This window comes from Xiphophorus maculatus, chromosome 10 (genome assembly GCF_002775205.1).
Source record: "Xiphophorus maculatus strain JP 163 A chromosome 10, X_maculatus-5.0-male, whole genome shotgun sequence".
NCBI lineage: Eukaryota > Metazoa > Chordata > Actinopteri > Cyprinodontiformes > Poeciliidae > Xiphophorus > Xiphophorus maculatus.
The window spans coordinates 21315534-21387622 of record NC_036452.1 but is presented as its reverse complement, the minus strand read 5'-3'; the positions used below and the strand labels follow the sequence as shown (position 1 = coordinate 21387622).

General features: G+C 41.0%; 2 protein-coding genes and 1 long non-coding RNA gene across 3 annotated transcripts; all 3 read right to left on the bottom strand.

Annotated features, from left to right (window-relative positions):
• Positions 1 to 44795: 44795 nt before the first annotated feature.
• On the bottom strand, positions 44796 to 51467 carry LOC102219018 (serine/threonine-protein kinase DCLK3-like). The gene is made up of 11 exons (XM_014475250.2): positions 51236 to 51467; positions 50850 to 51137; positions 48293 to 48538; positions 47907 to 48194; positions 46999 to 47121; positions 46761 to 46855; positions 46057 to 46104; positions 45748 to 45966; positions 45245 to 45422; positions 44980 to 45150; positions 44796 to 44887 (listed from the first exon to the last, which is right to left on the bottom strand). The coding sequence occupies exons 1-11, from the start codon at positions 51465 to 51467 to the stop codon at positions 44796 to 44798; spliced, it is 1980 nt and encodes a 659-aa protein (XP_014330736.2).
• A 2670-nt stretch (positions 51468 to 54137) lies between these two features.
• On the bottom strand, positions 54138 to 56596 carry LOC111609921 (THAP domain-containing protein 6-like). The gene is made up of 5 exons (XM_023341232.1): positions 56413 to 56596; positions 55842 to 56034; positions 55598 to 55711; positions 55175 to 55385; positions 54138 to 54163 (listed from the first exon to the last, which is right to left on the bottom strand). The coding sequence occupies exons 1-5, from the start codon at positions 56490 to 56492 to the stop codon at positions 54138 to 54140; spliced, it is 624 nt and encodes a 207-aa protein (XP_023197000.1). The 5' UTR covers positions 56493 to 56596.
• Positions 54659 to 55231, bottom strand: LOC111609859. Its single transcript, XR_002753375.1, has 3 exons — positions 55175 to 55231; positions 54911 to 55064; positions 54659 to 54815 (listed from the first exon to the last, which is right to left on the bottom strand). It is a non-coding gene; the product is annotated as an uncharacterized LOC111609859 (long non-coding RNA).
• Positions 56597 to 72089: the final 15493 nt, after the last annotated feature.

The following is a 72089-nucleotide window of genomic DNA, read 5'->3' as shown; positions in this document are numbered from 1 at the left end:
TTTCGCATCACACGAGTCACATGATCCAAGATGTTACTACTGGCAAAAACTACAACAAAGACGACAGGAAGTGGTGGGGGAATGACGGGGCTTTTTTTCCAGACAATGTGTAGCTGGTTCCACCAGAACTCTCACAGCATCATACAGTTCATAAAAAGCTGTATTATCATTCCAACATGTTCAATCCTTAACTCTTCTGCAAAATGACTGATTAGAATTTCCCCAAAATGCCGCATACATAGCCGCGCCCAAGTATGAGGGGTTTGTCGCTCCAACGCCTGAATAAGACGCCGACGTCCCCTCTGATGGCCGACAGTGCTAGTGTCATGGCTGAATTTTGAATATATTTCACGTAACTGTTTACGTTTTTCGCTGCCATGATTTTTAATGACTTATCATGTGAACTAGCTTAGTCACAGTTCATTTCATGTCTTATCTAATGAAAACAATTCGGCAGAATGGCGACAAAGATTTACACACAGTTGTAATGGAATCGCAACTATAGTCTCCTTCCCTTCATCTTTCTCTCCTTTTTCACGTCTGCTTCTCATAAATTGTGTTTTGCCTGTAACGAAATCTCAGTAAACCGTCAGTGATCTCTGTAGGGCCACTGTTCTTTCACGGTGCCCAGCCAGGGCACTGGTACAACATAAAGTGATTAGAAACTTTACTGTCGGTTTAATTTCCAAAGGGCAACCCTTTCCTCTGCCCAACCACCAGTACCACTCCCACCTCTCACATTAAACTGGAACTCCACTCTCAGACCCAGCCCAGATCTGTTTCTCCATTCCCACTCCTGAACCAAGCCGTAGAGTATCCAAACCCCATGCACAGACCAGGCCCCGGGGTGGGCCCGCCGCTCGCCGGCATCTGGACTCAATCTGGGGTGTTTGTCGTCGGGAATTGAATCAAATTAAAAAGTTTAATATTTAATGCGACACCAAATGGAAGCAGAGAGGGGAAAGAGGGCTTGTGGTCAGTACTAATATCCCTTCTTCAAGAGTCGTGATGCATTCCTGGACGGAGAGTTGCTGGAAATATGCACACATGCATCTGCAAACGTCCACATGAGCACTGGCACTGGCAAACCCAATAAACACGCGGGCGAAGCGCTCAAAGGAGGAGACGGAGCGACGGAGCACGTTGAGTCGGAAGAAGGCGAGCAGAAGAGACGGTCTGTCAATCACACCCGGAGAGCTCGGAAAAACTGTATCTGCTAGAATTCGAGAAGCTATGAGCCATTTCTTGTTACACGTGACTCAAAAGACGGCAAAGTTTTGTGATTAATGCCAGTGCTTTACTTTTATTGATAATGGCACCACAGCATATTGAGCGTGGGTCATTCTGTGGCTTGTTTAAACAGCCCCACTTCACAGACTTCAAATATTTAGTGGCAAAATGCGCAATGATTGATCTAAACGCAGCCAACTCTGGTCTACCATTGGATGATGACTTAGAAGACGTGGAAAAAAACGGGAGCTAAGGATTTTAGAAGTAGGAGTCTGTTAAAATGTTATAAGATTTACCTCAGCAGATAAATGTATTGCTGTGTCCATTAGCTGTAATAGAAGATAAAGCTTAGCACCAGAGCTTTATTTGGTAGTAACATAAAGCTCTTATATTTATCTTAGTAAAGATAAAATATTAAACTGGTACAGATAAGCTAGTACAAGTTTATCTAGTACTGGCCAGATAAGCTACTGGCTACAACAAGTAGTGTACTAGCCAGTAGCTAGTACACTACTTGTTATAAGGGGCTAAACCCTTTGTGAACTTCTACAATCTTAGAACAACTTAAATCCCAAAAATGTCATTTTAATTTATGCAAACTTTGTTTTTTTATGAACATCTAAAGTCTTGTTGCTTTTGAGTTAGGCAGGTTTGTTAACACAAAAGCTGCTGATTATTTGCATAGGAAATGGAGAGAGAGAGAGATTTTTAGCAGGTAACAGGAAGGCTAAACAGGTTACAGCAAAGTTGTCTTATTTCAAGCATGGAAATCCCTGCATGCCAGCGCAACATACTAAATTTGACAATATGGACAACTTTTCTCAGTGTTAAAGGATTTCAATTCTGTAGAATATTAACTTGGGGGCTCTGAATACAGCATTTCTTTTTTCCAGCATGCATTTTACCCATTAGCATAAGATGCCTTTCTGGTTGTAGATTCCTCCTCTGCAGCTGCGTACATCCAACACCACATCTACAACTCTGCATGGCTGTTTAATCAGGCAAGTGAAAACACCTGTGTTTACGCACAGTGACGGCCGCTGAGCTTTGGTTTCTGCAGGGTTTTTCCAGCTGCGCAGCTTAAAGTTGAGTTTGTTTGGTTGTCAACAAAATATCTCCAGACTTTCACTTGTCTTTTTTATTTATTTATTTTTTGCTCCAGTACATGGATACACACGCCTTCTCTTTCATGTTTAGTGAACTTTTCAACAATTCCGTTGCTAAATGTTAATATAATATTAATGAATGTGTTGAACGTGATTCCTACTCTTTATAGATAACAAATCAGCCCAACTAATTTATGGGATCAGGGATTCTGTAGCTGTTTAAGGCCACAGGTGGCATCCAGCATCCAGACATGGAGACTGGTGAATTCCAGCAAGCTATTATGCCAGCACCGAGCTATGGAGGAGTGTTCTTTAGAGTGATGAATCATGCTGCTCTGTCTGGCAAACCAGAGGGTGAATCTGGGTTTAGCAGTAGGCAGGAGAACCACACTTTGCCTGACTGCACTTTGAGTGTAAACCTTTTGGAACGGACCAGATAATGGGATGCGACAGTTCTTCACAGCTTCGTTTAAGTTAGTTGAAATTTTGTACTTCAAACTTTTAGGAACAGTTTTGGGGATGACCCCTTCCTGCTCTAAAATGACTGCGTGTCATTGTTCAGCGAAAGGCCAATAAAGACATAGAAAAGCGAGGTTTGGTGTAAAAGAACTTGTCTGGGATGTAGAAAATCCTGACTCTTCATATGAAAAGACAACTTTGGCTCCTCTCTTTTTCTTGACCCTTTTCTGCTCAGCTCTCACTCTCAGCAGCTCCGCAGTAATGGAGCTTACCAGAGGGGCCGCGTTTCATTGGCTGATGCCCATTCTATTTTTAGCACGACTGCCAAGTGCGTGGCCGTCTCACAAACACATACTTCCCGTTAGCTAAGTACAGCATAATAGCAGCACTGATACAACTTCTACACCTAGAAGCCTGTCTGCTACACAGTCTTACGTTAGCTAAACAGATCAATATGCAATGTGTCTGTATCTGACATACACTAAAGATTTTATTTGAGCAGAAAAGGATTTGGACTAAGCTATTACTCGTGTTAGCCACTCTAGCACCAAGTACAGTATATCAGGCCTAGACACACTCAAACATTTGCTAACAAACCACAGGAATCACCCACTGATTTCAAAAGTAACCTACAAAACGATGAATGCCCGACTTACCCAGCCTTGCAAGAACAATAGGCATCAGTGATCTTGTCCACAGCCATATTGATGTAGAGGATGTGTGGATCTGCCGTTTCCCTCATTGAGCGAAAGCATTTTGCTGTGACGTGCACAATGTTGGAGGCATCGCGTGGCTCAAACATCTTGATCTCATCCAAAAAAGATGACATGAACTTGTTAGTTCCTCTGTCCATTGTAGTAGCTGATATATTGTGAAAATCCGGTAGAAATGATGCACTAATCGAGTCAGAAATACACTGCAGAGAATCAGTCGAAGTGGAAGACGCCATGTTTACATAGAAACAACGCGCCGCGAGGCTTTGTTTGTGAGACTTGAGGCCACGTGGGACTTTCTAGGTCGGTTGTGGGCGGAGCTTGGTAAGGTCCATAGAAGTGAAAAGTTTGATTAAAATATTATACAAAAGTAAGAATGCCCACTTTCCTAGCCAAATGAATACATAAAATAAAGCAAGTAAATGACTTCTCATATAGGGGACAGTGAATGCAAAAGGATCTATCATACAGATAGTCACGGGCTACCGAGCCGGCTCTCCTCTCTGAAAAGAGCTGAACGTCTCATCACTATTTCTAATAAAGTTGAGTCGAAACTACTAACTAGGCCTTCTTGTCCAACATCAGTGTCTGACCTCACAAATGGTAAAAAAAAAACAACCAAAAAACATAAACTCACTTTTAAACCTTCCCAGAAGAGTGGACGCTGTTATAGCAAGGAAGATCAAAAATTATTATATGTAATTCAAGTGGGATGTTGCACATTAAATTGTCTTTAAGGAGAGGTAACGTAATAATTTTGCCAAAACGGTTTAGACGTTTCAACGACTTTGATGAAGTTTTTCCTTTCGTACACATTTGCTGACATCGTGGTTTTTATGTCTATCATATTTGTGACACATGACGGATCAAAGGCTCAGGAGTTATGTAAGCTGTCGACACGAATAACAACGCAGCTAAGCAGATATGTAGACAAGGTTGTTTTTTTTTGCACAATTTTCATGCCAGCTGTGATAGAAAATGTTAATGTAACACATGTGCAGCGTGATTAAACTGGCTGATTGTCCATGTGTGCATGTGATTAACAGTAATGAGGATTGATTTCAGATCATAAGACCACCCTGACGGCAACAAACAACTGGGCACCACCTGGTTGGCTTTCTCGGCGTTGAGCGCGCACAGACACAGATTCCGTATCGCTCATCATCATAAAGACGTTTTGACATCATTGCGCCCCCTCCCTCGCCCCCGACCCCAGCAGCGACGTCGACCTGCGACGTCTCCCGCAGTGCGGCCTGTCAGCGGCCCAACCATCTTCCACCGACGGTTAAAAAAAAAAAACCTCCACCAAATCGTAAGCACATGCGCCACTATCTGACTGTCAGGACGAAACCACATCAAGCGGTGAGAAATCTATTAACGTTGGTGTTGGGAAGGAGGCAATGAAAGCGAAATAAACAAATACAGGCGTCCGATTTATTAAGAACAGATCAGAAGAGCCTTGCTGCGATATTAACGGAACGATCCGATGATGAAATTAGTTGAAATCTTAGACGAAGAGCAGACATGCAGTAAGCATTCACACCCACAAACTTCAATGACTTTCACTGGGTTTTGATCAGATATGAAAATATGAATTTGTGAAAAGCTGAAGCTCGTTCAAGTCAGACTTTGAAAGTCTTGTCACAGATTATCAATTGGTTTTAGGACTGGACTTTGACTGGGTCATTCCGTCACATAAATCTGATTCGTCCTAAACCAGCGGTGGGACTTCAGTTAAAAGTTTAAAAATGAGTTAATTGCAGGGTTTGTAATTATTTATTTATGTATGAACTGTATATTGACAAAATAATTTTAACTCAAAACCATTTTTGCTGCTAATTTATTGAATAAATAGACGTGAGCTCAACAATTGTTTTAGTCTCTTATCAGCGTCGACCGTCAGATTGGTGAAAAGAGATATTATACCCATTCTGAAATCCATCTTTAGAAATGCGGACGCTAACATTAGCGTTGCGGACATCTGTGCTGCAGAAACATGTTTAGCATTAAAATGCTATTTTAGCCTTGATGAGCTTCTCTGACAGGCTAACTTCAACACAAGTCTTTCCCAGCATCCAATCAGATTGCTTCTTTTAAGCAAACACCAACGGAAGCAGCTTCATCACCTGTGCGTCAGATTGACGGTTGTACGGGAAAAAAAACGCGCTCCGGCCGGAACCCTTGCGTTTCAAAGAATGCGATTAATCGCGTTCAAATTTTTTACATGTTAAAATCTGTCATTAATTAATCAAAATGAATGTGTCAAAGTTCGAGTCCTGATAAAAATCATTCTGTCGTAGCTCTGCCTATATGTTGAAAGTCTAACTACCCTCCTAAAGCAACTTTTTTTGTTGTTGTTGTTGCTGATAAACGGTCTAAATATTAACAATAGTAATAATTTTTGTGCAAATTGTGACATTTTTGTGTAAATTTGTTTAGTCTTGCCTAAAACTTGTCACAGCTCTGCCTTCCTTCAGTGGAAGGAACGGCGTCTAAGAACCGCGGTAGGTTCCAGCGGTACGTCACAGATCCGCCTTCTGACATAAAACCATCTCATTGTAGGTTCGGTTGCTCCAAACATCTTGGTGAAATACGTTGAAGGTCATAATTATAGCGTGAAGAAATGTTTGTAACAAGTCTGTTTCCAATGCAGCCGGCGACACAGTTATTGTTACGTTGCATCAAACTAGCCCTCGGTTTAAATCCAATTCTTTGTGGAGGCTACAAGCTCTCTCTGTTATCTTTTGGTATTTGGTTATCTTCCCACTGTCCAGTCTGTGTGACCAGAAAGAAATCCATATATGTTCAGTCCATTTACCAGTGGTAGTTTGTCTCCTGCGTCTCTGTGCTGTACTTTTGATGGGCTGCTGACTTGTGTTGGGTGTACCCAGCCTCTTGACCGCCGGAGACGGCCTTCAACCCACCAACATCGCAGGAAACCAGCGGATGGACATATAATTTACCATCAAGGTGGCGAGAAATTCACATGCTGATGCAAACGGTCTGGATTTATGGTCTTGTTAACAAGCCGCACTCCCTCGCTAGATATGGTTTTCTTGCTTTTTCCTCGTAATTTTCCTCACACGTCTTGATCCCCTTGATTGCCACATTTTCAGTTCAGCAAACCGGCCAAAGCACTCAGAACGCTGCGGGGAAATGCCAGGCTGACCACCAACCTTCTACTCAGCAAACGACCTCCTACGAACACGTCGGTTCAGATCGAGACTTTTCTACTTGGCCAATTTGTTAGAGCAAAACAAGACAGGATCTAATGAGGGCATGCAAAGAAATAAAGGTCAGAAGGAAAAAATCCAGTAATGAAAACAAAAACAAAAAAAATCTGACATCTCAGTGCTAATGTTTTAGCTTCAGTATTTAGGTCTGGCATCCAGGCATTTTCCAGCGTTTTCTTTCTTTCTTTTTGTCCACACTCGGAAATACTGATCACTAAAAGTTCCACGGTGAGGAATTGTTCACATTTACCAATGTGGAGTGACTAAAGGAACTGCCACTGCGTTTTACTGGTTTCCTTTTAGACTCGGTTTCTTCGACGGCAACGCGACGTCGGTAACCGGAGGCGAGCGTCAACTTCACTTCCTACTGTTTACGTTGGAGCGCGAGGGCCCCCGCTCCGCGGACTTTTACTGCCGCCGTTATGGCAGAAACAATAAAACGATGGAAAATATTCCAACATGAGTGTGTGCAATAAAACGATTTGTGTGTACATGCACATAAAAAAAAAAAATTAAAAAAAAGCGTGCGTGCGTGCGCGTGTGTGCTCACGTGTTGTCTGCAGGCGTGTGCGTAGGCGTTCGGTATGCCTGCCAGTCTGGGGCTCTCCTGGCAAAGAGGGCTTCCCAATGCAGCATCAGAGGTGACGAGGTGCGAGGGCGTATACACACACACACACACACACACACACACGGGCGCGCGCGCGCGCGCACGCACACAAACCGAGGGTTTTCCTCAGTCTCGTGCCAAAACGGAGAGGGAGAGAAAAAGACCGGTGTTGGGTGCTGGGAAAAAAGCAGCTTTAAAATCATGAGGGCTTTTTCCACTGGCACGTTCCCACGTTTGGGAAACGCAACAGAAGTGACAGGTTAGTAGGTTTGCTGTAAATTCAGCTCACACACACACACACACACACACGTGCACAGAAAACACAAACAAACGAGAAAAAAAACTAAAAGGAAGAACGATATGCTCAGCGTACACACACTGTAGGAAACTAAACACAAAATCTGCAGAGAAAAATGAAAAGTCCTCCAACTTCCCCACGTTTTTGTCGCTGAAGTCAATTTTATTGGGATTTTATCTGTGATTTGGTTTTTACTTTCTCCTTTTTCTTTTAAAAATCTTAAAACTGAATTTGACGTCAGCTTTGCTAAACTAAAAACGAGGTTTTAGGTTTTTTTTTAACTGAAAACTAAAATTTTGTTTTTCGTCTTTAAAACTACGTTTAAATTGGAGCGGGCAATACGAACTCAGAGTTTCATTGCGATATTTTGTGGCGCTGTTGTGATAACTAAAGATTATGATTTTTAAAAATAAAGTAGGTCGCTTATTTTTTTTAGGTCGCCGTATGACTGCGACTGAACGGCCCAGCATTCATATCAACATTGTTTTTGAAAAATATTCCCATTGGTAACAGGCTTCTCCAACGTTCCTCTCGCTTAATCATATTTTTGAATTTGCGGATATTTACTGATATTTTTAATTTATAGAAATTTGATTCTCGTCATTTTACTGCCATTTTTTTTGTCATTTTTTTTTATTTTATGGGCTCTTGCTAGAACTATTGTTTTTTTCTCATTGATTCTCTTCATCTCTCTGTCTCTCTTGTTTTTTTGACATTTCTTTTCCAGCACATCAGAGCGTTGCACGAAACCTGCTTCGTGAAACAAGTTGACTCGACCCGACACCGAAACAGCATTTAAACTCGACCAGCAATGCAACATTGTTTTTTTTTTTGTGACCGATGACGTCTTGGCAACACCGTGCCAACTCTACGCCATCTTCTCTGTTTTGGATGTAACTTGGTGGCAGGATGTCAGCTCTTTCGAAAATACATTTTATTTTTAGTGGAAGCCATAAAAATATTGTGAACATTCAACCGTCATGTGGACACGGCCTAAAATTTAGCTAAAATTAAAGGAAAAAGTGAAATTCACACTAAACCACCACAGCGTCACTATATTTAACTGTAGATGAAGAGCTTTTTTTTATTTTTTTATGTGTTCCTACCAGCGTGTGTAACTTGTTTCTGCAGCCAGAGATCAGAGATAAATGACAAAGGAGTTGCGTTTGTAGATCTAAAAAGAATGAACGCAATTATTCCTCGAGTTCTTTTTGCGGTGGGCGGAGGTTTGCATTTTACAACTTTAGCTTCTTGCTCTAAAAGGGCTGTAAACATCCTTGCTTGGTTGTGTATTTTGAATCGTTCCCTTCCCATTACCTTACCCATTTTCCCTTATTAAGACCCAGACCGAAAATTGCGGCTTTGCTCATAAAGCATCGACACAAGTAGCTCACTCTGGTGACGTCTTTCTCTGCCTCCGGTGAAAGGTTTCCCTACAAATCAAACACAATTAATCCATAAAAATCGGAACATTTTGTTTTGATGTCCAGAGTAGAGGAGGGTCACATGTGCAAAGCCAGCAGCGAGTGGTCACAGAGACTGTGGCCCCATCCATCCATCCATCCATCCATCCAGGGCGTAAAGCAGTCAAATCCACGACAACGCCGCAAGGTGATCGACGGCAGGAGACGTGACTCACCTTTACCGCGCGGCTCGTCAAACACGAGCTAAAGTTTTACAGGAAACCGACCAGAGTCTATATTAAGCTTTTCATATGTTACAGATCGTGAAAGAAAATGGGTCAGGGGAGGGCAAAAGCATGAGAGCGCTAGTGAACAAATGGACGGCGTGATGTCAAATGGACTTTTTTGAGCTTCACATCGTGTTATAATGTTATCCCCTCGTCAAAAACAAAACCTGGAGTGTTGCTTTGATTCTTTCACGCTTGTCTTGAGAAATGTTTTAATCTCCATGGCAACCATTCAGCTGCGCAAAACATCTGGGTGGGCCGAGACCGCCTTTGAGGATGAAGCTGCAGCTTCCAAGCAACTTTCCCACTGGGCTCCTTTAGACTAGCCAGCAGCAATTAGCAAACACCTGGTGGAACTGCTCATTTTAGGAGCTGCTTCTCAGCAAAAAACGTAGTTAAAGGGTTAATAGAGGAGCCATGTTGAGATGACTTGCTGAGGGCAGAGCTTCAGAGAGAGCAGGAGCTCTTAAAGAGACAAAGGCCGAATTTCAAGACGTTAAATTCCTAAGTCAAATTAATTTTAAGTTATGTTTGATATATTTAGCCTTTTTAAAACAACTGAAGTTAACATAGTTATGTGATTATGCTATAAAAAACTTCTATGGGGCTGGAAAACAAAAATATTCTAGCAAACTTTACACTTTTCAAGCTCAGAAATGTTCTTGTTTATTGTAGAAGATTAGACTCAAAATTTCTTAATCAGGAATTTCTTACCTTTTTTGGTAGCTCCAATTTCCCAAATACACCGTCATACTTTTCAGTACAACCCAAGCCATGTAATATTTTCCTGTTTTGGATGGAGAACATTTTATTCTCCTTCATTCTCCCATGTGAATTTCTCAATGATTCTCCAAAGTCAAATGACTTCGACTGCTCACATGTCCTCCATGAAACCAACTTAAAATCGCCTCTTCATCTAAATAATTGGGGCTCATAAAAACTCAATTTAAAAATGTGAATATTTAGGCAAATCGAGATTGCTTTGTTACCCAACGTTTGTGTGTTTGAATTGTCGCAGCTTGATCGGCGTTTGCCGGTTACGGGATGTGAAATCCTTTGGGATGGAGGGGAATAAATTGCCGTGAGACGCCGAGGATTGAGCGGCGCGTATGAGTCATCCCGCTTTCTCCCCTCAGTCATTATTCTGTCAGAGACGTTTCACTCGAAACCCTTGCAGATTCTCGACGTAATCCAGACTCTGCCTCTGCCACGAGTTAATACGTTACTAATTGCAGTCTGCGCCCTCTGTGCGGACGGCGCAGGTCGCAGACAGGGTTGGATACGCGACACTGTGTCCGGCAGCGGCTACTGTACTCAACGTCTGTCCTGGTGAAAGGAAATGGCTTTCAGATTCTGGATTTGACAGCTTCATTTAGCATAAATGGAAGCTGCACTGAAAGTAGTTCTTTCAGACGCCTAATAACCTGAACCATTTGGATGTGTGGCGTAATTTCTTTGTTTCGATTGAAAATCTTCTTGGCAGAATGAAAGAGCCTTTTGTACTCCAAAAATATCTAGGTTAGTTGAATTTCTGCTCGTTTTTATGCTGCAATAATCATAACCACCAGTGTATTTTATGGGCATTTTATGTAATAGACAAACAAATTGTAGTGATTAACTGTAATGTGGGAGAAATACATATGGTTTTATATATATTTTTTTTTTATATAAAAAATCTTAACATTGTGATCTTGTATTAAGGGGCACCATAGGGTTGGACAATAATATATAATGTGACAAATGTGATCAATATCAATAGTTAATACATCCGATGAAATATTCAATAATCTCATTGAATTATGATTCAGAACTGCACAGCATTCTGGGGAATGTAGGAAGAAGAATGGCTTCACTGCTAGCTAAGCAGGATTGGTGGCATCAACTACCGCTCTTTGGTTACCTAGCAACAACCTGTTATATGCCATGCACAGCAGCAGTTTCATGTTTTGCCACCATGCCTTAAAGAAATGGCATGGAGTGGAAACTGGATGAAACAGGAAAGGTCACTCCACCGGAGTGGCACTATTTCAGATATAAAGTAATCAATAATTATCGATATCGGCTGATAATGAAATGCTCGTATCATGATACGATTTTCAGCCGTATTGTCCAGTTCTAGAGCGCCCAGATTGATCCATTGTTGGACCAACTCTGTGTGCTGTTACGCAGGAGAAATATTGTATCTAGCGACTTTTAACAACTATGGACTGAAATTTCTTCCCATTTGTGTACACCTGAATAAACACAATTAACTTTTCTCCAAAATATGCGAATTTATTAAAGGGGCACAATCAAGTACCTATGTTAACGTCAACTGTTGTAAAAATGCTGTATGTCAAACAAATTGGGCCTCTGTTTCTTTAAGAAACTCCTGCTCTTTCTGAAACTCTGCCTTTAGCAAGTCATAATAACATGGCTCCTCTATTAACCCTTTAACAACGTTTTTACCAGCGTTTTGAAGTAGCTCCTATAAAGAGCTCAGCGGATGTGCAGTTAAACCAATGGGGTTGCTAATTGCTGCGGGCTAGTCTGCAGGAGGTGAGAGAGGTATGAGGGAGCGAGGTTTCTCTGTAAGAGAGAAGATGGAAAGTTGGAAAGCTTCGTCCTTGAAGGCGGGGCTAGGTCCACCCAGGTGGTCTTCCCACACCTGGGTCTTTTCTCAAACATGAAATCCTTTTCATGTTTGAGAAAAGGATTTCTCAAACATGCATAAAGGACTCAAGGCAACACTCCAGGTTTGTTTTTTGATTATTATTTTTTTTTTATTATAGCATGATGTAAAGCTTAAAAAACTAGATTTTACATAACACCGCCGCTTTAACGAAAAGAGATTAACCTTACAGTCAAATCAGCCACTAACCTCAGTACTGGACCCACTAATCATGCAGTCTGTCTACTGGTGTGAAGATAGTGAATAATTAAATCAACTAATAAATTACTATGATAAGGGGAACAAAATACAGAAAAATACCTTCAAGAATAATGATCTAAATAATGATATGAAGTGTCAGGAAAACAGCGAGTATTACCACTGAGGGTGGACACATGAAGAGGGGAGAGGAAGAGAAGAGAAAGGCGTGTCTGTGTGTGTAAAGCTGGTGTGTGTCAGAGATAGAGATGGAGGAGGAGGGGTTGGGGGGGGGGGCTGATGATGTCCAGACGTGGACAAAACAGCGCCAAACTGGAACAAAGAAAAGGGCAATAAAACTGGTTTAGGCTTGAGAGCTCGACAAAGGGAAAGTAACTTCACTGAGGAAAAAACTCAACTAGCTTCTATGTTGCGCCTTCGTGCGTGAGGACGAGAAAGAGAGAGAGAGAGAGAGAGAGAGAGAGAGAGAGAGCAGAGCCGGTGTAAAACTGCTGCCCCGTGTTCAGACTCTGCTTTGGATGGAATCATGTCAGCACATGGTGAAATTAATGCAGCGAAAAGCTGAATGAAATAATAGCAATAGCACAATGTGAAAGAAGCAAATCAGTGGGTAAAATAATGTTTTACGTCGAATATCTCGGTGCCCGTCTGCCGGACAATTCGGTCACAAACAACGCTTTAACGCGCCGTCGAGGGCTGCAAGGGTCATTTTGAGCGTGAGTTCATCAGAGAGAGCATTTATAGAGAACGTAGTTTTAGAAAATAAGAAAGCAACACAGTAATTAAGACTAAGACTTGTACCCCAATTTTATTTAGCTGTTATATTTTTATTTAATCGTGTGCTCTGAGCTATTGCTTTGTACTAAGGGTTGCCACTTCCAAATTTAGCCGAGTTTCATAGATTTTCTTACTTAAAAATCTGTTAATTTTTACTGTTCAGAGAATTTGTGAATCAAAGTGGAGTTTGCTTTATTTCCTTCTCATTTTCCTTCCAACTTTCTGACACCGCCTGGTCCCCCCTCACACTCCTCCAGCTGAAATGTGTACTATGCTTTTTCTACATATTTGTATATATTTTTTTCACTTCATAATTATATTCTACTTTGTGCTGACCTATCACGTAAAATCCCAGTAGAATACATTTAGGTTGGGGTTGTAACTTGACAAAATGTGACAGCACATATCTTTATTGAGTTTTATGGAGAGTATTTTTCTGTGCGTGCTGCTGTCAGTTTTTGCTTCCTGAAGTGTTCATGCTTCATGCAGTCAGCAAATAAGGAAACGCAGAAAGTATTTATTCATCTCTCTGAGGTCTGATAAAATCCAAACCTTTCCTGGTTTCTCTTTTTTTCCGTGACTGTGGTTTAATGCAAAGAGTAAGACTCTAGCTTATATGGAGTGTTTGGATTGTTTTTTTTTAATTCAGCTATAGGAAGCTCATGTCAAGATCACTCAACGTGATATTGCAAATCCAAACATCCCATATTCCGCAGCTGGAATTTTAGGAATTAAACTTCTCTTTACCGCTTTGGAGACCTGCTGCTGAAATGACTTGCATTTCAGTCAAAGCACTTGGAGTTCTTCAATCCGGTTAGCCAGAGCGCTACAAAACGTTCACAAGTACGTCCACGACTTTTCCTGAACTCAGAGTGAATCGCAATCGAATGAAGTGTGAAGTTAAAGAGGAAACATGGACGGCTTAAACAGAGGAAGACACCAGAGCGTTTTGTCAGGAGCCTGATTGAAGAGACTTTCCTTGGAAGAGCCTCAAAAAAGCTCTCCTTCCTCTGTGAACTTTTCTCCAACTCCCATTTGTTTTCTCAAAGAAGCGAACCGCCAAAATACTTCATTACAGCAATAACACAATTAGGGCTGAAGCTAACGAGAATTACACTCGAAGGGTAGCCGGTGAGAGGGACTGGTGGTGTTAAAAGATCTGATTTGTCAAATGCAGTTTCCGTTAGGGACTTTTTAAATTGTTCTTTTTTGTACCCAACGGTAATGAGAGACGTAAAACGACTTGGAAAAGCAAAGGGAGAGCTGGATGTTTCCAAGCAATTTCATCCATATGGGTTTTTGTTTTTCATCCTTTGGGAGTTTTACTGCCACATTCTCTAGGACGGCGCTAACGCTAACCTAAGCTACACATATCACGCTAACTGCTATGGTTTTCTCTTCCTGCTTGTATCTGAGCAGGTAAGAAATGTTTCATCTCTTCACAGAAAGGTTTGTTGGTCTACCTCACTCCTGATTGGTCTCAACATCATTGTCTCTATTTTATGAACACTAACGTTGGTTTTTCTTCGCAGTGCAGCATGATTGTTTACAGCGCTGGCAAGTTCCAGTTAGCTTCTTAGTGTCAAGCTAGGCAAACGTTAGCAACTGGGTAAAATTTAAATCTTCAACACAATCCACGCCTCCAGGAAGCAATCGTTTCTTGATCGCCAGCTGCCCAGACCGTTTGTACAAAATAAAGCGTCCGAGCAAGACGCTGGTTCTTACCTGGCTAGTTTTCAGCATTTGGAAATAGATTGATAATAAATAACAAAATAAAACTAGCAAAGGGATGAAGTGGTGCTAGTCAAAGGAGTATGTTTCCATCCAGTTGTCATGCGAACTTTGAGCAGACTTCTAAACCATCATAAAAAAGAATAAAAAGAGTAAACGTGTTTCCATCTACTGGTTTGGATCGAATCGATCAGGCCGTTGAAATTGTAATTTTGTCAAATGTTAACCCAATGAATAAACAAAAATTCATCTTATTGTCAATCAGCCAACTTTATTGATACCAGCCGGTAGATTAGGTTACAATGAGGTTAGTCAGCTTTCTTGACAGACAGGAAGGTTGATATAGACACACAATAAATATAAACATATAATTCAATATGGCCCACTGCTCAATGCTTTCGGAAATGAAAAATAATTAAGACAGTTAAAAAAAAACAAGTAAGTTTCCTCATTGGACAAGATTTTAAAGAAATTTTACTGATATTAAAACTACGCTAAATGTAATTTTCTAAGCTTATAACATCATTTCATTTCCCATTTGGGAACGCAGATATTTGTCCTTCTGGTCTGAAACAACCTAACTTTGTTTAACTCTCAGTCTTCCTAACTTTTATCTACTATCCTTACATCGTCCTCACAAGTTTCCCTCGGCAACTGTCAAAGCATGTCGGCAATAATAACTGCTGATCAAGAGCTGTGTCCAGGCCTGTAAGCAGTCGGTTGAAGAAAGCAGAACCATTCTTTCTTTTTTCCACTGTAAAACTGAGCTTGGTACAGAAGACAACAATAATCAACCTTCGAGCTGACGGCTCTTTCTTCTGGAGACCAGCCCAAAGGCATCATCCTACTTTTCCACTGTTTACCACGAGGTTAGTAATGTTTACATTACAAACCCAGTGACTAAATATTTATCTGGACTCTATCATGATTAAAAAAAAAAAAAGAAAAAATAAAAGCCTGCTGACACAGCTGTCATCTGCAAACAGAACATCATGCTACACACTTCAGCAGCAATGTAACAGGTAGCATTAGTGACAGATACACACTTAGTGGTGTATTTACGTTTTTAACGATGGGTGTGGTCAAACCCCTGGAGGGTTATCAGACTAAAAAGAACAGCTGGTGGGAAATATGACGAGCAGGTGAGCCACCGGATCACGTCGCATTCTGAAAGCTCACACACCAGAACTCTACTAACCAGCTGTGGTTGGCAGCAAAAAAAAGAAAAGAAATATATATTTAAAAATAATCAAGCGCAAAGGTTTATGAGGTACAAGAAGTAACAGCATGACTAATACGTCTGGAAGCATACCGCTACGTTTGCACGTTGGGATCAATTTCTCAGGTGTCTGTAAAGGTTTTGATTGATTTCTCTTTACAATCCGTGACATAAAAATAAGTGAAACAGATATTCACGGCTATTTTTTAACTTTTTTTTTTTTTTTTTAAAGTTTCATGCCATGAGAGTTTTAAGCGTCATGCGTTAGCAAGTTGTATGATGGAGTGTTAGTGCCACGCTCAAAAAAAGAAGAAGAGGGGGGTGAAAATGCGGTGATGGACGGAGGAGTACACTTCTGTTGAAAGACTCTGAAGTTTCTAGATCATTTTCAAGAAAACAAACCTGGATATTCCATAAATTTACAAGACAAAATGCTTTATGATTAAAAGCATAAATTTGTAACATTAAAACTCTAGCTGCGCTGATCCGATACTAATGTCTGTATTGTGAAAATGTAGCAGATCTACTCCGTCTAATTCTATGCTTTTAGCTCTGAGTGATGTCATGCTTTATTATTTATTTTACATTAAATGTAAAATTCCTAATTGTACTTTCTGAACCAACTGAAAGAAGTTTCTTAATATTTTATGTGTTTACGTGTTTGACCAAGGTATTAAGCCTATTGGGTTTTTTTTCAGTTTCAGTTTTTTAAAAGTATTTTTGCCCTGGTTGTTAAACTCCTAATTGCACTGACTGAACAAATTCAACTATGTTGCTTTACATGTAGTTATCATATCAATTTGCAATTGATTTTAAACCAAAGTAATGCTTTAAGTCAATTCAGCTGGTTTTTCTGTATTGGATCGAAATTGGCCGATACTAAAACCTCCGATATCGGTATCGGAAGTGAAAAAAGCGAATCTCTAATTAAAACTAAGATCTTATCTAACATTGTGAAGTCAGAAGTTTCCCTGAAAACAACGGAAGTTTATTGAGATGACATATTCTGAGGAGAAATACGGGTGAAGTTTTCAAGGATTGAAGTGATAAATTTGAGCGAGGCGGAGCTGGATGCCTTCCAAAGCGTAAGCGGTCCATCTGAGCTCTATTCATGTATGAGAATCGCCCTGGTGCAGACTCACCACCAACAACATCATTAATATGATTTGATTCAACACTTTAAACTTCATCTTTTAAATGACTTTCCCTAAGATACTCACCTGTTTTTCTCAAGATAAATCTATATTGGTCCAAGCAAATGTAAATTCATGTTTCATTTGCATCTACATCCCCAGATGGAGCGAAATCCAAGGTAATAACATTGATAAATGTGTCCGTGTGTGTGTGTGTGTGTGTGGGTGCGTGTGTATGTGTGTGCGTGTGTAGGCGTGTGTGTGTTTGTGTGTGTGCGCTTCCAGATGCAGCTGAGTAACCAGGAAATGGGATGTTAACCAGAGTCTCACATCAGCGGCCCATGGGTTAAATGGGGTCACATTCAAAGGAAAGAGTTAAATGGAGCCACATGGACACACACACACACACACCCACGCATGGAAGTGTGTGTGTGTCTCCACGAATGAACACGTTGTACACAAACAAGTGCACAACGAGCTTCAGAAGACAAACTTACAGTCACTGCCGGAGGTTTTGGCAGCGACGTTAATGGCGTTTTGTGGCTTCTGTCTTAATAATTTTTTAAGTTTTGTTTTCCTACATGCTTCCAGTGTTCCCTGAAACATCCCGCAGGAAAATTGTAAGTGGAAAATTACAATTTTCACACTCCTGGAAATTGTTCACATTTTTCCCCCCCGTTACATGACATTATTTGGGCCTAAACGTGACAGAACAACACAAAGAGGTTCACAATCCGAGAGAAAGAAATCCTCTCCACCGGATTTAGGTCCGGACTTTGACTGGACCAATTTATCACATGAATCTGATTCAGTCGAATGTGGGGCAGAACAGTTTGTTATGGACTGATCCAAGCAGAGCATCAAGCAGCTAATAAAGCTATTTGAAACAAATCATTGTACATCTAATCTAGGGGTGTCGCAAAATGTGGCCCGGGGGCCATTTGTGGCCCCTGGACTAATTTTGTGTGGCCAAGTAGTCATCTTTTAATCACCAAGCGTTCTGCTCTCCCTTTTGTTTCATGGTAAATACGAACATCTCTTTCCATTGAGTTAAACATTCAAGGCACCCAAATCTGCTTTTATCTGCAATATTAAAACTTGGCTGTATACAGGCAAGTTTTTTAATACATTTTTTAAAAAAGAAAGAAAAAAAGTGAGCTAAATTACGTTTTTATTGTCTAAACTTTTATGCAACGTTTATTGTTGAGCCGGTCAAAATGTTCTCAGTAAAACTTTGTGATTTTAGTTTTTAAAAAATGTTTTATTTTCAACTCTTTGGTTGAGGATTTTGGAGAATATTATAAAAAGTTTGGACCCCCCCCAGACGATGATCCAAACCATTTACACACTATACCGGAACAATGTGAATGTTTTTAGGATCAAAAACTGAAGCAAACAAAGTTACCAAAGCATAACATTTGTTCCCTTTTTTTTTTACTGAACAAAAATACGCCAAATTCTGCAGCATATACTTCTTAAGCTTGTCAAAGTCAAGCTAGCATAACTGACCTACTTTCCTCTCTCGCCATTTTTTCAAAGAAACATTTCACTGACCTGTGAAATGTGATACCCTTGAGCTTTGTTTTCTTGTTGTCGTACTGTTGACAATTGATAGCAAAGCACCGCATCCCATTTTTAAATATATATTTCACACTTGAGATTTAATGCGTTATGTTGACAACTTGACAGCTAAAACCAGTGGAAGCCATCATGAGCGGTTTTTGTCCTCCAGCTGGGAGCAGGATTTTGTGCGTGTGATGTCACTCTGACCCTCATTCTGTGTTTATTCTCTGCTTAAAGGGCCAGCGCAATCGCTGCAGTCAGTGGGAGTTTGTTTTCTGTGTGAAAGTGCGCGAGTGAGAGCAAACTGTGTAGCCCTGGGACCTGCACCTCAGACCGGCAGATGAAAATTGTCTTCTGCTACATATTAGTGGTTTTTGTCAGACGCATGTGTTTGGCCACGGTGCCATGGCGACGGGCAAGCTTGAGGCCTTCTGTGTTTATGTTAGCGCAGCTTATGATGGCACGGATCAGAGGAGGGAACCAGAGGAGAGATAGAGTCCCTGACATTATTTTATTTTTGTTCTAGGTAACTTTTCCACATTTTCACAAACTAGAGCATATTTATGGTTTTTATTGACTCGTGAATTAGATTTTTCGTTTTTGTTGCATTTCTGCATTTGTTTTTCATCCCATCTTACTCTGATGCCCTCACATACGATCAAATATCAAATATATATATATTTAATCTCAATATAAAGGCAGATGTTATGATTTGCAAATTACTGAAAAATTAGCATCATGAAGACTGTAAGAGCTAGCTTAGCGGTACGTTACTAACATTAGTCCCACCTGAGTTTAGTTTTCAGACCATTGATTTTGTTGTCACAACATTCAGCACAAAGAAAGTAATAAAACTTGCCTTAAAGGGGCATCGTTATGTGTTTTACAGACACATAATGTAATTTTATGACACAATCAAGTAACTATGTTATATCCAGTAGTTATAAAAATGCTGCATATATCAAATATGACTCAAAAGAAATTTTACTTCCTAATTTAGCGCTTTGAAATTGGGCCTCTGTCTCTTTAAAATCTCCTGCGCTTCCTGAAACTCCCGCCTTCAGGAAGTCATCACAACATGGCTCCTCTGTTAGCGCTTTTTTTACAAGCTGAACGGTTGTTATGGGAGATTCAAGGATTTTCAAACATGAATGGAAGAATCAAGGCAACACTCCAGGTGTGATTTTGATGAAAGAATAATATTATAAAAGGATGTAAATCTAAAAAAAAAAAAAAAAAAAAAGTCAATTTGATATAAAATTGCCCCTTAAAAAAAAAAAAAATCTCATTATTCTGGAATTTAGCAAACAGAAAGTTTTTTGGTTAAGCCTACTTGACCGAAACTGCTAAAGGTTTGTTCTGATCTCACGTCAGACGGTGTGAAAAAAAAACACATGCATGCATCTTTTCATATGTTGTATGTAAACTTCTGGTTTCAGCTGTATGCAAAAAAACAGCACAAATAACAAATTTCCCACTCTGAGAAAGCACCGACCCGCTAACATCACGGCGTAATTCACACAGCAGTTACACAAGCTGTGACACACCTAAAGTTTTTTTCTTTTTTTACACAGTCTGTGGTTTTCTGCTTTGTTAGCAGTGCAAACTATGTACTAAACCCATTTTCCGAAGAAGCGCCTGGTGAGATAAATTCATGAGATAAACGCGTCTCCTGTTTGAACAGCTTGTTGCTTCCTTTGTGCTGCGTGTGAAGGTCACGTTCTGTGGCCGCGGTTGGCCGAGCAGGTGAAATAGTTTGAGGATGAAAAACTCTTAATGAATCCGGGAAGAACAACAACAAAAAAAAGTCTTGTCTGACAAGAATACGAGAAGGAAACCAAATTTTATCTATCTATTACACAATTTACACTAAATTACACACAAGCTGAACAACACCCACACAAATATCGCTGGATCCTGGTTACATCGGTCCAAAAAAAAAAAAAAAAAAACTAACCACACTGTTTATCCACCTACGCTCAACTGCAGCCTGTTACCATGACAACGGCAGCAGCCATAAATCCCCATATTGACTGAAACAATCATTCATCTTTTTCAAGTCTCTCCCAGCGGCCCTCATAATAATACGTTAGTATTCCAGAACTCCTCGCACCAGAGCGTCGGCGGACTGTCACTCGCCATGTAAAAATACGAGGCCTCGCTTAACGTATCTTGGAGACGTGAGGCTCGCGATCAGAGGGGTTGCCGGTTTGAGTCTGACAGAAGCCGAGGACAGGCCTGAGCTGCTAAAGAGTGTCCATTCTTTCAGGATCCAGCTGGGACCGTGGAAAGTACACAGTGAGCCCGAAGTAATGAGTATTCAACGACTTTATTCACCACATGTGTTAAAATAAAGTATGTCCCTAATACAAAAATCATCTACAAATGGGGACTTTTTTTTTTTTTTTTTACATGGTTTCTAATTTTTGGTTTTGTGCACCGTGGATGGTTGTAATATTGGCCTCATTTAAAGCTCTAGTAATTGCTCAAAACTTTGGAACATTTCATTGCCACAATCAGAGTGCTCAACCAAATCAAACGTGTTGTTTTTTGTTGGGGTTTTTTGTCAAATTGGGTAAAGATGGACTGATTAGGCTTTTCCAGTCCATTAAAGACAGATACCGTTTTCTGATTTATTTTTTTTCTGATTCCTGGTTATTTGTGTAATTCCTCTGGTTTCACAGCTGTTGCAACACAAGTAAGTCATGTGATTGTGTTTTGTGTAACCAGGAAAAAAAATAATAATAAAAAAATCCTGTCTTGTACAATAGACAGTCCAGCGAGTCTTGATTATCCTTAAAATTACGTCCAGGACTTTTAACACTTTTACTATGATTAACGAATTTAATTATTTTTACACATTTAATACAAGAGTCCTTAGGAGGAACTGTTGGATTCACATGTTTCCGGTTTGCCCGTAAATTTGATGCACGAGTGACATCCTGAAACAACAGCGATCGATGAAAAGGCCGTTTGTCTTGAGCCCTTTTTTTTTTTTTTTTTTTTATGGTTCAAAAAACAATCTGATGGGACACTAGAAAAGACTTGTTGCCTAAAATCACACCTCTATTCTAAACATTAGCATGTTATGCTAATGTCAGCACCACAGTCCACATGTCTAAAGAAGGGTTTTGTTCAAAGAAGCTACATGAATGATCAGGAGTTTCTAAAACACTTGAAAGCTGAACAGTGGAATAGCACTTTGCACCAATCTGATACCTTGATAACCCAAATAACAAATTAAAAGCAGTTAGCTGTCTTTATTATTGAGCTCCTATGTCTGTTTATTCAATAATTTAGAAAAAAAACAAAACATTTTTATTGAGAATATTTATTTTCTAAATACGTTTTCAACTCAAAACATGAAATTTGAGACTAGCTTTGATTACTTAAAGACCCCCGCACCCCTCAAATTTTTAAAAATATATTATTAGTGAGAAAACACGTTTTTCACCCTCCTGTATGCTCCTGTAGGTGCTGTTCAAGAACTTTGCAACCTTATTAGTTACAGACACATTTCTACATGAAGCATTGGAGCTATGATGTGGAAACACAAAGAATATTTCACCATAAAGCAGCCATGACCAGATGCCAGGAGGTGGGAGCACACTCAGCTGATTGGCTGCCTGTAGGCTGCAGACCAACAGGAGATCACCAAGCCAATCAGAGGACAACGAGGCCCACCTGTAACCATTCCTCCACTGGGGCAGCTTGAGGAAGAGGCTTCTTCTAACTGACTCCATAATGTGTGTGTTGTGAGCTTTTGAAGCCTTGAGCAACTTTTGAGTATTTTGGACTTCTGAGCCTTTTTGCTCGACTTAGAAGTTTGGTTTTGAATCAGACTGACTCTAGTTGTTCAATCTGGAAGGTTGTATTTGGATAGGCTTTAGTAAGTTTGTTTGGAGGTGAATTGGGTTAAAGTGTACCCCAATTCACACGTCAAATCACCCGTCTTGTTTCTGAAACATTTTATTTCAAATAAACCCGTTTAAACTCGAACTTTTATGTTGCCGCCTCCCGACTCCCCCAGACTGGGGGTCGCAACAAAGGAGGATTTTTAAGTATGGAAGAAACTGATGAAAAGGACATTAGATTAGCCCAGTTACAAATCTGTGGGCAGGAATAAAGATCAGAATGCTCTGAAAAGGTCTGGTGATTTGAAGCGTGTTTGTGTGCAACAATGGCCTACAGTCAGTCAATCTTAGGACTTGTTCCTACACACGATTGGATATCTTCAAGTGTTCACAGCCAAAAAAAGTCTCGTATAAAACTCTGCAAATTCATTCAATATCTACTCCCTAGCTCATCCCAATACATTATTACTCAATCGTTTTGGATTCTTTGGCTGTTGTTGACATCCACTCGAAATTTCCTGTCAGTAGGTCCAACGGTAACGTACTTCTTGAGTACAATACTAACAAGTTTGACACGTTCTGGATGCTGGAAAACACCAAATCTTAACTGCTTTACTGCCTCAAGCTGGCAACTCAAAACATAGAACATACCCAGAGCTGCATTCTTCATTTTTTATGTTTTTTTTTTTTTTTTTTTCTAGCTGTCTGTTCCACCACAGAGGCCTATTTGTTTTACTAGCCATCAGGCGAAAAGGCTAAGTTATACAACATTGGGAAAGCGTCGTGCGGCGGGTTATTAATGCAGTATTTTATGGTGGAGAGTTATGATGTTGTGTTGCAGGGTAGCAGCTCTGGGGGGTGAGATGGATTGTGCAATGATCACATTCCCATCTCACCCTAATGGAGTTGGATTACATGAGAGGAGAGGGTTTGGGTTTTTTGAAGGTCTTATTTAAATGTATTTGACACCCACACACAAACGCTTCAATGGAACCTCGCTTAAAAAAAAAAGATAAATATCTCCACCGCAGAACATAAAATGCCATACTGTTAATAAAAGCCATAATATGTAACGAGAGTGAAAAGTCGCCACCCCAGTCAAATATTTGACACGTGTGTCTCTATGGCTGCCGCCCATGGGAATGCAAGACCTATGGAAGGAGAAAGCGCTTAACATCTCTTTGACAGTCATAAAAACTGATTGTCGATGTAAAACCTCAAGGCCTTATACACAGAACGTTGTTATCAAGCCCGTAAAAGCAAATAAGTCTAAAATCTCCAGCTTTTAAACCGTGTGTGGCGCCTACTGACTGAGGAGACTGGAAATCTAGCATCCGTTTTGAGTTTTCAGGTCAAAAATTCTCATGTACATCGGAAACCGTTTTCACACCAGATCCAGATTGAACCCCGATGTAAAAAGTCGGTGATAATAATACGTTGGTCTTCTCAGAGTGAGAGTGTTACCTGGGGTGGATAAATACAGTAGTTTCCTCTCAAACTCAGTTCAACTAAAGAAAATACTTTGAAAAATTAAATGTTGCAATGCACATAACTAAATAGTTATTGTAGATGGTGAAGGCTGTGGGCAGGAAAGGCCTCCTGTAGCAGTCTATATTACAACGCCTTGGAAGGAGCCTCTGACTGAAGACACTTTTTCTCTAGCTGGGTTTCCGTTATGTGCAAATCTTTGTCTATATTCTGCTAATGTTGAAAAAAACACAATTTTGTAATTGCTGTGTTTCCATTAAACGGGAAATGAACTTTGAATCACACGCGAGTCATAAGCTTGTTCACGAGATAAGTCATTAAAATCATGGCAGCGACTGATGTAAACATTTACATGAGATATATTCATAAGTAGCACTCATCATCTATCAGCCATCAAAAAAACTAAAATCAAACCATCTTCCCACTCTTACTTCCTGTTGTCTTCTTCATTGATTTTGGCAGTAGTGACATTCAGCATGTGACTTAGTGGGGGAATAAAGAAGTGTTTCCATCACAGTTTTGCGAAATGCATTTATTTTGATATGGCCGAAAAGCACCTCATGCTAGTGCAAAAACGTCTTAATGAAAACCTGAGTTATTTCGAAATTGGCTCACTTTCATTAAGCAAATTTATTTCTGTACTTTCAAATTACGCAAACTTGTGGTTAATGGAAACGCAGCTGATAACAGTCTTATGAAGAAAACGTTTTGTAATTTTCTGTAGATGACAGGCAGTCTTACTTGTGCTGGAAGTCTGAAGTGTAAAGAGTGAAAAGGAATGGTGGGAGCACAGTGCCCTGTGGGACTCCTGCACTGCTAACCAGCAGGTCAGACACGCAGGCCTTCAGGTTCACAAACTGTGGTCTGTTTGTTAGGCGGTCTTCGTTCCAGGTGATCGTTGAGGCCCCCAAATCCACATGTCAACATTTTCAAACATCCGCAAAGTCTTTACAGTAGCAGAATATAAGAAAACGACCCCAAAATGTCGACAACATTTCACCACGTGGCAACATTTCAACATGATGACATACTGCAAATTATGAACCCTGATACAATTAAAATCACTCAAAGTGACCTTGACCAATGCTGGTCACTATGACTTTTACTTCCTAAATCAATTAATCACAGAAAATATATTAGGTCCTTGGTTATTGACGCGAGTACCAAATGTTCCCTGGAGGGTTTCAATCGATGCATTGTTGGTACAAATGACTAGTGGCAGTTTGAACAAGCAACACTACAAAAGTGCCGAGTAACCATCTTCTCTTTGTGGTAAATTCTATAATAATTTGCTATGGTAGCCATTTTTCTATAGTACAAATACATGTTTATGAAATTGATCCTTGGCTACAACAAACTCCATAAGAACTTAGCTAGCTTACAGCCAAAACACATAGATAACCGCAGAGGAAAACAATGTAGGCCAATTTTAAGGATGCAGATTTTGATACGTTGACTTCTGAGGCTCACCGAGAAAGAACCAAAAACAAGAATCACAGAAACTAGAGGAAAGACACAAAGAACGTAATTGGGTGTGGTAATATCTCTTTCCACCCTGACGATGTTTTCCTTACTGGCACTGGAGTATCAATGAATTTTAAGGGTCCTTTCTTTCTTGCTTTCTTTCTGCCCCTCTTTTTCTCCATTTGACGTCAAACCGTACAGCTGTGAAATGTGCTGCCTGGATATGGCAGCCTCGCAAAACTTAATAACACATGTCAAGAGTCCCTGAGTCAAAACCAGTTGTGTAACATCAGGGGATCGTATTATGTTCTATTTTTGAACCGCCTTGGCAGCAGTCGGCTTCTTACACAATAAACGGCCCACCTTTTTCCTAATTCACTCGACCTTTATCAACATAAACTAAGGCTTTAGACTGAGGGCCTTCTTTTGGTTGTTGTTGCATATTAATGAAGTTTTGGGGTTTTTTTAAAATATGCATGGCTGTTTTGGAAGATTTTGACTTTAGAAACTAATTTGCATGATCTGCAAAGATTTGAACAGATCAGCAACATTTCTGAGCCAGTTGCTCGTTGTCTCGGGGAGGAGCAACTTGTACTTTTTCATAGGATTTGGGGGTTAAAAAGCAATTTATCATCATTGCTATATTAGCATGACAGAAAAAGGCCCAAAGAATTGTTCCTTTCCAACATTGTGTGCTTTAAATCCAGGGCTGTGTCTGCTTTTGATTTTGTGATAATGAGAAAATATCAATGTAGGGTAAATATGCAAAGCTGGTGCGGATTTATACATTAGGTTTTAATTTTCAAGCAACATCAAAACCAATGAAGACTTGCCTGAATTGGACGAATGAATGAAGATGTGAGAAACTGGTTTGGTTGTTACCGACTGTAATCTCTGAGATTAGAGTTCAATAGACCTAAGAGTTGATCAAGTTTAGAATAGAATCTCTTGAGATTAGGTTTTTTTGGGGGGTTGTTGCTGCTGGAAATAAAACAACTTTAGAGAAACAGAAGTTAATATTTTACCTTCTTGATTCCCAGACGTTGCAGACGCAGACATTGCAAAGAAAAAAAGAAGAAAAACTAGCTGAATGAATTTAAAGTAGAGATGTAGCAACTAGAAGTTTGTGGACGATTTCTGATTGTCCATAAAATGTTTGTAAAAGTTTCCATTTCTAATTGGTCTTTTTAAAAACCGTGACATAAGAACTTTTCGAAATAGCACTTAGAGTATTTTGTTTGCTTTCATTACCATGAGCTGACATTTTTAAAAAATATTTAAAGCAAAAGTGATCATCCCATTGTATGAGAAACCAGGCATCTGGAAAAATATGGTTTTCCAGATGCCTCTTTATAAAAACAGAATTAACCTTTGCAACTTAGCATTTACTTTATTAGCATGACTAGCATCCTGAACTGATTTTTCAAAACTCAATTACACTCATTGCTTCTATCTTATGCCTTTTATCGGTTAAAGGAGCATGCTAAGACATTATTAGCTCATCATAAGCAATCCATACGTAGTTTCTAAATAACCCTGTAAATGCTAGTATTTTTGAATTCTCATAAAGGAACTGATGGGCCAACATTGTTATTGCGAATACGATTTCTGTGACTTGAACCTTCTGCTCGCGGTGGTCAGGAAGCGAGTGCTTCAAAGGCTTCCAAGAGCTTCCTGGGATCCTCACTGGGTGAGATGTTTTTTTTCCCTTTTCATCCTAAGAATAGGGATGCTAATCATTCAGAGTGAGCTTTGAGGAGGCTGCCAACGCATATGAAAACTCAGACAGAGAAGCATCTCAGGTCAGAGGAAAGAGAAGGGGACTCCCTGGTGGGATTTGGCCTAACGACACTCACCAATGCTGCTTTTCAGAAATAAAACAAATTCCACAGAAGCAGAACATTGACTTTTTAATGAGCTCCGCTTTTGACCGAATTTGAAATGCAAGCCTTGCCTTAAACTCTTGGACGGCTTGTTTATTAGATTTGCAGAATTACAAGGAGTTTCAGTCTTTAATAAGTTTATCGTTGATTTTGACTTTGACTTGTGTAGAATTTGGTGTTTAAGTAGCTTCGCCAAACTGGCTCTGTAGAGTAAGCAAAACAGGAATGACGCCATTTGACACAAGAACACAAATGTTCAAGTTCTTCCACACGAAGGTGCTTAAAATCATCCAACATGTACTGGTGTAGTGGAGTTAGGATTTCCTTTCACAGGAACGAAAGACCGAGGCTAATTAATGAGAAACAGACCCACACCAAAACATTCAAACTGCACCAAATCTTAAATTTGATCAAGTTTGGCAAACCCAAACTCAACCATGAAGTGTTGTTCCACTTCATCATGGTAAGAATTAATTCTGACTAAATTGGCTTCACCCTAATTAAGGTGAACTAATTCACATTCATGCATCTACAACTACATATGTTTTAGTACCATCTGAACCCAGTTCTCGCTCATTTCACGTATTTTGTCTCAAGTTTAAAGGGAGCCACGATTAGTTGTAACAATCAGCTTTATTTGACGAAACACGTTTCACGTGTTCAATCTCTCTTTAAAATATCGTCACATGGATGTCGCCATGTTGTTTACGCCGCAATGCATCTGGGCAAGGCCCAGCCAGAGCAGTCATTTTGGGTACATTTGTTACGTTTTCAGCTGGTGTGGTTCACATTCACACGGCACTGTGTCAAACTAATCAAAAACCCTTTCAAAGAACTGTTTCCCCTTTCACCTGTGGTGGCGCTGCACCAAGAACGACTGAAGGAAAAGACACAAAAACCTCTGAAGAAGACACTGAGTTCTCTTTTGTCTCTATCAAAAGGCCACAAGACATTTCTCCCGCTGGCGTTACACATGTTTGCTTCGGTTGCATTTACCCAGAATGCCCTGCGCCTTAAGTCCACTTCCTGCTTTTGCAGCGGCCTCCAGTCTGCCTGGCATTCACACAAGTGTTCATGCTTACCGAACTGAGACCTGGGTTTTTAAACAAATCAGAGCTCACTTTTTTTGGTCCGCATCGGAGTCTGAATTCACACCTCCCCAAACAAACCGGACCGTCTAGGCAAACAAACTAGAGTTTGATTAAGGACGACTAAACAGAGCTGGTGTGAATGCACCCTAAAGCTACAGAGTTTTGCTGCTGTTAAAGCAACCTGGTCTGGAACAGACAGTACATAGACAGACTTTTCAGTAACTCATCTTTTCTGAATATAATGCTATTGCATTTTTGTAAAATTTAGGTAGGAGCAAACGTTGGTGTGTAAAGCTTCTGTTCTTGATCTGAACTTATAATTACCTTAAATGTAAAGTATTTATATTGAGGTATATTGTTCCACTGCTTGTTCAACTGTAGCTCTTTGTTTTAAACAGAAATGTTAGTCCTTATGTCCTTCATCTATTTTGCCAAAAGAGATGGATTGGGACAGCCCTGTACCTCAGAGTGAAAAGTTTTAGGGGAGGAATCAGTGGTAGAGGGAAAAGGGTGACATGGAGCTCCCGTCTATAATATTGTGAAGATAAAGGGACCAGTGGTCCCTTTTTTTTCAGTAAACTCAATGCTCACAACCGCAGAAACAGCATTGTCATGGTGTTTGTGTTTCATTGTCCTTCCTGCTTTTGTGGCTTGGCCTTGTACGTACGTTCTCCCAACGAAGCAGATGTCTCCACGGAGATCCGGTGACAAGACGTTGTTTTAGAAAGAAAAAGGAATCAACACAAACAGTTTAATGGCGACCAAATGGCGCTGTCCTCGGGGGCCTTTGATGGTTGTTCTCACAGCTTGGCTGGTGTGATTAGCGCGCTGAGTCAGTGTGGGCACCATTGCTCGTGAGGATTAGTGGCGAGAGAGGAAGGCGCCATTAGCGAGGTGACATGGGAGGAGTTAGAAAGATTTGGGGGGGCGATCAAAGAGGAAGTCAGTCATTGTTAAGGAGTTGGGTATCATACTGGGGCCTATAACGGCAAAGTTTGGCCACTGAAGCCCGCCTTCTAAACACATGTGCATCTTAAGTCCGGCTTGTATAAAATCTGCGTTTGTGATAATGAAGGAGCAGAGAGTTGCAGCACTCTGTAATGTTTGTTTTTCTAACACATTTTACTGTTCTTGCCCTCCCCACCCGCCGCCTCCTCTCGGTCTCTCTTGATGCCACATAATGAAATCCATCCATCCCAATTAGGAGGTGTCAGAGTGTGTTGTAGTACGGAGGGGCTTGGAAAACCAGGGAGTGTTTGTCTTGCTCATGGAAAGCAACTGTACAAATATGTCTTACCAGTGAGACTATCCTAAATCCATCGCGGTCTCCATGTGTTGGCTCCGTTGTAAAGAATTTTGAACTCCAATTGTTTTTTGAAGAATGCGTGTCCTCTACAAGTCATGAGAAAATCCCTAATTATGACCATTTGTCAGCTCCGAACAGTTTGTTGTTCTTTGTAAGTACGCATGTATGTTGACTTCCTGAATTTCCTAAACGCTTAATACTTGGACGGAGGTTTGCCTTCCAGCAAGACAAACAGCCTAAAGCTCCAATGAAATGGTTTACATCAAAGCGTGTTCATGCATTAGAATGACTTTCTATGAGCGTAGACGTCGCTTCCACTGGAAACTGAAAGAAAATTTTAAAAAACCTAACTGGAAAACTAAAACTTTATTTACCATGTTTATTCTATAAAGTCATCTAGTAGCTCAAAGAGCATTTAGTGGTGGTGCTGATACTATCTTGCCTTCCATTGAAGCAGTATTACAGTCTGTAATTTAAGTTCACCTTTTTTTTTTTTTGGCATAAAGTCAAAGAAGACTTTTTTACTTAATCATAATACTCATTTTCCTATTTACTTGTTCTCTTTACTTGTTTTGATACAAAGTTAACTTTTGTGTCAAATTATGTTATAGTTTTTATGTTACAGATGAGCAGAGTTAACTTATAGGCAAAATAAACAGATAAAAACATATTAAAAGCGGCACTTGTAGTGAACTGCAGCTCTACAAAGTATTGACTCAAGCACTGTAATATTGCGACAGTCTCTATGTAAGCAGAACAAATCTTTAATATTAATTCAGATATGTCAGCTATTTTAATTCTAGTTTCTGTTTCATCCTACCAAGCAGTATCGTTGCCTAAGTCCAGCCAGTAAAGTGGGTCTAATGCTGAAAATGCTTTTTTCACAGAATGTCTCACCCACCACCTCCACCACCTGGGCCAACAGGCCGCTGGAAGGTGTTTTCGTTTCCAGAGGAAGATGGGTAAATTACTTCCATTCTTTAATCTGAAACATCTTTTGACCTCCCTGTTTTTTTCTTTTACCTCTACACTCTAAAAACAAAGCAGCGAGTGGCATTATGTTGAGGTTTTTATAAACTTGAATATCTGTTGGGATTGTTGTTGGGCTTGTTTTTCGTTCACATTCTAAACCTCACTTTATAAAAAAAAAAACACATCTAAAAATACATTTTCCGCGGATCTCCACATTTGTGGAACGTGACTCCGAATTGTTGGCGGAAACAAACAGTGAACACGACTTTTTGTCAAATAAAAAAAAAATCAAATCAAAATCATCAATCAAATGTGTTGATCAGTGGTCCACTCCCTATTACTCAAAGGTAACTCTGTAAAGGTGGGATAAGATTAGAACATTTCAGAAAATAGAAAATGATAACATAGAACATTCTCCCAATGATCACTCTGTATCATTGTTCCAACTTGTTCAAATGTTACTCACCCAGGATGACGCTGTTCAAACACTAGGTGGCGCTTTGAAAGGAGTCAGTGCCGCTTAGTAATGTTTGGTGGAATCTAGCCAAATGATTCCTGACAGAAATATAGAAGACATTCGCGAACGGCAAGCAAAAGCAGGTCTCTTACAACCTCCAGCATTCCTGCATTCATTTGGTGTGGAGTGCTTTAGAAGGCAGCTTTATCTGCTTTTCTTCTCTACTGGATATTACCGAAGAAAGAATAATAATAAGGAGAAGAACATTTTGAGGGAGAGAGGAATAGTGAACTTGTTGTTACTGACAACAGATACATGAACTTCCCATTGTCGTATCGCCTATTTTATCTTGCAGGGCCATTACTAATAATTGGAAAAATGTGAAAGAGTCAAACAGTTATCTAACTTATTTCGCTTTTTAGAGTGTACACCAGCCTGGAGGAAGAGAGTGCAGGAGGATAACAAGGAGATGAGGGGGTTGAAGAATTGGAAGAAAGGCTCAATGGGGACCAGCTGTAGGGTACTGGGCAAAGGCCAGGGAACGTTCTGCATGGATAAAAGGAGGATGATATACCCCCAGGAGAGAAGGGAAGGCCAGAGAAGAAAACACCGCAGATTAGATTTAGACCGAAAAACATAGGGAGGAGGGAAAACACTGGGAGATACTCAAAGGCAGAAAAGCAAATAGAGAAATAAACATTACCAGCAGGAGAAGGAAAAGAGGAAAGTGAAACCTGCATAATCTGGACTTGTGGTTTCAAGACTCACAGCTTTCACAGGTTCGCTTAGCTTTTTTTTCTGCCTGTAACTGTCAGCGGCAGTACAAAACCCTCCAGAACATCAGCGTTTCTGAACACAGCGAAACAATGTCAGAGATCAAGTGAAATATCAAGTTTTTTGATGAAACCGACGGTACATTTGCTTAAGAGAACGACAGTGTTTTCAGTAGTGACCGTCCAACATCCGGTCCAGTTTAACTGTGACTTGACCCTGTCTCTTCTAGCTCAATTGCAATGCAACGTCATGCTGTGAGCGGAGAGATATTTTAGGAATGGCTGCTTTAGCATGAGTAGCTGAGGTGGCTCAAAAGTTCGGAAGTTGCTGACTGAGAGTATCTCATGAATCGGCAAACCCAGTTTCTGGAATCTGCAACGTCATCATCAAAGTCCTAGCTATTATTAGGCTCTCAGACACAATGTGCAGGTCTAACAATAGTTTCACACTGTTCCACGAGATCAGCAGGTGCTAGCAATCTATCAAACTGCAGCAGGGTTCCAGCACAAGCAGGACAGTGGAAGAGGGTTCCAGCAGTCAGAAAACTGTTTTTTATGCATAAAAAGAAAATCTGCCCACTAGATTGTACTTGTTAACTAGTTTTGTAGGAACTACTGTATTGGTAGCTTTCACATTGCTAAGTTCCTACATAAAAGGCAAACACATTTCTCCGGATTGTTTGTTGAAGGCATTTTAACTCTTTTGTGACTCTTGTGGTCTCAGTGGTTCTATTTGTGAGTTACTGTGCAGTAGAAAAAAAGTATTTGCCCTCTAAGAGATTTCTTTTGTTTTTAGTCCCATTTTATTATTTCAAATTTCAAAACAATTTTTAATGTCAAACAAAGCTCTCTAAAGTCAATTACCCCCTTTTCACCTAAACCTAGCAATATATTGTGCCATCGTTGGGCTCGACAACTGTCCTCAAGCAGTTACTGGCAATCCGTCGTAGAGTTTTGACACACTGTTTTTTGCTGAATTTATTTAACCCACCTACAGTCTAAGCATGAAAAAGGAGAACAGCAAACAGCGGGGAAACGGGGGAGTATCTCATCAGACCGTCAGTTACCGAAACTGCACAGAAAAAGCCAGTGCGACCCGGCCGCACCATGCACAGGGTAAATAGCTCACTGTGTCCTATAAACAATGTATCTTAAGACAGCAGAAGAGTTTTTAATTCAAGAATATCAGAGAGTTTTCAAGTAAAGTAGTTTAAGGTAATAATAGTACAACTAACAGTCATCATAAACCAGACCAATCTAAACCCCATGTGTTGGTTCTTTGAGTCTTACAGCGGTGAACTTGCTGGTTTGCTCTTTATGATTGAAATCTGCTTAAGGTCACAAACCGATGGGATTTTCTGTCATGTTTCTAGTAAGATGAGTCTCTCGGACCGGCAACAACTAGGTACTTTTGAAGACTTTATTGAGATTGCTTATGTAATTATTCTTTTTTTCTTCGTCTCAGCAGTCTTCCAGGATGCCACTGGGAAGGAGAGGCCAGTGGTTAATGATGGGTTTTGAACAACTGGTGATAGATGGAGAAAAGATGCGGATCTCCCTGGTAGTGGATGGAGTCGAGTTCTAGGAGGAGTTTTGAGTGTTTGGGCGCCTGATGATGGTTTATTCAGTCCTTGATTCTCCAGATTTTCCTTGAGACTCTGAGAAGGCCTTTGAGCAGATGGTAACTAGTCAGAAAGGACTTCGGACTGAGCCTTTCAGGAGGGCCAAAGGAACAGGAATGGGAATTTGGGCAGGAAGGGAAGTTTCTGACAGGGAAACGCAGCATTCAGACTCTGGTGAGAAAAACAATCAGGCATCTGATGCTAGCAAACCACACCCTCTCTCAGGCCAATGTTCAATTTCTTTAATGAATTAAACATCTGACTGACAGCAGAAACATCAGTGATAATTTTATGTGTGCAACTGGATGTCAATTCTGGCATTAGGGGTTTCAAAGAAAGGGTGCTACAGTAGGCTGGGAGTTTCTATCAGATGCCTAGGAATGAAGGAGAGGAACAGTCAAAACATCAAGTAACCTCAAGCAGCTGCTGTAGGAGTGCTGGGAGTTTCCAGCAAACCAAAGACAATCAGCTCTTCACAGCTAAGATGCCCACCTGTGTTGAGGAGCAGCTTTCTCAGTGGAGCAATGCTGCCACCTTGTGGTAGGGAGAGCAAGTGAAAGGTCATCATCAGATGATTTCTGTGAAATGTTTGCCGACATGTAGGTTTAGTCGTATTTAATGACTACTCTGCAATTTATGTTTTTCATAGTGTCAAATCACCATTACGCTAGCAAAACTACCACACCTCCAGAAATGGCTTTCACCACAATAACAGCTGTAAGTCTTTTGTCTCTACCGTGTTTCCACATTTTCAGCCCTTGTTCTTTGCAAAATGTTTTCAAATGTTGCCAGACATTCTTTTCTTGGATCTGGACTTTGGCTGGACCATTCTGTTAGAGCTCTGGATGGATGTTTTCTGTTGTCCAGCTAGAAGGTGTACGCCTCCTTTTACAGGAATACCTGTAAAGTCAAGTACAGTCAAGTCCATTCAAGTGAAAGATATTAAATCATTTTCAATAATAAAGCAAAAAAAAAAAAAAAATAGCAGAGTAGACGACGGAAATTTCAGCTTACTTCCTTGCTCTTCTGGACTGAAATTAGCAATAATACCTGGACCAACACTAAAAATATGAAAGTGTGTGTGTGGCTGAAGCTTGATTTGCTACTTTTTCTTTTATATTTTCCAACATAATTTAGCAGGCAGTTTTGATCCTTACTGAGAACATCAGAGTGAAGTTTCCTGGGATCTCTGAGCTTTGAACTACAACTTCAAACCTTTACAATGGCGCCATCAAGTGACCGATACAATCAAGGCAGGTTTAATGTATTTATGCACAAAAAAAGTCAGCACACATGCATGAACACCCCCACACACAACCTGCTTGGCTCAACTTTGAGCTTCACTGCAAAGGCCTGGTTTGATGTCTTTAGATTTTACATGATGTCATGTATCTGATGAAGCGAAACAGCCCAACATCAGTTTTTCATTTCCTTACACTGAAAGCTAGAGCACAGCTGCCAGTACTGTTATTTCATCATAATTGTATGGGTGACAGACACGCAGGTCGCTAGGTTGGTACAAATAATGCCATGTAGTTTTGCTAGCCAATGCAAATGAAAATAAATTGTGGTTATTCGTGGGGGTTTTTTATCATTAAGCAAATTTTAGTCAAGCTCAGGCGGAGACTCCAAGATTGATCATTTTAAAAACGTCATCACTACCTTTCTGTCTCCCAACGGAGTTGTCTCAGACATATTGTTAGCCAGTAATGAGGTAAAAAGAAGAAAAGTGTTACAGATTAAATATTTTGCCAAGATAAGAGACATTTTGGCTGAGTGTATAACAGAAACATACCTGTCAAGTCTCCCGTTTAGGCCAGGAAACTTCTGTATTTTACCCCCCTTTCCCGCCGTGTTCCCTTATTATTATTTTCCCCTGTAAATATCCCGTATTATGGCCTCCCACTGCTTTTTGCTAGTTTCTTCTCCACGGTCTGACGTCGGAACTGCATGGCGACATTTACTGTAATCTGAAATCCGAAACTTGACAGGTCTGCACAGAAACAGTAGTTCATCTCCAGGCCAAAAGCTTGCTGGAACCTCTGGTGGCCACTAGGTGTCACTGTGCCACCAGCTTGTAAGAAGCCTCCCGTCTGTCATATGCATATATTCCCAACCTGATTTATTTTGCTCTTGTACTTAGTTAGTTTTTTTAGTATTAATATTATGTTTTGCAATTAGAGGCTTCTACTTTCTTTATTGGTTTAATTTATTTTATAAAGGAGGGAATTTAAGGTGAACAGCTTTAAAAAACAGATAACTTTTTTGTTACCAAGGAACCAAAGGGGGATTTGGAGATATCAGTTACATACAGATGGATAAAATAATAGAAAAATGTTTCATAAGAGCTTGGACTAAGTACAACTCTGACATAGTGAGAAGTGCATAAATATCTATCTATCCACTGTTTGTGTGTAGTGTGTCCAGGTGGTGTGGTGAACCTGAAGCTCTTCCTGGAGAGCAAATATTGAATCAAGGATTGTTAAACACAGACGACATGGTTGGATTAATGCTTAGGTCTTCAGTCAATAAGCTAAAGGTTTTTCCTTCCCAAAAATGCCCTTGATCCTGGTGAGGTGCCAAAAACCACAATGGCATTTTTTGAGATTGTTTGAGATCGGATCCAATTGCAAGCAGGAGCTCTGAAGAATTGTGATATGAAGATGTTTTAATGACGATGATAAACATGAAACTCTAGCTGGAATGTCAGGAACAGAGTGGACAGGCAGTGAAGCAGGAGAAGCGGAGACAAGATGGGTGAACTGAGGAGTCCCGCAGTGAGGGAAAGAGAAGAGCTTAAATACTGAGGGAGAGATGGCAGTGACAAAGAAACCTGGAGAGCTAATCAGAGGTGAGTAGAAGCAGCTGGGGAAGGCCGAGGAAATGAGGTCTCGGTTCGGCTGAAGTGAACTCTAGAGCAGTTGGAAACCGGAAACAAGCAGGAAGCGGGCAACAGTGCAGGGCCTTCTGGGTAAATGCAACCGAAACAACAGCAAATGTCTAGTAATAGAGGAAGACATAACTTGTAGTCCTTTGCCAAAGACGAAAGAGAAATCCTCCAACTGCTTTATCTCACACCATTTTTCCGTGTTAGCATTACAGCAGCTAAGAAGAAGCAGAAGAAGTCTACATCTACAAGTCTTTATCGTTCCTTATCTCTGCTGTTAGGTGCAGCCAATCAGCGGGAAAGAAAAGGGATCGGCCAAAGCATGTCAACTAGAATTGGACTAAAAGTATTTCAGCTTCCTAAACTACGCTGTAGCTATGCACTACAAGGAAAACCTGCAAATACTTAACTGTGACTAGGAGGGGTCCCCGTGGATTAAAAAGTATCAAAATAAAGCAGCATGTCCTGAATACTATTTGCTCCCACCTTTCAATTAATCACTAGTTTGTGTTGCTCTATAAGATAAAAATCAATAAAAATATGGAAAGTTTGATTGGCATGAAGTGACAAAACGTGGAAACCAAGCTTGGTTAAAGACGGAGCGTCACGATGTTGGGGTTAGCATTCAGTCTGAAGCCTGCCTTCCTTCTGTCTTCCCACCAGCAGCCATCCAACATTTCAGACAAACCAGCTGCACCGAGTTGTTCAATCTCCCAATGAACACCAAAATAATAATAATAAAAAAAAACTCACCCTAAATATAGAAGTGGGGGGAAAAAATCGACATCAATAAAACAGGCAGCAAGAAAATGTTCTGCTTATCAGACACTGAAACGGAACTGCCTGAGAGAAAATGCTGGAAAAAATACCTCAAAATTTGTGGTACCATTAGCCAAATAGATATGTACACTATAGATAATAAATGGCAGGGCGATGTATGAGCTGAACTGTTGATAAAATTCTTAAGATGCTGCTGATAAAAACTCTTTCTTTTCTTTTTATTGCTTTTCTCTGCAATCCACTTTTGTCGTTGCACTCCATTAATCAGATATCGGCTGCACGTGTGAACCGACGATGTTTCAGCCCAGATTCCCTTAAGCTGCAGTCGGTTATCACTTTACAAAATCCAGGGAACGTTTAGGTTTTTCCGCATACATACGTGGAACGTCGACTGAAAAGCAGCCAGTGAAACGACAGCAGGGATTTTGGTCTCTAAAGAGTACAAATGTGGTTGCTTTGAGTCCGCGAATACTTTTTTTTTTTTTTCAGGCTTTCTAGTATGTATTAATAAGGAACGTGACTTAATTCTCCAGTTTCCACCTGTCACCACGACCTGCTCTGCCTGCTGCTAACGCTGAGCAAGTTAGCTCTCAGAAGTTACATTGTGGTGCATTTAATGTTGTCGGAAAAAAAGAGATCCATGCGCTTAATGACTGTTTTGCCATAAGTATTTATTGAATTCATAGTCGCCAGCTGGGGTGGCAACAAGGGTGCCAAGGCTCTCATTTTGGGTGGCAACTGCCAAACATACTGCCCCTGGGGCTACCTTTTAACTTGGTTTGAACTGTTTTTTTTATTTGTTTTAATCCTTTAAAATGTCTTACCTGTTTTTAGCCACCATACTCATGACTCTCACCTTCTCAACCATCAGTGTTAGAAGTGTGAAGTCGAGAGTTAGAGCTCAAAGTGTTTGATCCTTTTTAAGTTCTGTACAGTCAGATTTGTTTTTTATTACAAGAATGTACATGTCATGAAGCGGGGTGTAGAGGTGGTGAGGCAGATGCAGCGGACCCAGGTATGATGAATATGATGAGTTTAATTATAAATAAATCCAACAACGAGCAGCAGGCACCAGGAAACACAGACGAAACAGAAGCTAACATTGACGTAACATTGACGTGGACCCGACGAGGAACAAAGAACACAGGTGGAGTTAAATACATGGGAGGGTAATCACAGAGACGAGACACACCTGGGAACAATCAAGGGGAGGACAGGACAACGAAGAGACTTAAGGACACAGAAAACTCTAAATAAACACAGAAAAACACAGATCCTGACAGTACCCCCCCCTCAAGGGCGGCTACCAGACGCCCCCAAAAAAAAAACCACAACAAGGGTGGGCGGAGGGGCGCCGGATGGGGGGCCAGAGTCCAGAAAAAACAAAAACACAACAAGGGTGGGCGGAGGGGCGCTGGACGGGGGGCCAGAGTCCAGAAAAACAAAAAACAACCCACCATCGTGGGCGGAAACACAAGAGGGGCCAAGAGTCCAAAAACAAACAAAAAACTACCCACAGGGTGGGCGGAGGCAAAGGAGGCAGGAACCACGGAGGTGGTCCGGCGGTCGTCCGCGGCGGCGGGAACCACGGAGGCGGTCCGGCGGCCCGTCCGCGGCGCTGGAGGCGGGAACCACGGAGGCGGTCCGGCGGCCCGTCCGCGGCGCTGGAGGCGGGAACCACGGAGGCGGTCCGGCGGCCCGTCCGCGGCGCTGGAGGCGGGAACCACGGAGGCGGTCCGGCGGCCGTCCGCGGCGCTGGAGGCGGGAACCACGGAGGCCGTCCGGCGGCCGTCCGCGGCGCTGGAGGTGGCGATGAGTCCCGGGGGCCGCCCACAGACGGCGACGACGAGCCCCCCGAGGCAGGGTCTCTGGTGGAGCACAGGGGGTCTCGGTCGGAACGCAGGGAGTCTCGGTCTCGGGTGGAACGCAGGGAGTCTCGGTCTCGGGTGGAACGCAGGGAGTCTCGGTCTCGGGTGGAACGCAGGGAGTCTCGGTCTCGGGTGGAACGCAGGAGGTCAGGGTCTCGGGTGGAACGCAGGAGGTCAGGGTCTCAGGAGGAACGCAGGAGGTCAGGGTCTCAGGAGGAACGCAGAGGGTCTCGGGAGTCGGGGTCTCGGAGGGAACGTAGAGGGTCTCGGGAGTCGGGGTCTCGGAAGGAACGTAGAGGGTCTGGGTCTCGGTAGGAACACAGGGAGTCTCTGGAGGAACACAGGGAGTCTGAGTCGGAGCGCTGGGGGTCTGGGTCTCGGAAGGAACACTGGGAGTCTCGGAAGGAACACTGGGAGTCTCGGAAGGAACGCCGGCTGGAACGCCGGCTGACTCGGCCTCGGGTGCGCCGGCTGGAACGCCGGCTGACTCGGCCTCGGGTGCGCCGGCTGGAACGCCGGCTGACTCGGCCTCGGGTGCGCCGGCTGGAACGCCGGCTGACTCGGCCTCGGGTGCGCCAGAGCGAAGCCTTGGAACCGGCCGCGGAGGCGAGCCGCAGCGAAGCCTTGGAACCGGCCGCGGAGGCGAGCCGCAGCGAAGCCTTGGAACCGGCCGCGGAGGCGAGCCGCAGTGAAGCCTTGGAACCGGCCGCGGAGGCGAGCCGCAGCGAAGCCTTGGAACCGGCCGCGGAGGCGAGCCGCAGCGAAGCCTTGGAACCGGCCGCGGAGGCGAGCCGCAGCGAAGCCTTGGAACCGGCCGCGGGGGCGAGCCGCAGCGAAGCCTTGGAACCGGCCGCGGGGGCGAGCCGCAGCGAAGCCTTGGAACCGGCCGCGGGGGGGAGCCGCAGCGAAGCCTTGGAACCGGCCGCGGGGGCGAGCCGCAGCGAAGCCTTGGAACCGGCCGCGGGGGTGACAGCTCCGGAAGGCGACGAGGGGCCGGGTCCACCGGCGGCTCACGTCGCTGTCTCCGGGCTGACCGTGGAGGTGGCGGCTCCGGAAAGCGACGAGGGGCCGGCTCCACCGGCGGCTCACGTCGCTGACCTTCCGGATGGAGGTATCGACGGGGGCCGAATCCGGGGGGTGCCAACACCAGCCTCGTTCCCCGGAAAAGCTCCCGCTGCAGGTCAGAGAGAGCTTCAGCCAGTGTCCTCTCCTCCCTGCCGGATCTCCGCCTCGATCCGCTCTGCCCTTTTGGAGGGAACCTCCTTAATGCTGCTGGGTCCATCATGAAGCGAGCCTCACCGTTCAGTCTGGTCGGGTCCTACTGTCATGAAGCGGGGTGTAGAGGTGGTGAGGCAGATGCAGCGGACCCAGGTATGATGAATATGATGAGTTTAATTATAAATAAATCCAACAACGAGCAGCAGGCACCAGGAAACACAGACGAAACAGAAGCTAACATTGACGTAACATTGACGTGGACCCGACGAGGAACAAAGAACACAGGTGGAGTTAAATACATGGGAGGGTAATCACAGAGACGAGACACACCTGGGAACAATCAAGGGGAGGACAGGACAACGAAGAGACTTAAGGACACAGAAAACTCTAAATAAACACAGAAAAACACAGATCCTGACAGTACATTCCCGTTTTTAAAAACCTACACCCGGTGGCAGGACTTGTGACCATGGCCGTCTACTGGAGTGGCTCGAACGAAAATAAAAACGACGGCGTGGCCATTTTAATAAGCAATCCTCACATCTTGGTGAAGGGGAGCACCGTGGTGAGAGAGGGCAGAGGTGTGACCAAGTCACTGTGTTGCAAGTCTCAAGTAAGTCTCAAGTCTTTGTCCTCAAGTCCGAGTCAAGTCTCAAGTAAAGACAGGCAAAAGTCGAGTCAAGTCTCAAGTCAGGAACCTTTAATTTCAAGTCATTTCGAGTCGTTTTTATTTGATTTTTTTTTATAATTTGCAATTATACAAAAAATTCAAATAATAGACCATTTGTTCGTTTTAAAATATGTATCTATCTCAAATGATAGAACATGTGTAGCTGAACACAAAGTATAAAAAACATTTTTAAATTGGACCACTTTATTGCCCAGTTCTGTTAAACTTGATATTCAATAAAAAAAGACGAAAATGCTGACATTTCCACAGCACAATACAAAGAACCATAACAGAAGTCAAAACAATATATTGTCAATATAATTTCCCAACGTAGATGTCTTCAAATACACCAACCATCCTTAGATGATACTAGACCCGGCTCATCATCATGATGGGACAGAGAGACTCTGTTCCCTGTGTTCAGGTCCAGAATCTGCTTTCTGTTCCGGAGCCCCGCTCACTATCCACCGGCTTCCTGAGCTAACACGGTGCACATTATTTGTGGAGGCATTTGAAGGACCGGATTTATGGTAAATCATCACCAATTTAACCCGGAGTACACATGCTAACACGAAGTTAGCTAAAGTCAACTATCTTACAGCAAAAGAAAAGTGCCACCTACCGATCTCTGTGAAGCTTCAAATGCCGGACAAAGTTGGACGTCGTGGCATCTCCATCCGATATTCTCTTCTTGCATGTTTTACAAGTTGCAGTTCGTTTTTTAGTCGAAAGTTCATAACCTACGTAGCCAAAAGAAATTACTCGCGGAAGCATATTCGAGCGGTTATTTCGTATTTCGTTCCCTGAGCTCTGTAGCTTTGCCGCGTTTTTTTAAACGTCCAAATCCTGTTAATTTGATTGGTTGTGCTGCAGCTACGTACACATACATACATAAGGAGAGAGGAAAAACATAGTGACGGTCTGCGCATATTGATACGGAGTGAGTGAAATTAATTAATGACGCCACTTTATAAATAATGTGTTTTAAATTTTAAGACTTTGAGTAAAAAATATCAAGTCTTTTCAAGTAAACAGCTTCAAGTCGAGTCAAGTCCCAAGTCAATGGCATGAAAGTCAAAGTCAAGTCCGAGTCTTTGAGCATTTTTTCAAGTCAAGTCTCAAGTCGTGATTTTAACGACTCGAGTCTGACTCGAGTCCAAGTCATGTGACTCGAGTCCCCACCTCTGAGAGAGGGACAAGCACTTTTAACAAATCGGACTTTTAACCTTACAGAATTTTAACCTCTCTATGGTTTTTGCTAATCAATAGTCATGATAGAAGTTCCATCTCTCTTTTCATAAATGAAAATTTCTTTCCAGGTGAATTTAAAATTTTATTTCTATGACCACCAAGCCACACAGGTGCACCCAAGTTGTATCTGTGTGGCTCTTGAGCGGAAACTGCCTGAACTCCGGGAAAATAGAGGATGCATAGTGCTTTATTTGAAAATAGTAGAATAAATAATAGGTGGGCAACTCATACAAAAAGACCTATAACTAAAGCTGTGGAGAGAGTTATCCTTAAACACTTTAATATAAACACATCATGGCTTTTTTGTCATATGAAAGGAGGAGTCCAAAATGGAGGGTGGAGGGATAATTGCTGATTGGGGTCAAAGAGACAAAACAGAGGTGATGTAAAAGCAACAGGGTTCCCTGCTTATTATGACAGGTAAATGGAACAGTCTGTGTGCAGGATGGGTGGAGTCCTTCATGATGTGAACACTGACGTTTGTAGCTTTGGGACAAAAACGTGCAAAAGTTACAAGAAGGAATTTTCATGGCATCTGACATCATTGTCCTTTTCTACAGGTGTTGCATGTTAAGCGGAGTTAGTGATGCTCTGAGGTTATGCAGCCAAAGTCGACCAGCAGTTGCTTGCTAGAAGCTCTTTCCCTCCAGGAAGGTGCGTTGTGCAATTGATACCTGTCATTTTTATGGTCTTTCTGCATCAAAGTCTATGAATCGCTCTTGGTCTGACCCCGCCCTGAAGCATTTATGCCATGTGAGACCCCACCAGAGATGAAACTCACAGACAGCCAAGACTTCAAGACCATAGGGGTACTCAAACCCCTCCACCACGTTAAGGTGGCGATTCTGCGAAGGGGAGGAAACCAGCAGATTGCATCAAAGCTCAGGATGCAATCTCCCATCCTGAGCAAGCACGGGGCTACAGTGGAGAGGTAACACTCCCCTTTCAAAGGAAGAGACCTCTAGCAGAACCAGGCTCAGGACGGGCGGCCGTCTGCCTCGACCGGCTGGGGTTGGAGAGGACAGGAAAGTGGACAAGACAAAACATAGACTGAAGCTCTGGCTCTGATGGAAGAAAAAAACCTAAAAATGACAAAGAACATGTTAGTGGCAGGAGAGAAAGTGAGACAGGATAGGATGAACAATGGAAATGTGACTAGCAAAAACAATATGCATTGCACAAATACATATGTAAACTACAAATTCAAGGATACTTTGTTCTTCATTTTCTTGGCTGCTCTGTATCTTTGTGTGCATGTAACTGTGATAGTGCCTGTGGTTGTGTCCTAACTGATTTACCTAATATGAAATCTGCATTTTTATTGTTAAAAAAAGTTATCAACAACATGAATGTACTGTAGGCCATTCCTATGAAACCCATGCCCCATTGAGGCATCTCACCCTGTATGGACTCTAGAGGACAGGAACAACTTATGTCATATAAATTGTTTATAACATATCAGTTATGCCAATAAACACCCATGGCCATAGATGAGGTAATGAAGTCTAAAAATCTCAGTTTAAACATAGTCCCTCCAGCGTGTCCAGAGTCTTCCCCGGGGCCTCCTCCCTGTGGGACGTGCCCGGAACACCTCACCAGGAGGCATCCGAACCAGATGCTCCAGCCACCTCATCTGTCTCCTCTCGACGTGGAGAAGCAGCGGCTCTAATCTGAGTCCCTCCCGGATGACTGAGCTTCTCACCCTATCTCTAAGGGAGAGCCCAGACACCCTATGGAGAAAACCCATTCCGGCCACTTGTATCCGCGACCTCGTTCTTTTGGTCTTGACCGAAAGCCTATGACCACAGATGAGGGTGAGAACGTAGATCAACCGGTAAATCGAGAGCTTCGCCTTTTGACTCAGCTCTCTCTTCACCATGACAGACCGGTACAGCGCCCGCTTCACTGCAGACGCTGCTCCAATCCACCTGTCGATCTCCAGCTCCCTTCTTCCCTCATTCGTGAACACGATCCTGAAATACTTAAACTCCTCCACTTGGGGCAGGACATCACCCCCGACCCAGAGAAGCCACTCTACCCTTTTCCGGCTCCAGTACCCTCTCGTTCCGGGGTAAACCCCAATGTACAGGCACTGAGATGGGGAGCAACAAGTATGCCCACTCCTGCCCGGCGCCTCTCACCGTGGTCAACTCCAGAGTGGAAGTACATCCAGCCCCTCTCAAGGAGACTGGTTCCAGAACCAGAGCCATGCGTCGAGGTGAGGCCGACTATTTCTAGCTGGAACCTCTCAACCTCACACACTAGCACTGGCTCCTTCCCCACCAGAGACGTGACATTCTACATCTCAAGAACCAGCTTCTGCAACCGAGGATCGGACCGCCAGGGCCCCCTCCCTTGGCCATCACCCATTCCACACTGCACCCGACCCCTTTGGCTCCTCTCACAGGTGGTGGGCCTATGGGAGGGTCCTGAAAACATGCTAGAGGAGGAAACCAGAGAGCCCATAAAACCCCAACTTACAAACCTGTCCTTTAACCCTAAACCTTAATCCTCATCCCAAACTAGACTAAACTAACTACCAATTATTAAATTTAATAATTTAATGTTTGTGTGATCTGTAGTTTAAGAAAACCATGGGTGATTGAGCAGCTCTTCCAGTGCGGGACGCTCCTCTGGGTGTGTCTTCAGGCACCTAGTCAGAATATCATGGCAGTCTGGAGGGTCAGGGGTCAAAGTGCAACAACAGTTAGAGCTGCGGACAGATTTATATACGCTGTGAGAAGATATAATACAATGTTTGTCTCACTTTTGGAAAGACTTTTTCTGATCTTCAGCTTCTTTTTGATAAATTTGTTGGTCTCAAAATTGACATTGTGGAGAATTTCAAACAGGACCACTCCCAGCTGCCACACTGTTGTGGGTCCAGCAGAATATTTCTTCTGCGTACGATACTCCGGTGATTCAATAGCATGGGTCCCTAGAAAATGTGTCAGAATTCAGAGTCAGAAAGAAGAACAGTAAAAAGAATCTTTGTTTTCTCAGAACTGACAGAAAGAAGCAGGATATCGTACCTTGGAAGATGGTAAATTTCCTTCCGTGGTCAAAGAGGCTTAGACCGAAGTCTATGAGATAGACTTGTAGACCTAGTGAGCTCCTCTCAATAAGGACATTTTCCAATTTAATATCTCTGTGGAAGATGTTTGCGTCCTGAATTTGAATCGTTGCTTCCACCAGCTGTTTTAATATGATCTAAAAGACAAAAATGATTTGAAGCTCATAATTCTGCACATTGATGTTGAACTTCAATGAAAAATACAGTGACTTGTAAAGATTTTTATTTTCATACGGATTTTTTTCACATTGTCACATTACACCCACATACGTACTTCAATGTTTGTAGAGACATTATGAGATGCATTAACATAAAGTTTTACAAAATTGTTTTACGGAGAGAAGATTGCACTGCATTTCATCCCTCTGATTTTATCACATTCACTATGAAACAAAATCCCCAACTGAAGCAGTAAGTGACAATATTTAAAAAACCCACTCGAATTTCCATCCAGCAGCTTACCTTGGACTCCTCCTCATTTAGACAACCTCCATTCTCATCAAGGTAGTCATTGAGGTCCTGCGAAGGCGTGGGCCTCTCCATCACTATGAGCAGCTCCTCCTCCAGTTCATACCAGTCCAGCAGGGACACGGTGGCTAACTGCCCTGATGAACTGCTAGTCAGATTCTTCAGTTTCAGCATGATGGCCACCTCCAACGCCATCTCCCTACCGTTCTCATCCTGGACCATCGAAGCAAACAGGAGAAACTCACAATGCATCTGGAACCCAATAGGACTTGAAGTCAGTCCTAGATGCTGCTGCTCACTTACCTTATGTTTGCGGTCCACCTTTTCTTTTGGAATGTGTTTGATAGCCACCTGTACAATAGAAACAAAGTGTTGCTCAATGTCCTTAAAGGGAATGTTCAGATTTCTGAAGTTGCTTGACGTTGAGTTATCAGTACTTTGAGTATTATGGTGAGTTCACACCAAACGCTTTTTGAGTGTCAGGCACTTTTGGTTTACATTCAAAGTCTATGTGTAAGCGTGTCGAGGGCTGTTGTGTTTCGACTGTCCAGCGCAACGTGATTTGAACCGTTTGGAGCATTTGACACGTCAAGAGCAACCGATGCGCCTCCACATAGATTTATAATATAAACCAGCGACCAGATTTTGGTCTTTCCAAAATCTAATTTAAAACTACAAGAACTGAAAATGTTCACAATTGTGCAATTCTAGTATGTATTAGTAAATATTACCCATCTGCACCTTTATTCTTAAAGTCTCATTGGTCAATGACATAATTTATCTAATATAGTGTTATTTGACAAACCTGAACTTTTTAAGTTTGAGACGTTATTAGCTAAAATCAGCTGAAACAGAGTCTGACTAGCTGTTAGACTTGCACATCTATGAGGATATTAACTTTTTTTTTTTATTTTTTTTACAAACTTTGATTCCTACTGACCACTGTTAGAAGAACTATTACTGATAACTTCACAGAGCCTCATTTTAAGTATTCCAAATACACCTACAGGTAATTTATCCACCTCTCGATGTCCAGCAAACACAGATCCATAGCCTCCTTTTCCCAGTAGATGCAGCTCAGTATATTTTTCCTGGAATTCAGCTAAACACATGAACGCATCTTTAAATTTCATAAAACATCAGAATAAGCCATGTTCACTAATGTTACCTTAGATCTAATTATCACCACACCTTAAGTCTCTCTAACGAATGCTTATACAATTCTATTGCGACTTAAACTCTGACCTCTTTGGGAATCCATTTCTTTTGTCTTCTTCGTCTTCTTCCTGGTATTCTTCCTCTTATTCATAAACTGTGGTTCCTCAATGTCCTTGTCCTCCTTCTTCAGATTCCTCTTCCGTAAATCGCCTATTCCTGAGCTACAAAGTACCAGGCTGGAGCTGTTGGACTCTAATAATGAGAAAAACCCATAGAAACAGCATGAGTATTTTAACAATATTTTCCGTAAGAGAAAAACATCCCGACAGAAACATAAGACTTATAGTGACTTGTAAAAACACTTGACCTCTTGCTTTTGCACATTTTGTCACATTACAAACACAAAACTTAGGGTATATAACTGGGATTTCATAACAAGGACCAATATAAGGTAAAGCATCACTTTGACGTGCTGAGCATATATTTATAAATGTAGATCTGAAAAGTTGTAGCATGGAACTGTATTCAGCCACAATCTCTATAAAGAACCACTTTTTGCTGCAACTTCAGGTGATAATCGTTTGGAGTTTGTCTCAATCAGTTTTGAATAATCAGATATATTCAAACCTTGCAACAGATTATCAATCTGATATCAGCTTGGACTATGACTAGGCAATTATAGGGTCATGTTTTGGAATGATGTGCAGTATTTTCAGTCACACACATGTACTCTTCCAATTTGCCTAAAATCACAATTTTGATTTTGACTTAGGGAAACTTTAGGTTGAGGTTCTGCTGGCTTTCTCTGACAGACCTCTGAAGTCTTTATAAAACAACAGTGGGATTTCTGAAAGAAATTTGTTCATTTTTGTTACTTAGGACCCCTTTTCCTTTGATCAATTTTCAGGTCAACACCATGTCTGCTTCTATCTATCATTTTGGTTTGTCAACATACAGAAGAGAAAATTAACAGAGGTTTCACCAAAGTAGCCAACCTGTGCTGATGACCACTGAGGATGGGGGCTCTTTGGTTGCGTCCTGCTGCAGGAGTCCCTTATTCTTCCTCTCTGCCGGTGTTGGAGATCCCTCTCCTTCTTCTGTTATTTTTCTCCTCAGTCTCCTCACAATCCTCGTCCGGTCCTGGTGGCTTTTGGATGGTCCGAAAATCTTAGCAACCCTGGTCCATTTTCGGCGGGTCTCTTTTTTAGCCCTTTTCCTTCTCTTCGGTGTGCTGTCTTCAATAGACTCAGCACACTGTGGCATCGTGCTGCTGCTGTTGATCTCTAAAGTAAAAGATATTGGGAATAAATAGTGATTATTTTTTACATGTTTGCTCTGTCAACATAAGCCAATGAACATGAGTTCCATTAAAGCAGCCAACCTATGAGAATGTCCACTGAGGAGAAAGACTGTTTGGTTGGAACCTGCTCCTTGAGTTCTTCCTTCATGGCCACTGTTGAAGATTCATTTTCTTCCATCGTCTTCCTCTTCTGTATTGTTTTGGCTCTGATCAGGTCCTGGCAGCTTTTTGAGGTTCCGGCCACCTCAGAGGTCCTAAACCTTTTTTCACGGCTCTCACAGTCCTCAGCAGACGCTTTATGTTGTAACATCATGCTGCCGCTTCTCTCTATAGTGAGAAATATTGTGGAAAATTAAGGATTGTTTAGAGTACATGTCTAGTATTTCTGAATCACCTCACATACTGATATCTGATCAGGGACTTTATTACATAAACTGTTGAACATTTAACTCATTTTCGTCCAAATCCATGCTTTTCCGAGAAGCCAACAGAGATTGACACATTTCAATGTTCTTAACCAATGGAAGTTAATAAAACAGAATTTCTGAGAGATAAAAACTCAAACTCTCTTAACTATATATTAAGAGGTTTACAAGACTGTTAAGTGTGTAAAATGACCTAAATCATTAGATCCACTACACTCTAAAACATTTGAACCACATTTAGTTTTGTCTACTATCTTCTACTCTTTAAATTACAGCATTAAGTTAAAACTCAATTCAAGATTAATGAACTTAAAAAAGTTTAAACAACTTGTTTCTTGTTGCTAAATCAACTGCATGAACTTTAATTTCTTAAGTAAAACCAATATAATTTTCTTGTTGACTTCAGTTGCATTTTCAAGGCACCAGGTAGAATTTCATTTTCAAGTTAAATGACCTTCAAATATTTTACAGTATAATTTTCCAAAAAACTGAAACATAAACCATGTCTTGATAAGTCAAACTCATTACCTTGTGTTCTCCTGTAGGCTGGCCTTTTACGTTTTTGTTCTGATTCTTTCTCCATGTCGGTGCAAATTTATTCACAAGAGAAAGCAGAAAGTTGCGTCTTACTTTATCAGAGATTTCTGACGAACTGAGCTCAAACAGAATGTTGGGTTCTGACACCAACCAGTGTGACATCAGGAAGAACATTCCAAACGTTTGGTCACAAATGTTAGCATGGAAGTGATGATGCCTAGCAACCCTCTGACTTAAACCTAAACAAAACTATTGAAGTGCTCTGTTGTTACTTTAGAGATCAACAGCAGCAGCATGATGCCACAGTGTGCTGAGTCTATTGAAGACAGCACACAAAGAGAAGGAAAAGAATTAAAAAAAGAGACCCACCGAAAATGGACCAGGGTTACTAAGATGTTTGGACCATCCAAAAGCCACCAGGACCGGACGAGGAAAAGGGGTCCTAAGTAACAAAAATGAACAAATTTCTTTCAGAAATCCCACTGTTGTTTTATAAAGACTTCAGAGGTCTGTCAGAGAAAGCCAGCAGAACCCCAACCTAAAGTTTCCCTAAGTCAAAATCAAAATTGTGATTTTAGGCAAATTGGAAGAGTACATGTGTGTGACTGAAAATACTGCACATCATTCCAAAACATGACCCTATAATTGCCTAGTCGTAGTCCAAGCTGATATCAGATGGATAATCAGTTGCAAGGTTTGAATATATCTGATTATTCAAAACTGATTGAGACATTATGAAATTTACAGATGTGTTCATGTGTTTAGTTGAATTCCAGGAAAAATATACTGAGCTGCATCTACTGGGAAAAGGAGGCTATGGATCTGTGTTTGCTGGACATTGAGAGGTGGATAAATTACCTGTAGGTGTATTTGGAATACTTAAAATGAGGCTCTGTGAAGTTATCAGTAATAGTTCTTCTAACAGTGGTCAGTAGGAGTCAAAGTTTGTAAAAAAAAAAAAAAAAGTGTTAATATCCTCATAAATGTGCAAGTCTAACAGCTAGTCAGACTCTGTTTTAGCTGATTTTAGCTAATAACGTCTCAAACTTATAAAGTTCAGGTCTGTCAAATAACACTATATTAGATAAATTATGTCATTAACCAATGAGACTTTAAGAATAAAGGTGCAGATGGGTAATATTTACTAATACATACTAGAATTGCACAATTGTGAACATTTTCAGCTCTTGTAGTTTTAAATTAGATTTTCTAAATACCAAACTATATAGCTACATTTTCTTTCTATTCTAAAGGTGCATTCACAACAAATGCGTTCGGCACATCAAATAAGCGTCTGACGCTTCAAGTTCAACGCGTGTTCCTTTTGAATACAGACACTTGACATATCCTGCGTTTTGCTGGTTTATATTATAAATCTATGTGGAGGCGCATCGGACGATCTTGACGTGTCAAATGCTCCAAACGGCTCAAATCACGTTGCGCTGGACGGTCCAAACACGACAGCCCTCGACGCGCTTACACATAGACTTTGAATGTAAACGGAAAGTGCCTGATACTCAAAAAGCGTCTGTTGTGAACTCACCATAATACTCAATATACTGATAACTCAACGTCAAGCAACTTTCAGGTCAACACCATGTCTGCTTCTATCTATCATTTTGGTTTGTCAACATACAGAAGAGAAAATTAACAGAGGTTTCACCAAAGTAGCCAACCTGTGCTGATGACCACTGAGGATGGGGGCTCCTTGGTTACGACCTGCTGCAGGAGTCCCTTATTCTTCCTCTCCGCCGGTGTTGGAGATCCCTCTCCTTCTTCGGTTATTTTTCTCCTCAGTCTCCTCACAATCCTCGTCCGGTCCTGGTGGCTTTTGGATGGTCCGAAAATCTTAGCAACCCTGGTCCATTTTCGGCGGGTCTCTTTTTTAATCCTTTTCCCTTTCTTTGTTGTGCTGTCTTCAATATACTCAGCACACTGTGGCATCGTGCTGCTGCTGTTGATCTCTAAAGTAAAAGATATTGGGAATAAATAGTGATTATTTTTTACATGTTTGCTCTGTCAACATAAGCCAATGAACATGAGTTCCATTAAAGCAGCCAACCTATGAGAATGTCCACTGAGGAGAAAGACTGTTTGGTTGGAACCTGCTCCTGGAGTTCTTCCTTCATGGCCACTGTTGAAGATTCATTTTCTTCCATCGTCTTCCTCTTCTGTATCGTTTTGGCTCTGATCAGGTCCTGGCAGCTTTTTGAGGTTCCGGCCACCTCAGAGGTCCTAAACCTTTTTCCATGGCTCTCACAGTCCTCAGCAGACGCTTTATGTTGTAACATCATGCTGCCACTTCTCTCTATAGTGAGAAATATTGTGGAAAATTAATGATTGTTTAGAGTACATGTTTAGTATTTCTGAATCACCTCACATACTGATATCTGATCAGGGACTTTATTACATAAACTGTTGAACATTTAACTCATTTTCATCCAAATCCATGCTTCAAAGTTTGTAAAAAAAAGAAGAAAAAAGAGTTAATATCCTCATAGATGTGCAAGTCTAACAGCTAGTCAGACTCTGTTTTAGCTGATTTTAGCTAATAACATCTCAAACTTAAAAAGTTCAGGTCTGTCAAATAACACTATATTAGATAAATTATTTCATTAACCAATGAGACTTTAAGAATAAAGGTGCAGATGGGTAATATTTACTAATACATACTAGAATTGCACAATTGTGAACATTTTCAGCTCTTGTAGTTTTAAATGAGATTTTCTAAAGACCAAACTATATAGCTAAATTTTCTTTCTATTCTAAAGGTGCATTCACAACAAATGCGTTCGGCACATCAAATATGCGTCCAACGCTTCAAGTTCAACGCGTGTTCCCTTTGAATACAGACGCTTGACATATCCTGCGTTTCGCTGGTTTATATTATAAATCTATGTGGAGGCGCATCAGTTGCTCTTGACGTGTCAAATGCTCCAAACGGTTCAAATCACGTTGCGCTGGACAGTCGAAACACAACAGTCCTCGACACGCTTACACATAGACTTCGAATGTAAACGGAAAGTGCCTGATACTCAAAAAGCGTTTGGTGTGAACTCACCATAATACTCAAAATACTGATAACTCAACGTCAAGCAACTTCAGAAAATCTGAACGTTCCCTTTGAGGACATTTTTATTGCTGAGCAATGCTTTGTTTCTATTGTACAGGTGGCTATCAAACACATTCCATATGAAAAGGTGGACCGCAAACATAACGTAACTGAGCAGCAGCATCTAGGACTGAAAATTATGAGCTTCAAATCAATTTGGTCCTTTAGATCATTTTAAAACAGCTGGTATAAGCAACAATTCAACTTCAGGATGCCACAGACATATTAAATTGGAAAATGTCCTTATTGAGAGGAGCTCACTAGGCCTATGAGCCTATCTCATAGACTTCGGTCTAAGCTGCTTTGACCACGGAAGGAAATTTACCATCTTCCAAGGAACGATGTCCCACTTCTTTCTGTCAGTTCTGAGAAAACAAAGATTCTTTTATACTGTTCTTCTTTACTGACTCTCTTAATTCTGACACATTTTCTAGGGACCCATGCTCTTGATCCACCAGAGTATCGCACAAAGAAGAAATATTCTAATGTTGTAGTGCTTTTGGAATTTGTAATTGTTCTTTGTTAATGTTGTAGTGCTTTTGTAGTTTGTAATTGTGCTTCGTTAATGTTTTAGTGCTTTTGTAATTTGTCATTGTGCTTCGTTAATGTTGTAGTGCTTTTGTAGTTTGTAATTGTGCTTCGTTAATGTTTTAGTGCTTTTGTAATTTGTAATTGTGCTTCGTTAATATAGTGCTTTCGTTAATGTTGTAGTGCTTTTGTAGTTTGTAATTGTGCTTTGTTAATGTTGTAGTGCTTTAGTAGTTTGTAATTGTGCTTCGTTAATGTTCTAGTGCTTTTGTAATTTGTAATTGTGCTTTCAATTTGCTGAAGTGGTTTGCACCTCAGGGACACCCTAATTAAGTGACCACTGAACAATTATTCATAAAATATATGAACTTTTCCGAATAAAACACAGAAGGTAATGTAATGTAGGAAATATTTATGTATTTACTGTTAATGTATTCATATGATTTGTTCTTTAAATGGCCACTTATTTTGGCTAAAGCTATTATTTATTAAATATCATCCAACCTCGACATCCTAAGCAAAAAATCAAAACACAATACTGTAGTCAACTAAAATCACAATAAGAAACTTAATCATTCATAACAAAATGTTCTGTACCATATCAGCATCAGGAGATGATTTACTATGAAGAAACTCTGATTCTTTAGAGTCTCTTTAGAGCCTGGTTCTGTAGGTTCTGACGAGTCTGTCTGACTGATATACAGCAGCACACAGCGCCATGACGGACACTTTTTTTTTTTGGCTTTTGATGTAGACAGTATCCATCCTCACTGAAATTGTTCAGCTTATAATGCGCGTATTTTCACTCGCGTCTGTATTTTTAAAAGCGTTTTTGCTTCTAAGGACATGGAATCGGGTCGAGGACGTTTTAAAAAGAAGCGGGTTGATAGCAGCTCACCGCGGCTGCGTAGTGTCCGTATCTAGGCAACCGTTACGGCAGGTCGGTCCGCAGCGTTCAAGGGGTCCTTTTTCCTCCCGCCACGACAATTTAGCTGACCTTAACATTTCCTGTGTTTTATTTTGGTCAATATTGTTAAACTTAGTGTTGATATGTGTATGATAGGCGTGTCTATCGAACAGTTATCGGTTCAATACGAGACGCACATTTAATAGCCAAATATGGGACGACTCCGTATTTTACGGGATAGGTGGGAACCCTATTCAGGGGATTCGCCACTGGGAAGTCAGAATTGGAAATCAGAGAAGAAAGAGCTAATTTTCATTTAGAACAAGCACATGCTGGCAGCAGGCACGACGGAGGAATTTCTTCAAACTTATACCCCCTCATCATGGAAACCATAGACATAATATATGGATAGACGCCTCATGGGCCGCTCTCGCCTATTGGAGCTGACGAGATTTAGGGCGGCCATCTTGGAGCGGTATACCACTCCACTCAGCCTTATGTATTTGGCAGGCACAATAAAGGATCAGCGCATTTAATAGATCATAACACGCTGAATAGTAATCACATTGTCACATAATTAAATTTTAGGCATACAGCTATTAAAATTGCATGTATAGGAACGTATAGTTTAGCATATTTAAATAATTTTGGTGGAATACAATGTTTTAAAGTATGACATGTTTTGCAAGATACAACCAAAGATGCAATTTATTCACACACATTATGTATATATTCCGATAATCTCATATATACACACATACGCACATGCATACTTATCTGTTGTGACAGTATTTACATATTCATTACATTTTTACACAATCTAATAGCCTTATACATACACACACACACATATATATATATATGGCTGAGTGTGAGCATATATATATATATATATATATATATATATATATATATATATATATATATACATATGACTGTGTATGTAGATTATATTGCACATGTTTTCTGATTGCCATTGCATCCAAAATGAGTGCAACAAATCCATATTTAGCATGGTCTTCCTGGCATTTTCTCTCCAGCATGTCCAGCATCATCTTGTTCAAGCCAGGCCTGTCATCTACTGAACACAACCACCTGTAAAAAGTAGGAGGAGCATCAATATTTAACATGTTTGCAATATTAAAAGGTTAAATAAAATAAAAAAAACATTTGGGGAATATTAAGGCTACCTTTGTAATGTGTGCGGATGTGGGAGGGGAAATCTTCGCTTCTCTCTAAGGTATTTGTATGCCTTTGGGCCATGGAGATGAAGTGTGAGGGCAAACTCTCTATATTCGTTGGAGTATTCATGGCCCTTTTTCTCCATAAACTCTAGTTGTAGATCTGACAATTTAAGAGGAAAAAATATAAACTCTTCTTCTGATGTAGCTCAGGAGGAAAAATAAACATACAAGAAAATGTACATAAATTTTGAGGAATTAATTTTGAATTACCAGAGTAGAATTCAAGCCGTTCTTTGAGTTCTTCAGTAATGAGATTTTTTTCACTCAGTTCCCCCAAAAGTGACTTTGCTGTGGTCTTTGCCCTCTTCTCTCTGGCCATGGTGTTTTTCTTGTCCCGCTCCAGATATTCCACTCTTGCCAACGCTCTCTTATGTTTTGCAGTGACAGCGGTAAGAGAAGCTGGCAAAGCATAGCAATGATCCTAAAGACAGAGAGATGGACATCACCCATCACTTAGACATCACTATGGCACACTTTCTTTCAGACGACAGCAGCACTGTGTGTGTCTTCAACTATGTTGGTTTTATTTGTTTTATTTGTGAGAACATTCAACATGAGGGTTAGAAAATAATTTAGATTTTAATATGATCTTGACCATTATGATATGATATTTACAATAGAAAAAATACTCACATCATTAGACTGAGGTTGCAGGTCTGAACTACAAGTTTCTGGGTCATCTTGAGAGGCCACATACTCACTACTTTGGGCTTTTGTGGAGGTTATTGTAGTTCTGTAGTTTTCAACCTTAAATGTAAAAACCTTATGAATATGGACTTCACAGTATATACTACCTGTACATAAACACACATATATCCCTTAAGGCTAACATTATGCACATTTATGAATGCTAATGAACTTTTAATAATGCACCTACTCTTTGAAGGTGAACTGGGAAGCTGAAAATTGATGGTATCACATCAGCTCTCAGTCTGACAATCTGACCTGTTTTGTCAAAATCCTCCGTTTTGAAATGCTCACTGCATAGTACAGATGAATCACTTGCAGTGAATCCATCCCTCCTCAAAGCTATTTCCCACCTCTTCCTCCTCTCTTTATCTTTTGGAAACCTTTAAAACAAAAACGTGATATCTGGGAGTGTGTACACAAAAACATTGTCCGAATGAGGTCCATGTTATTTGCAACGGTTGAAACTAAGGAGCCTTGTTGCCTGCTTAAGCTGAGCATTCAGAAAAACGTTACACTCACTATTTTTGATCTTCATATTTTAAAGAACATAAAACTCCAAATTTGATTAAAATTTGTTGATAATGATAATTAAACAAAGCTACTGAAATTGTGAGTAGGCCTGTTTGAAACATATTCCTGTCATCAAATCTCCGGCTGACGACCGATAGCTAACATTTGCTGTCATTTCGCTGGTGGGCATAAATACAGTACAGTAATATTACATTCACAACATACTAACAATAATATGTCATTCTTACTTGTGAAAAGTTATCCCCCGGTCCCTGACATCAACAGTTCGTAGATTTAAACACGAATAAGCCGAGCAGAACTGAGGCATCTTCTGTTGTTTTGGTTCAGCAAAGTACGAGGGTATACCGCTCTAAGATGGCCGCCGTATTTCCTGCGCCGGAGCGGCCAATGCGGCGTCTACCCTTATATTATGTCTATGATGGAAACCACATGAAGAAGTTCATATGATGCAGCTTTCAAGTCCAGGACTATCGATCTAGTAGTACTGGAGGGAAATAGAGTCGCTGCATGTAAGCTCGGCGTGAACGATTGGAATCCATGGTTGAGCGTTGGAGAATTTAGTATCAAATATCAGAATCCAATAAATCCAGTAGGTTTATTAAGGATGCAGCCCCAGGGGCGGATCTTCTGAGGTGGCAGTTGCCACCCCAAATGAGAGCCTTGCCACCCTTGTTGCCACCCCAGCTGGCGACTATAAATTCAATAAATAGTTATGGCAAAAAAATCAGACATTAAGCGCATGAATATCTTTTTTCCGACAACATTGAATGCACCACAATGTAACCTGACACCTACTCGTGAGTAGCAAGGACAGAGCATGACGCAGCAGCATTTACCGCCATTGCTGTCCATCGAATAAGGAATATCGGTACGTAGTCCGAAAAATACCACAATCACTCAAAGAATCTGAGAAAAGGACGCAATGTTTTCCTGTCAATTCAACACTTTGACCGTAGTATGTCACAAGGTTAATTGGTTTAACAGGTGAGGAAAAAGTTTTAGTTTAAAAACAATATTGAGAAAGTGGGCAGTGGGTCACTTATGCTAGCCTAACTGTTGCTAGCCTGCTACCTACTTCGGCAACCTTAACATGTGCTGCGCAGTTCGGTGTGTTTTGGTTTCGTTAGCACTAAAGAGAACAACCCACACACCAAGTCATCAGTAGAGCAGGTGTTTAAATCAGCTAATGAATATCGCAATATAGACATCAAGCCTGACAACATAATGTAACAGACTGAATGTTATGTTTGGCTGTTTTTGCGTACTTTTGTTGTGGGGGAAATTTTTGTTTTTTGGTAATCCTGATAGGATTGAAGGTATTTCTGCTTTATCCGCTCATTGAACTTTTGTCTGTCGGTTTAGAAGTGGTTATAAGAAGTTATATTTAATACTTAGTGCTAGGTGAAGCTGATTTTGAAACAATGCAAGTTAAAAACAATATCTTGTAACAAGTAAATCAAGTGAATTAAGTCCAATGTTAAATCTGTGTAAGCTAAACGTGGTATCTATCTATATAGATAGATAGATGGATAGATAAATAGACAGGCCTATATATACATATATAGGCCTGTCCCGATAAACAATAATTCAATTACTCGCACGATACATTAAAACTATCGACCTCATTTTAATTATTGGCTTTATCGTCTCTTCCGGCCTTTTTCTCTTACTGTTGATGACACTGAATGAAAAAACGCTCAACTCCGGTGCTCTCCACTGACTCCCCCCTTTCTCATTTCCTTGGTGTAATGCCCAGCGCATTTCAGCTGTATGGAAACAGATTTATTTCACTAAGCTGCAATAGAAACACTTTTTTCACATCATGTGAGTCACGTGATCAAGAGCTGGATGTTGCTACTGGCGGAAACAACGACAAAGACGACAGGAAGTGGTAGGAGGATGACGATTTGTGGCTGGCTCCACCAGAACTCTCACACCATTGAGCAGTTCATAAAGATTTTGTGTGTCACTCTTAACGCGTTGACTCCATAACGCTTCTTTACATACGCAGCCGCTCCCAAGTATAAGCTCCAACGGCAGAGCGAGACGCTGACTCCTACGATAAACACTGTCTAGCTAGTTGTTTAGCTGTTTACAGCCGTCACCACCATGCGCACTTATCATGTTCAAGCTTATTCACGTGTGATTTTAATTTAACCTCTTATTTAATGTAAACAGAAAATGGTTTTATTTGTTGTTTTTTTCAAACATTAACAGCGTATAGACAAAGATTCAAACACGTTTGTAATGGAAACGCAGCTACTGACCTCTAATCGGATTCGAAAGGACCCCAGGTGTTCGTTCCAGAGGGTGTGGGTGAATTGAAACTCTTTCTTCACTTTTACAGCCCAAGAAAGTCATTTTCTATTTCATAAAGTGGTTTTCCCTTTCTGCCGCCTACACTGTACTGCTGCTTTAATAAGAACGTTTTAAAGAAGGATTAAGAGGAAGCTTTTGATTCTGCATGGTAATAGACTTCACAAATTGAGTGAGTCATCATTTGACCGGCGGCCCGCAGCTCTCCTCTGCTTCATTGGGTCATTATCCGTAATGGTAAGCTGATGGCAGACTGTTTCCCAGCCGCTGCATGTCGTAGAGCTTTGTTTTGGACGGTCGGACCTGAACGTTTGAGTCTCCTCCATGGCTGAGGTCCGACTTCCTGGAGATGAAGTGGAAACAGATTGAGCTTTCAAAAAAAATTTTTTTGAATTCATGGTAGTCATTGTTATGTATGTTATGTCTTAATTGCGAAGATGGGAAATCCACAGGACGAAAGGAGAATCGTCTTCTTTGTGGTTTGCACAACCACCTGATCCTAGAGCCAAAATTCCCATTAAGCTCATCCCCCCCAAGCTATCAAATTACATGGTCAATGGAAACGCAGCTGCTGGTCCGTTTGCTACTAAACAAAGGCAACTTTAAACAGGTGGGTTTTTTTAGTCTTAATTTAAAGGGATTCAGTGTTTTTTCAGTTTCAGAGTTTTCTGAAACTTTGTTCCAGGAAGCTTTATTGCTCAAAGAATTGAAAAATGAACATTGCTAATCAAAGAAGACAAAATCATAAAACACACATAAAAAGCACAAGAATAAATTAAGATATTAAATACAAAGGAATGAACAAAATACAGCAAAACTTAATAATGTACTGAAGAGGCAATAAAGAAAGGAACACAAACAGAAATGACTCCCTGGGATCATAACAGAGGTCTTTATTGTCACAGCATGACGTGAAATTAAATTTCAGACACATTTCCACTCAGATATACGTAATTAACTTAGAAGTGCTTCAAAGGTTCACATGGAGTGTGCAGCTCTCAATTTCAAGCAGAATGATTCACGAACCGTAGCGCCGCGCAACGGCTTGACCCCTGTATACGAGGCCAATTAGCCGAGCTTTTGTTTTAGAAATGTTAACGTTGTAGTTCAGGGCTCTCCGGCTCTTCGACAGAGAGGTCTGCCGCTTTGAAATCATGCCACACTCATTAATAGAAACGCGGAATTACACTCAACAAAAATATAAATGCAACACTTTTGTTTTTGCTCCCATTTTTCATGAGATGGACTCAAAGATCTAAAATTCATTCCAGATAAACAATATTACCATTTCTTTCAAATGTTGTCCACAAATCTGTCTAAATGTTTGATAGTGAGCACTTCTGCTTTGCTGAGATAATCCATCCCACCTCATAGGTGTGCCACATCAAGATGCTGATCTGACATGATTAGTGCACAGGTGTACCTTATACTGCCCACAATAAAAGGCCATGCTGAAATGTGCATTTTTTTAGCTTTATTGGGGGTCTGGAGACTCAGAACCAGTCAGTAGCTGGTGTGACCACCATTTGCCTCATGCAGTGCAACACATCTTCTTCGCATAGAGTTTATCAGATTGTCAATTGTGGCCTGTGGAATGTTGGTCCACTTCTCTTCAATGGCTGTGCGAATGGCTGTAGTCAGGAATATCATAAACAGCAAACCAATCGACACATAGCATAGTGCTGTCTATGTATTATGCTAGTGGGAACAATTGTTGCCATGCTTACATTCGCCCTTCATATGATCAAAAGATGAATGAAGGGATACAATTTTCTTTCAGTAGAAGACACTTGAAAGAACATATGTTCAGAAATATTTTATTTACATTTGTTTATTTAAATATTTTTACTAACTTCCTCTTGTACAGGTTTGTGACTGACATTCACCTCCAGCATTACAGGCGGGGAGTAAAGAGGTCTGGTCATGTGACCTTTCACACTATATATATGAAATTGATACTGCTTTACATTTTATTTTAAAACTTCAATTAGCTGCCAAACGTCAAAACAATTGTTCTAGAGCTTCCAGAAGTTAGAAAAACTGTCTGGCAACAGTTGCTGGTGGGATTAAATGAGTTAAACTTTTTATTTTACTCTAATGAACGATACTGTTGAACCACATTCACCATGTCTTAACTATTCTATTTTTTAGGATATTGTCCATTAAAATTACTTTTTAAATATTGAATTCCAATAAAAAATATCTTGTCTCCTTCTTCCAGTAGATCTTACCTGTGTCCTTATTACTATAAAAATTTTCTGGAGTGTTATTCCAGGTGGCTTTGCTGGTTTCTTTCATTTATTGTAAATTTCAATATCCTCTATCTGGGTTGCACAACCTTAAAGAAAACCCACCCCAGGTTGCCACATATGGTAAAGTAAGATGATGTTGAGTGACATAACATCCATCGACTGCCAACAAAATTGTGTTTATCAGTAATAAATGTTGAAACTTATGATGTAGACTTCCATTGTATACTGTGCGTTCTATGAAAGCACTTTTGAACTGTCTTGTTGCCGAAATGTGCTGCTTATATGAACAAAAACCTCAGTTCCCAGCAGTTCGGTCCAAAAAAAATTGGCAAAGCAATGTAGCAGTTTGTTAGATTCTGCTTAAGCAAAAAAAAAAAAAAAAAGCAAATGGTGTTCACTTTGTTTAAAAAAAAGTCTTGGCTCAATTTATCAGTAAATGTTTAACAAAATTGGTATTTACAGCTCACATTAATTGATGATGATTTCCAGGTTTTTTTCAGGGCTGCTGCCTAGTGCATGGCGGGTGTATGCATGCAGGTACAGCGGATAGACTGAACACAGCAGGCTGCTGCACCTGATGCTTAGCGCAACTGTAGCTTTATGGAGGAACCAGAAACATTTATTTAATATCATCAGGGTTGAAACAAATGAGTGGTGGAGCGCATCGTGGCGGTACATAACTGTCATATGTGTTTTAGTGTATTGCCAAGGTACCAAATCCCGTCGCACACATGGACGCAAAAGTTATAAATGGCTGGGCAAAGTAAGAGATCACCTATTAAATTGACTGATGATGAATACATAAACTAAAAACTAGTTGGTAGACATTTTTGTAGACATTTTCTGCTTTATTAAACTGAATTTTGTGAAAATTATAATTTTTGTATAATTTCTTTCCAGGTGAATTTAAAATTTCATTTCTATGACCACCAAGCCACACAGGTGCACCCAGGATGTATCTGTATGACTTTTGAGCGGAGACTGCCTGAACTCTGGGAAAATAGAGGATGCATAGTGTTTTATTTGAAAATAGTAGAATAAACAAAAAAATTCCAGAAGAAATTTAACCGGGGCCTGCCAAAGTGTGCCTGTCGGTTTGGACCCAGTATTCTGATGCTAAACATTAGCATCAATGCTAATCTGAGCTGAAAAATTCCAAAGTACCATGTGGAGAATCACAAGAATGTTGACTAACATGGACTTGAACCACTATGTTAAAATGAGTGTATAAGTTAAAATTAGCCAAAATGCTAATGTTAGCATGAATGCTGTCAGTAGCATGTGGGGCATCACTAGCATGTTGTCTGTACTTTACTTACTGCAATCAATCAAATGTTATTTGTATAGCACATTTCAGCAGGAAGGCATTTCAAAGTGCTTTACATCATTACAAACACAGAAACACAATGCAACATAGAATCAACAATCAAAACACGACACTAAGTCAATTTCCATCAATAAATTTGTAATTGATTACATTTCAAATACAATTTTAAACAGATGGGTTTTTAGTCTAGATTTAAAGGAAGTCAGTGTTTCAGCTGTTTTACAGTTTTCTGGAAGTTTGTTCCAAATTTGTGGTGCATAGATGCTGAAAGCTGCTTCTCCTCGTTTGGTTCATGGAAATAACACAGAACGGCTCCTCTACCTTCTTCTTTAGACTGAAGAAGTTGATCCGGAGTGAATTGAAGGCTGCAAACGTTGCTGTGCAGCTTTAACTGGCTTTAACTGGTAGCGACGAATATTTACAAGCCATCGTCTTCTTAATTTGGACCGTTTGGAAATCCATGAAAACTTAAAAGCCCTTTATATTAGGAAGACAACAAAGTGCATAGTATTGTTTTATTTGCGTCTGAAATACGACTTTGTCTTTTCTAGCCGTCATGGTAACTCAAAGCGGGAAAAAGAGAGCCGCATTTGCGCATCCAGTTGTGACATCAGCGAGGCAGGTGCAAAGAGCCCATAGCTCCCCTCCTGGCATTGAGCTGCATGTTTTGATACCATTTTTGTGGGTGGGCACGCAGCGGTACGAGCCGCATTAACGGTAGTAGGAAGCGGCAGTTATTTTGAGGTGTAGAACAATAGGTGCCTGCCATGCAATGCATAGGGATTGTATCCCTATGCATTGCTATGGGCAGGCCCCAATAATAATAATAAAGAGGCGTTCTATTAGGTGTAGAATAATAGGTGCCTGCCATGCAATGCATGCTTTGCAAGTCAGTCACTGCTCTCCTTATGCATTGTTATGGGCAGACCCCAATAATAGGTGGGCAACTCATACAAAAAGACCGATAACTAAAGCTGTGGAGAGAGTTATCCTTAAACACTTTAATATAAAGTGTCACCATGGTATTTTTGTCATATGAAAGGAGGGGTGGAGGGATAATTGCTGATTGGGGTCAAAGAGACAAAACAGAGGTGATGTAAAAGCAACAGGGTTCCCTGCTTATTATGACAGGTAAATGGATAAATAAATAAAAAAAATAAACAGTCTGTGTGCAGGATGGGTGGAGTCCTTCATGATGTGAACACAGACGTTTGTAGCTTTGGGACAAAAACGTGCAAAAGTTACAAGGAGGAATTTTCATGGCATCTGACATCATTGTCCTTTTCTACAGGTGTTGCATGTTAAGCGGAGTTAGTGATGCTCTGAGGTTATGCAGCCGAAGTCAACCAGCAGTTGCTTGCTAGAAGCTCTTTCCCTCCAGGAAGGTGCGTTGTGCAATTGATACCTGTCATTTTTATGGTCTTTCTGCATCAAAGTCTATGAATCGCTCTTGGTCTGACCCCGCCCTGAAGCCTTTATGCCATGTGAGACCCCACCAGAGATGAAACTCACAGACAGCCAAGACTTCAAGACCATAGGGGTACTCAAACCCCTCCACCACGTTAAGGTGGCGATTCTGCGAAGGGGAATAAACCAGCAGATTGCATCAAAGCTCAGGATGCAATCCCCCACCCTGAGCAAGCACGGGGCGACAGTGGAGAGGAAACACTCCCCTTTCAAAGGAAGAGACCTCTAGCAGAACCAGGCTCAGGATGGGCGGCCGTCTGCCTCGACCAGCTGGGGTTGGAGAGGACAGGAAAGTGGACAAGACAAAACATAGACTAAAGCTCTGGCTCTGATGGAAGAAAAACACCTAAAAATGACAAAGAACATGTTAGTGGGTCGATATTGTTGTCTGAGTGGAGTTACAAAAACAGCTCATAGACGTCTTCAGGATGACGTAGGAGGAAAACATAGTCAACAGAACACCTAAACAACTAAGTGACAGTGACACTTAGTCTTTTAGGCGTATACCTCCCACTGCAGGTGGGAGGCTAAAAGCCGGTGGGAGCTTTTAACCTCCCACCGGCATACGCTTTTACACAGAAATTTTTAGAACATTTTAAACTGAAAGAAGAGGAGAGCAGGATTTTAACTAACCATCATTTTACTATTTCTAATGTGCAGGACTGGAGACCAGTGACTCCAGTGCGCGGCCTTCAGTACAGAAATGCCACCGCAGTTTGGCGCAACGTGAGCTGTCTTTCCAAACAGACTCCAGGACTTGTCATGGATGATGGATCATCCATGGTGATCATGGATCACTATGGATGACAGACTCCTCCATGGGATCATCAATGGAGGAGTCTTCCACTGAGGAGGAAGACTCCTCAGTGGACTGGTCGGTAGCTGCTCCTGGAGTTCTTCCTTCCTACACTTGGCTGGTGTTGAACCTTTTGGATGATGGACTCCTCCATGGGATCATCCATGTGTAGTTAAGAAAACCATCACCCATGAGCAGCTCTGCAGTGTGGGACGCTCCTCTTTGTGTGTCTTCAGGCACCTAGTCAGAATATCATGGCAGTCTGGAGGGTCAGGGGTCAAAGTGCAACAACAGTTAGAGCTGCGGACAGATTTATATACGCTGTGAGAAGATATAATACAATGTTTGTCTCACTTTTGGAAAGACTTTTTCTGATCTTCAGCTTCTTTTTGAGAAATTTGTTGGTCTCAAAATTGATATTGTGAAGAATTTCAAACAGGATCGCTCCCAGCTGCCACACTGTTGTGGGTCCAGCAGAATATTTCTTCTGCGTACGATACTCCGGTGATTGAAGAGCATGGGTCCCTAGAAAATGTGTCAGAATTCAGAGTCAGAAAGAAGAAAAACAGTAAAAAGAATCAACCTTCTGTATGATGGACCACTCATTTCAGATAATTATGTTACATTAAATGTCAGTAATTTATGTTGTCAGTTATGTTTGCCAGTCTGTCAGTTTGTTTGTTAGTTGTTTCTATGACGACATGACATGGCCAGCTTTATTTTCTGTGAACCACCAGAGGGTGATACTAAGTAATTTAATAATTATTTAAGAATTTACTTGATTTACTTGTTACAAAATACTGTTTTTTGTAAAAAAAAATCCTGTTCCATCAAGCTAGCAGGTCCGCTATCAGAGCCAAGACGAAATATTCCACAGCAGTCAAACTTTTAAAATCGAGCACATTTCTTAAAGAACACATTACATCTAACAACTGGAAGCAGTTATAATAATACTGTAATCAAATTAAATATTGAAATAGTTTATCTTACCTTGACCGAAGCAGACTCGGAAGCAGAATGTTCCAGAAGCTTCAGCAGCTTGGGAATACGTGTCAGCCAATCAGAGATTGTAATTTTCCCGCGTGTATGACGTGCTGCTGCCTCACGCCCTGTCCTTGCTACTCAGGAGTAGGTGTCAGGTTACATTGTGGTGCATTCAATGTTGTCGGGAAAAAGATATTCATGCGCTTAACGTCTGATTTGCCATAACTATTTATTGAATTCATAGTCGCCAGCTGGGGTGGCAAGGCTCTCATTTGACCCCAGTAGATCCGCCCCTGGGGCTGCATCCTTAATAAATCTACTGGATTTATTGGATTCTGATACTGGATAATGGATTCTCCAACGCTCAACCATGGATTCGTTCACGCAGAGCTTACATGCAGCGGCTCTATTTCCCTCCTGTACTACCAGATCGATAGCCCTCAACTTAAAAGCTGCATCAAATGAACTTCTTCGTGTGGTTTCCATGATGAGGGGGTATAAGTTTGAAGAAATTTCTCCGTGGAGAAATTTGCTGCCAGCATGTGCTTGTTCTAAATGAAAATTAGCTCTTTCTTCTCTGATTTCCAATTCTGACTTCCCAGTGGCGAATCCCCTGAATAGGGTTGCCACCTATCCCGTAAAATACGGAGTCGTCCCATATTTGGCTATTAAATGTGCGTCTCGTATTGAACCGATAACTGTTCGATAGACACGCCTATCATACACATATCAACACTAAGTTTAACAATATTGACCAAAATAAAACACAGGAAATGTTAAGGTCAGCTAAATTGTCGTGGCGGGAGGAAAAAGGACCCCTTGAACGCTGCGGACCGACCTGCCGTAACGGTTGCCTAGATACGGACACTACGCAGCCGCGGTGAGCTGCTATCAACCCGCTTCTTTTTAAAACGTCCTCGACCCGATTCCATGTCCTTAGAAGCAAAAACGCTTTTAAAAATACAGACGCGAGTGAAAATACGCGCATTATAAGCTGAACAATTTCAGTGAGGATGGATACTGTCTACATCAAAAGCCAAAAAAAAAAGTGTCCGTCATGGCGCTGTGTGCTGCTGTATATCAGTCAGACAGACCCGTCAGAACCTACAGAACCAGGCTCTAAAGAGACTCTAAAGAATCAGAGTTTCTTCATAGTCAATCATCTCCTGATGCTGATATGGTACAGAACATTTTGTTATGATTGATTAAGTTTCTTATTGTGATTTTAGTTGACTACAGTATTGTGTTTTGAGTTTTTGCTTAGGATGTCAAAGTTGGATGACATTTAATAAATAATAGCATTAGCCAAAATAAGTGGCCATTTAAAGAACAAATCATATGAATAGATTAACAGTAAATACATGAATATTTCCTACATTACATTACCTTCTGTGTTTTATTCGGAAAAGTTCATATGTTTTATGAATAATTGTTCAGTGGTCACTTAATTAGGGTGGCCCTGAGGTGCAAACCACTTCAGCAAATTGAAAGCACAATTACAAATTACAACAGCACTACAACATTAACGAAGCACAATTACAAACTACTAAATCACTACAACATTAACGAAGCACAATTACAAATTCAAAAACACAACATTAACGAAGCACTACAACATTAACAAAGCACAATTACAAATTACCAAAGCACTGCAACATTAACGAAGCACAATTAAAAATTACAAAAGCACTACTACATTTAACGGATTACAAAAGCACTACAACATTAACGAAGCAAAATTACAAAAGCACTACAACATTAACGAAGCAAAATTACAAAAGCACTACAACATTAAGGAAAGTACTACAACATTATTGAAGCACAATTACAAATTACTAAACAACTACAACATTAACGAAGCACAATTACAAACTACCAAAGCACTACAACATTAACAAAGCACAATTACAAATTCCAAAAGCACTACAACATTAGAATATTTCTTCTGTGTACGATACTCAAGAGCATGGGTCCCTAGAAAATGTGTCAGAATTCAGAGTCAGAAAGAAGAACGGTGAAAAGAATCTTTGTTTTCTCAGAACTGACAGAAAGAAGCAGGATATCAAACCTTGGAAGATGGTAAATTTCCTTCTGTGGTCAAAGCAGCTTAGACCGAAGTCTATGAGATAGGCTCATAGGCCTAGTGAGCTCCTCTCAGTAAGGACATTTTATAATGTAATATCTCTGTGGAAGATGTTTGCATCCTGAAGTTGAATTGTTGCTTCCACCAGCTGTTTTTAAATGATCTAAAAGACCAAATTGATTTGAAGCTCATAATTTTCAGTCCTAGATGCTGCTGCTCAGTTACGTTATGTTTGCGGTCCACCTTTTCATTTGGAATGTGTTTGATAGCCACCTGTACAATAGAAACAAAGCATTGCTCAGCAATGGGAATGTCCTCAAAGGGAATGTTCAGATTTTCTGAAGTTGCTTGACGTTGAGTTATCAGTATGTTGAGTATTATGGTGAGTTCACACCAAACGCTTTTTGAGTATCAGGCACTTTCCGTTTACATTCAAAGTCTATGTGTAAGCGTGTCGAGGGCTGTTGTGTTTCGACTGTCCAGCGCAACGTGATTTGAACCGTTTGGAGCATTTGACACGTCAAGAGCGTCCGATGCGCCTCCAGATTTATAATATAAACCAGCGAAACGCAGGATATGTCAAGCGTCTGTATTCAAAAGGAACACGCGTTGAACTTGAAGCGTTGGACGCATATTTGATGTGCCGAACGCATTTGTTGTGAATGCACCATTAGAATTGAAAGAAAATTTAGCTATATAGTTTGGTCTTTAGAAAATCTCATTTAAAACTACAAGAACAGAAAATGTTCACAATTGTGCAATTCTAGTATGTATTAGTAAATATTACCCATCTGCACCTTTATTCTTAAAGTCTCATTGGTTAATGAAATAATTTATCTAGTATAGTGTTATTTGACAGACGTGAACTTTTTACGTTTGAGATGTTATTAGCTAAAATCAGCTAAAACAGAGTCTGACTAGCTGTTAGACTTGCACATCTATGAGGATATTAACTTTTTTTTTTTTTTTACAAACTTTGACTCCTACTGACCACTGTTAGAAGAACTATTACTGATAACTTCACACAGCCTCATTTTAAGTATTCCAAATACACCTACAGGTAATTTATGACCTCTCGATGTCCAGCAAACATAGATCCATAGCCTCGTTTTCCCAGTAGATGCAGCTCAGTATATTTTTCCTGGAATTCAGCTAAACACGTGAACCCATCTTTAAATTTCATAATGTCTCAATCAGTTTTGAATAATCAGATATATTCAAGCGTTGCAACTGATTATCCATCTGATATCAGCTTGGACTACGACTAGGCAATTATAGGGTCATGTTTTGGATTGATGTGCAGTATTTTCAGTCACACACATGTACTCTTCCAATTTGCCTAAAATCACAATTCTGATTTTGACTTGGGGAAACTTTAATTCGGGGTTCTGCTGGCTTTCTCTGACAGACTTCTGAAGTCTTTATAAAACAACAGTGGGATTTCTGAAAGAAATTTGTTCATTTTTGTGACTTAGGACCCCTTTTCCTCGTCCGGTCCTGGTGGCTTTTGGATGGTCCAAACATCTTAGTAACCCTTTTCCATTTTCGGCGGGTCTCTTTTTTAGCCCTTTTCCTTCTTTTTGTGTGCTGTCTCCAATAGACTCAGCACACTGTGGCATCATGCTGCTGCTGTTGATCTCTAAAGTAAGAGATGTTGGGAATAAATAGTGATTATTTTTTACACGTTTGGTCTGTCAACAAAAGCCAATGAACATTAGTTTCATCAAAGCAGCCAACCTATGAGGATGTCCACTGAGGAGGAAGACTTTGGTTGGAACTACAACATTAATGAAAGCACTACAACAGTGTTTTAGATCCCTCTCCTTCTTCTGTTATTTTCCTCTTTAGTCTCCTACTTTAAGGTACGTCAGTTATCTGTAAGGTGTTCCTTATAATTTCTGTAGATTAAAATAATTTGTTTGATATAACAGCGAACCTGAAGTGGACTGAAAGTACATTAATCCAGAGAGCAGCACGGAGACCCCGGGGATTTCGTCAGGAGAGGTCCATAAAGATCAGAGCTGGAGCTGCTTTTCTTCAGACTTCTGTTTCGCAGTTCATCTCCACAATGTCTGTGTTTAGATGCTAAGTCAATGCCCCCATATGGTGAAGATGTGTTTTTTTTCCTGAATGTGAACGAATCAGGGATGTATTTTCTATTACACTGTTAGATCAATCTCTGGTAGAGTAAGACGTAACTTTCTGCTTTCTCTTGTGAATAAATTTACACCGATATGGATGAAGAATCTGAACAGAAACGCAAAAGGCCAGCCTTCAGGAGAACAAAAGGTAATTAGTTTGACTTATCAAGACATGGTTTATGTTTCAGTTTTTTGGAAAATTATACTGTAAAATATTTGAAGGTCATTTAACTTGAAAATGAAATTCTACCTGGTGCCTTGAAAATGCAACTGAAGTCAACAAAAAAATTATATTGGTTTTAATTAAGAAGTTAAAGTTCATGCAGTTGATTTAGCAACAAGAAACAAGTTGTTTAAACTTTTTTTAAGTTCATTAATCTTGAATTGAGTTTTAACTTAATGCTGTAATTTAAAGAGTAGAAGATAGTAGACAAAACTAACAGTCCACCTTTTCATTTGGAATGTGTTTGATAGCCACCTGTACAATAGAAACAAAGCATTGCTCAGCAATGGGAATGTCCTCAAAGGGAACGTTCAGATTTTCTGAAGTTGCTTGACGTTGAGTTATCAGTATTTTGAGTATTATGGTGAGTTCACACCAAACGCTTTTTGAGTATCAAGACAAGGTTTATGTTTCAGTTTTTTCGAAAATTATACTGTAAACTATTTGACGGTGGGTGTGGCCTAGGTCTCAACATGGAGTAGACGTGCTTTGAGGGAGCTCCGACTCAACGCCACCATTATTTCACCCTAAATAACGTTTAAACTTCTGCCTAGCATATTCTGCCTAGCATAAGAGGAAAATGATGGAAGAAAATGAAGCTTCAACACCGGCCAAGTGCAGGAAAGAAGATCTCCAGGAGCAGCTTCCAACCAGAGCCTTCCTCCTCAGTGGACATCCTCATAGGTTGGCTGCTTTGATGAAACTAATGTTCATTAGCTTATGTTGACAGACCAAACGTGTAAAAAATGATCAGTACTTATTCCCAACATCTCTTACTTTAGAGATCAACAGCAGCAGCATGATGCCAAAGTGTGCTGAGTCTATTGGAGACAGCACACCAAAGGGAAGGACTGTCGGAGGTGCTGTGCAAGTGCAAGATGACAACTTTGGGACACCTGGTGGAGACAGCTGGACCGGACTTTGCCAACACCCAAGCCATTGCTTCTCCGCTTGGGGTCCGGTCTGCTAGACTGGTGCAGCGCTTCCTGGGCCTGGTGAAAGAAAGACTGACGGCCGAGGAGAGGCATCTCCTGCAGCTGCTTCAGGAAAGAGATGTTTCACTGGACCCGACAGACCCGATCCCTGATTTGACCTTGAATGCCAGCTTCACAAAAGACAGTGGTCCTCTGCTATTCAGTAAAAACTCACAGATGTGTCTACAGAACACGAGCCCAAAGGTACTCTACAGAAACTGCGTTAAAATCCTGAATTAAAGAACTCTGCGGAATCGAGCCGTGAGCGTGTGGGCGGACCGATTGGAAGGACAAACCCCTCTGTGGAGGACCCTCTACAAACCTCCTATAAAAAAACAGACTGGCGATCTGTCACTGGGAACATTCAGTTCGTCAGAAATCTCTGATAGAGTGAGACATAACTTTCAGAGTTAAACCTGCTTTCTCTTGTAGTGAATAAATTTACACTGAAATCTCCAAAAACACCGAAATGGATAAAGAATCTGAACAGAAACGCAAAAGGCCAGCCTTCAGGAGAACAAAAGGCAATGAGTTTGAGTTTCACTCTTACTTATCAAGACGAGGTTTATGTTTCAGTTTTTTGAAAAATTGTACTGTAAACTATTTGACGGTGGGTGTGGCCTAGGTCTCAACATGGAGTAGACGTGCTTTGAGGGAGCTCCGACTCAACGCCACCATTATTTCACCCTAAATAACGTTTAAACTTCTGCCTAGCATATTCTGCCTAGCATAAGAGGAAAATGATGGAAGAAAATGAAGCTTCAACACCGGCCAAGTGCAGGAAAGAAGATCTCCAGGAGCAGCTTCCAACCAGAGCCTTCCTCCTCAGTGGACATCCTCATAGGTTGGCTGCTTTGATGAAACTAATGTTCATTAGCTTATGTTGACAGACCAAACGTGTAAAAAATGATCAGTACTTATTCCCAACATCTCTTACTTTAGAGATCAACAGCAGCAGCATGATGCCAAAGTGTGCTGAGTCTATTGGAGACAGCACACCAAAGGGAAGGACTGTCGGAGGTGCTGTGCAAGTGCAAGATGACAACTTTGGGACACCTGGTGGAGACAGCTGGACCGGACTTTGCCAACACCCAAGCCATTGCTTCTCCGCTTGGGGTCCGGTCTGCTAGACTGGTGCAGCGCTTCCTGGGCCTGGTGAAAGAAAGACTGACGGCCGAGGAGAGGCATCTCCTGCAGCTGCTTCAGGAAAGAGATGTTTCACTGGACCCGACAGACCCGATCCCTGATTTGACCTTGAATGCCAGCTTCACAAAAGACAGTGGTCCTCTGCTATTCAGTAAAAACTCACAGATGTGTCTACAGAACACGAGCCCAAAGGTA

What these genes read in the sequence shown, in the direction of transcription:
- LOC102219018 (XM_014475250.2), bottom strand. Translation starts at nt 51,467, where the DNA reads ATGATGTTACAACATAAAGCGTCTGCTGAGGACTGTGAGAGCCATGGA. An exon ending in CTCAGTGGACATTCTCATAG is followed by an intron (nt 51,138 to 51,235) that starts GTTGGCTGCTTT and finishes CTTTTACTTTAG; the next exon opens with AGATCAACAGCAGCAGCACG. An exon ending in CTCAGTGGACATTCTCATAG is followed by an intron (nt 48,195 to 48,292) that starts GTTGGCTGCTTT and finishes CTTTTACTTTAG; the next exon opens with AGATCAACAGCAGCAGCACG.
- LOC111609921 (XM_023341232.1), bottom strand. Translation starts at nt 56,492, where the DNA reads ATGCCTCAGTTCTGCTCGGCTTATTCGTGTTTAAATCTACGAACTGTT. An exon ending in TCCCAGTTCACCTTCAAAGA is followed by an intron (nt 55,712 to 55,841) that starts GTAGGTGCATTA and finishes TTTACATTTAAG; the next exon opens with GTTGAAAACTACAGAACTAC. An exon ending in TGCAACCTCAGTCTAATGAT is followed by an intron (nt 55,386 to 55,597) that starts GTGAGTATTTTT and finishes CTCTGTCTTTAG; the next exon opens with GATCATTGCTATGCTTTGCC.